The 60,948-nt window shown below is 42.5% G+C and overlaps 1 protein-coding gene across 2 annotated transcripts; it reads right to left on the bottom strand.

The window, feature by feature from the left end:
* Window positions 1-5,565: 5,565 nt before the first annotated feature.
* On the bottom strand, window positions 5,566-51,793 carry RRP15 (ribosomal RNA processing 15 homolog). Of its 2 annotated transcripts, none has more exons than XM_075925209.2 (5): window positions 51,485-51,793; window positions 41,723-41,997; window positions 38,493-38,590; window positions 37,399-37,600; window positions 5,566-6,050 (listed from the first exon to the last, which is right to left on the bottom strand). In XM_075925209.2, the coding sequence occupies exons 1-5, from the start codon at window positions 51,552-51,554 to the stop codon at window positions 5,898-5,900; spliced, it is 798 nt and encodes a 265-aa protein (XP_075781324.1). In that variant the 5' UTR covers window positions 51,555-51,793; the 3' UTR covers window positions 5,566-5,897. The 2 variants fall into 2 exon arrangements, with proteins under 2 accessions (XP_075781324.1, XP_075781323.2); XM_075925208.2 differs by having other exon boundaries at window positions 51,391-51,503.
* Between the last annotated feature and the right edge of the window lie 9,155 nt (window positions 51,794-60,948).

Below are 60,948 nucleotides of genomic sequence, written 5' to 3'. Positions count from 1 at the left end.
CTGTAGAATGTTTCAACACTCAATGAAACCAAGAAGGCTGCAGGTGATGTATACCTACCAGCATCACACAATCAGCCTTATATATGTAATACTGACATCTAATAAAATTTTACCTCACAGAAAGCAATCTTTAAAGGAAACTGAATTTAAAAGCATAGCCAGGTTGATTTTCCTGTCTGATTTATCTAAAAACTTAAATACAGTGAGGAACATTCTTTACAAACTAAATATATTTCACATACTTTTTTTTTTTAATCCTCCATTTTGGCACCAAAAATGTAAACAAAAAAATCCCCAGGCAATTAAATACCACAGAAAAGTATCTGTGTAATACAGGGTGTAATTCTGTTCAGCTGATATGGAGATGACAAACCAGTGTGGAGTTGGCAGGTTTGCACATGATCCTGCAAGGTGCTACATGGGAGGGAAGGGGACCTTGCAAGAGAACTGGGGCCTTAGCTACCCAAAGCTCCAAGACTGAATTTTCATGCACTACTTCACCATTGCCTGTTTTAAAATATTTTTTATCTGACAGGCTTATACTATCTGGGTTATTATAGTATGAAGAGGTCTGAATGCAACTGAGAACCAGACCCAATGGTTTTACATCCCTGGCATTAGCATGGTCCTACTGTGCTATGATGTTAATCAATCGACAGCAAAGTAGTAGCCTAAAGGAATTTTGGATGCTTTATAAAGAAATATTGTCATGAGCCTGCAAAATAAAAAGTAACCCAGAGGTTAAGAGGGTGTTATTGAATATTTCATTCAGTCTTTTAAAAAAATGTATTATACTAAGCACAGTAGGCACATTTTCTGAATTATCAACATCTTGCAGTTACATGGAGTCTTTTATTCTTGAATATAAAAGCACCTAAAAACATTAGAGCCCTCTCAACATGGAAGAGCTCAGCACAGGTGCAGGAATCTGCCCATGAAGCACTGAGAGCAGAATGGAGAAAGTTCGTCTCTAAAAACACCTCTGAGATGTTTGGGAATATCACTTATACTGCACCCGTAACTCAAAATAAACTATGCAGTTTGAGCTAATTGAGCAAATTGCCTAACTTATTTCTAGTCAATTTCGAAATAGCTTACTTTGAAATCTAGCGCTGTCTACACAGCACTTATTTTGAAATAAATCACTATTCTGAAACGTCCCTTACTCCTCGTGGGATGACGTTTACAGGGACATCGGAATAGTGAGCCCTTTACATTTCGAAATAACGGGTGTGCTCAAAAGACACAGCATAGATGTTTTATCCTGAAATAGCACTACAGTGTGGATGTAGCATTATGGCAGAGTTGGGAATAAATGCTAGAAATTCTGGACCCTTGTTCTAAATCCTAGCCTGCACTTTTCTAATAAATTAGTTAAGATTTACATGTATTTAACATCGACATCATATATACTTGTTTGTAACATGCTTATAACATCTATTGATCATGTACTAACCATTTATAAATGGAATCTTAATATCAAATATAACAAACGCATCTCTCTTTAAAGTTACCAGGGCTGCAAGCCTACATGAAAAGACTTATGCATGCAAGTGATAGAACGAGATCCCTTATGTGTAAGTTTTTACAGGATCCAGACCTATTAAACAATTTTACAATCAATATAGATGCTGAAAATAGAACGTTAAGTCATCTCAATGGAATGATTGAACTGTCGTTCTATGATCAAATAGTGCTGATTTATATGATTTCCAAACCACCTAAGAGATTTAGAATCCTGTTGAAAGTCATGTGATGCTAAATCCCTTAGCTTTTGAAAAAGTCCCCTTTAACTTAAAGCATGTCAGCATACAAATTACATATGTGTTAGGATGACTGAACATTTCTAATGACTGAAATGTTGCATGAAGCAGGTATTTTATTCAGTGCTAAAGCTGCACATTTAGAGTCAAGCTCTATTCAGTCAAGTGTGCTCAAATATAAGCGCAATATGCAACAACTGCCTCTGAAAGCAAACCACCTGTTCCAAGACAGCTAAGGAAGTTAGCCCATATCCTCCCATCCACAAGTCTGACCTTTACTGCAGTATTTGCCCTGTGGTAGGACTTAAGATCCTTATGCAGAACATTCTGTTTCAGGCATTTCCTGTATATCAGAAAGCAGGGGAGAGAAGTCATCAGGTTTTCAACTGCCTTTTTGGAAACCATCCTCCCACCTGCTGCAGAATGCAAAGCCCCTGGGTAAGGTTGTAAGCATCTGTTTGTTGTTTAGATATTTAATATGCCCTTTGTTTGGCTTTAGGATCTCTGCACATTTGCTCTATGATCAAAATTTAACAAGATCTCAAAGTTCCTGACATTTCAAGACTTACCTTGCCTCTGACCTTGCAGCAGGTCCTGGATGAGTCATTGATCGGTTTACAAGTGCTGGAAGAAAGTGAAGTTGATAACTCTCAGTCTGATGATTAAGGATTCCAGGACCCATTTAAATAGAGTTAAGGGCTTGTCTGTCTTCTAAGCATTGTACCAAAAAACAAAAACAAAAAAACCCAAAAAAACCTTGTGAACTTGCACAATTGAAGATCACAAATACATACTCACTGAAAGCTAGGCAATAATACTGACAGTAATGTTGCAATGCTCTCTAGATTTCAGCCCAGGTAAAGCACCTATGTAAGTTTAACTTAAAACAATCAGGGTTTGCATTTAGATTGTAATTAGTCATCAGCATACTGTATGTAACTCAAAGGAAAAGCAAGTAGGCTTCATAGAGCGAGAGGGTTGGTTAAGCAATCGGTGAGGCAGTGTGTAACAAAGGTCAGAGTTTTGACTATTAAGGGATCTGAAAGGCAATAACATGTAGCCTATACATACAGCCAGATGCTGATGAGTGAAGAGGGAGAAAGGATCCTGACTCTCAGGGAGGGGGGACATGGGACCTGGGCTGGCAGCTGGAGGAGGAGGAGGGGAGGAATGGAGAAGGGACCCAGCCCTCCCCGGTGGCTGGGGAGAGAGCCAGTGTTGCTTGCCCCTGTGAGAGGAGAGTTGACAAGCGCAGCAAGCAAGGGGCGCAGTCCCCTAGAGCTCTTAAGAAGTTACCCTTCATGCATTCTCTATGTGTTTCTTAAAAACACTAATAAAAGGTAACTCAATGCTTTGGTCAGTCACAACTTTGCTGCAAAAGCTTAGCTGCATACAAACAAGTTCTAGAAACAAAGATTATGGAAATGTTTGTCAACTTTTTTTATATAGTATAGTATAGTATACTTCTGGCCAGGGATGGAGTAGTGTGCAAAGTAAGAGAGAGTTTATTTGAAGGTAATAAAGTATCCTGACCAGAGCCAGATACTGCTGATATCAAGTAGAACATATATGCTGGATGCAAGTCAGTGCCTAGCCTTAAGAACACATTACAGACAAAATTCAAATCGGCATCATCAACCCCTTTATTCAGTAAGGCTGCCCATGTAGGTTTTATTTACAAAGTAATGAAACTTGGCAGAAATCAAGAAGTGTGATGTGAGACTCACGGTACTTTATAAAATTCAAATTTTGCCTTACTATAAAAATATTTGTTTACACTGCATTGATGAGATGCCAGTTGCCAAATCCTCAACAGTTGGGATAAATGTACATCACACTTTTGTGGTTTTGCTGCTTTGTATTTTGGATATATGCCTTCATTTGTGATAATCACCATCAGGCCACAAGCTAATGTCTCCTTAGATATCTAATACACTTAACACTCAAACCAGCTTGAAAAATGTAAACATTTCTGCTCTTAGCTTTGAGTTCTTGAAGAATTATGCCACAATATATACCAGATGCATGAACAGGCTATACTATATCAGCAGAACTACTGCCAGTTATTAGGGGCTGTTTTTACGAATCATACATGTATATTAAATCCCTCCACACCTCTTTAAAAATTTAAACCCATTGGTCCAATATCACATTTATAGTTTGCATCTATCACACCAATGAACTCATCTACAATTTCACTTAGATGCTGAATAAGGAATAGATTATTCTTTAATTAGCAAAGGCACTTCTTAGGGTGCATCTACACTGCAAGGCTTAACTCAAAATAAGCTACGCAAATTGAGCTACGTCAATTGCATAACTTATTTTGAAATTGCGAGCGTCTACACAGCACTTATTTCGAAATAGAGCACTCTTCTTCCGATTTCCTTTACTCCTTGTACAATGAGTGTTACAGGAGTTGGAGTAAGTAGTCCTGCAGCTTGACAGTATTTCAACATTATTTTGAAATAACTGCCTGCTGTGTAGACACGGACTAAGTTATTTAGAAATAACACTAGTTATTTCCAAATAATGTTGCTGTGTAGACATACCCTTAGGGTGCATCTACACTGCACCCATAGCTTACTTCAATTGTATTTTGAAATAGCTTATTTTGTAATTTGGTGCTGTCAATTCAGTGTCAAATTTCTAAATAAACCGCTATTCCAAAATGTCCCTTATTCCTCATGGAATGAGGTTTACAGGGACGTTGGAATAGTGAGCCCGTTATTTTGAAAGATATTTCGAAATAACAGGCATGATGCCAAGACGCGGAATAGCTATTTTGGGCTACCCGAAGTATCCCGAAATAGCGCTGCAGAGCAGACATACCCATAGTGTCCTGCATATAACAGGATACAAAAAATGGCGTCATGCACGAGAAATCCATAGCAACTGATTCAAGAATACTTGGCAGTTGTGTAACACCCTCCAGATCATCTCAAAGTGGGTAAAAATATGACTGAATTATGTCTGGAAACCTATGAAGTATCTTCATTCTACAATGGAAAACTGAGGTACACAAGATCCCACAGCAAGCCTATGGAGGGGGTCGTGTGGGGAGAAAGTTCAGTCCCCTAGTTCTTATTTTTCTTCCTTATCCACACAACCATCTTTTTACATGTACATTAGAGTACTCATTGTACCTTAAGGACTGGATTACCAAATGGAGTAAATTGGTTAGGAATGCCAGCACAGGAATGCTTATTTACTCCAGCTGAGAATCTGACCATCATATTAACAACAAATAAGAGCAGTGAGTCTTTCTTGATACAACACACCATACAGACAGCACTTTCTAAAACCAGTAGTTAATAAAGCTCTACACTTGTTACCACAATCATACCATAGACCTCACAGGCGAGGTTCCTTTTTGAATATGGAATATCAGAATATCATTGTTCCCTAAAGTTTTGCTTGTTTGTACAATAAATAAAAGGGGGAAGACTCTTTCTTCTCTCACCACTCTCATGTTGTAATTAACTTAAGAACTGAAAGAAGAAAAAAAGGGAAATATAAAGAGACTAATCACAGGGCTTTTTTTTTTTTTAAATTAAGTTTTCATGATCATCTCCCACCAAATCAATGCTCAAAGACCTGAACTAGGACATTAGTGGTTACTTTTCTTTATTATCTATAAAATCTTTCTTGGCTAAAGTACTGCAGACTCTACAGGATACCAATAATTTTACAGGGTGCTGGAACTTATGTTTATTGTAAGACATTTCTATTACAAATTGGTAACACCTTTTCAAGGTGCAACCTAGCTTTGGAAATGCAGGCACAATAATACATCAAGAGCCATGACTAATGTATTCACTTTTAATGACCTTGGCAAAACATATCTTTTGTTGGACAGGTGCCACTATTTTGACTGTACAAAATGTTTTGGAAATATGTTGAAAATTATACATGTTTTGGAAAATATTTCAGGATTTCAGTAGAGTGAAGTTTTGGTAAATAAAAGTTTGAAGCTGATGAGGAAAGAGGACCCCACCCAAAACTAAGAAAGTCTTTGCTTTCCTTAAAAAGAGGCATCTCTACAAATCCCCCAAGGCTGTGCATTCACAGAATGTAGAGGTTTCTATCCAAATAAACGAACATTTCATCCTGAATGTTCTTTCATTTCATCCATCAGTCACTTTCACTATCCTGCCTGACTCTACCATCTTGTCCAGTGCTACTTTCCCTGTCACTCTCTTTATCCCAGTCTTTCATAGATGCTCCCATCATAAAATCATCACGGAGTATGTTCCATGCTGGTTCTTCATCAGATTTCACTTGACTCTGAATGGGATGAAACAAACAGAAAAGGTGAATGCAGAAACCAGACAATATGAAGAATTCTCATCTTCCACAATACGTCCTTCTCTCCTCCCAAACCCCACTTTTACAATGCATGCAAAACACAGACAAACTGAGGGCCGGCATGATTTGATTTCAGTGAAAACAAGCATGCAAGCGAATTATAAAAAACTTGACAAAGCAATAAAAGAAATATGGAAACAAAACAATTATTTTTCATGGACACAGTCAACCTTGGGCATGGCTTCCTTTATTAAAATCACTTTTGGCAATCAATATGGATTCATGATATCATTTATTAACCCCCAGGTGCTGCTTCATTAGAACATTTCTGGCACATTCATGCAACACAAATATGGATTTAATAAAGGCTTTGTAAAAAACAAATGTAACATTTAACATATTTTGTGATTTGTGAACCAAATCCCCTTTATGTGGGTTATTATTGCTTCACTACCTGGGCCTGCATATGGTGCAAAGATGCTTCTAAAAGAAGTGGAAATTTAATCTATGGTCAGCAAGCCAACAGCACTTTGAATCCAAATTTGCTTCTGCATGAAAATGGATTAATTGAGGCAATATTTTAAGACTCAGGGGATAATAAAAAGGGTGACAGAGTTTTGGTTAGCTTATCATGTAATGTAGTGCAAGACCTCTAAAGATAGTGCAACAGTACCACCTTGTGGAAATAACAGAAGCAACACAGTTTATATGAATTTATACCTATATATTATTACTGAAGTTAAACACTCAAATATTCCATGTACTGGAGTGGTAGTTGAGTGACCTAAAACCAGTGTGAAAAATTGAGAAACAACATTGTTCCATATGTGCTTCACCTTTCCAAAGTAGATGAATAGAGCATGCAGTTTACCACTAAAGGCTTTTTGAGATACCATTGTGCACACACAAAGTAGGTATTTTCCCTGCTGTACCTGACCAAAAATATCCTCTATCCACCTCATTACTATCACTGACTAGTAAAATGCAACTCCAAAAGCACTTGCACTAGTCTGTGATGAGGTACAGTGTGCACAATTCATGCACATAACATGGTTGTAACATGGTTTGGGACAGGTCAGAACTAATGTTGCCTTATTGAAACTGAATTAATTATTCACAAGGAATTAATTGAAACAGGAATACTATGAGAAACACCTTGATAGTGGTTGTTCTGCCTGATGCATAGTCTCTTCACATTTATGCATGCCTTCTCTTGTCCTAGTGCATTTCCAGAACACAATAGCTAGTAACCCTACTTTGATGTGAGCTCAGGAAGAGAACAAACTGAGATGGCAAGTGCTCTGGAAAAAAAAAAGACTGGAGAACTTAGGTATAGAGCAAAGTTACAAAAAAAGCCTAGCAGGAAAGGATTTCTCCATAATGAATATAAGTTATGGGAATCCAAAGCTGACTGGCCCAGAAAGAGTGAGATCTTTAAGCTAATGGATGTCAAAAAACCTGAAACGTTCATCTAGAATTACAACTTGTCCTGAACTTGTATTAAAAAGATGCCTCTCATAAGAGTGGTTATTTTATTATTTTATTCCCTCCTCAAAATAGTCGCCAAAGTCCAAATCCAGGGAAAAGTATAATGTGCAGCTGCTGCTTAAATGCCTCACCTGGCCTTTACAGTCTCTTCCGCAACTTCTTATTCCAAAGAATAGTTCTCCCACCTCCAGCTCCAATGGAATCAGCAACATCCTCCTCTCCAACAGAAGTGTCTCCAATTCCACCTACTCTTATGGCCACTGGTCTCAAGAGAAGTTGATTTGCCCCATGGAGAGCTTGACCACAATAGAAGTTGCCCTACTATTCTGCAGCATACAATAGGCAACACCTGCTTCCCCCACAACACAGGATTCCATTATCAGAAGACCGGATACTGGGCTAGATGGACCTCTAGTCTGACCCAGTATGGCCGCTCGCATGTCCTACAAAAACTGCATGCAGACCACACCCAACATCCACATACTGTGGAGTCTGTCTACATTAGACTTTCACCTTCCCCCAATGGCTTCTAATTAACCCAAATCAGTTCACATGTTGTGAAAGGCTAATGTGTGTATTTCCCACATGTTTAGCCCAGGCTACAAACATCAGTGAACTCTGGGATTAAAAAAAAAAAAAAAAGGCTCAAATAGCCATACCAGGAGTCTCATGTCTGCATACAGGGTGGGCTCCTCTCTGGCTGCTTGCAGAAGACAGCGTGGTGTTCCCTTTGGTCGATAGCCAGAATGCACAAAAACAGTTTAACCAAAAATAGTTGCTGAGATAATTTGGGGCTTGACTAGACCCCAGCTGTTTTATTTCTTATCCCCTACTCTGTCAGGGACGAAAGACTAAAATGATTAAAGAAAACACTCACAAACTCTTCTTTCCTAAGCCCATTTACTAATCACCATAATCTGGGCACAGCACTGAACTAAAACTAAATACTCAACTGGAAAAATCCTTGTTCTTCTAAGAAGCTGCTTTTGCTAAAGAAAAATTCAACAGAAAATGCTTCCAAACTAATTGCTACATTTTAATACACATAGTGCATTTAAAAAGAGGCAGCAGCAGTAAATTCTAGAGGATTAGAACAGAGGGCTAGGAACCAGGAAAGCCCCAGATTCAAATCTAGTATCATTTGACATTCAGCAAGCCAGCAGACCTCCTTTGGCTCAGACAACTGAAAAGCAACACCTGGATCAAAACAGGACTTCAACAAAAAACAGATGCCGAGCTTTAGTAAAGCTGCTATGTCTTGTGTGAATGAATTAGTTTGATTAAAAACTTGTGCGAACATTGAAGAGTTAGAAAGCAGCAGCAGGTCTCAATTAGGGTTGTGAAATGTAAATGTGTACATGGTTAACCGATGAGCCCAGGTTCATTGGTTAATCTTCACAGTTACACACCCAACCCATCCCTGTGCGTGTAAACATGCAATGACTGACATTTTCATTGGTTACATATCTACCTAAATTAACGCATTTTAAAATCTCTAGTTTCAATTTGGAAGATGAACATTTGCTTTCAGGTGGTATATCAATATATTTAATACTAGGAGAAAACCCATGCTCATCCTAGTTATTGCTGGGTTACTTCTGCTGCAGGAAGGAAAAAGCAAAGGGGTCAATGAATGAAGAAAATACAAGGCAGACTAAGGATGTTAAGAAGCAGGCAATTGACTAATCATGTACTGGATACAATTTTCTGATATAGAGGCAGCAAGGGAGGGGGGGAGCGAGGTCAACTCCACTACCAGATAAGTCTAGGCTTATCGGGCAGTCGACTAATCGACTACTCCGTTACATGCCTAAGGCAGACCTACTTACTGTTGTTGTATTACACAAAATGAAGTCTGAGGAAAATGTGCAGTAAATCTGAGTGCATTTAGTTACACACAGCAGTTAGTTCAAGTTTAATTTCATCATGTGCTTTATCTATGCAAGAATGTTCATGTCTTAGGGTTTAATACCATAATCTAGTTTCATTTAAGTAAAAACAAATGGATTCTTGGCACTTGCCAAGTAAACCAGTTCTCATTACACATGATTGCTTTGAGCTTTTGCTCAACTGTTCATCCACATCTTCCAGATTTTACTATGGTATTGAAGTCTCCTCTGAACATCCCCAAATAAAAACAAATAACTGTGTGTAAACATTAGCGTATAGTGCTACACAAAAGGATTGTTTTGGAAAGGCTAGAATAAAGCGCCAAGGATTTATACATGTCTAGAGCAAACTGTTCTTCAAACAAGTTTGACATTCAGGAGACCAGAACAATGTGTATATTTAATGTTTGAAGAGTCGCTGTTTCCTAGGGATGATCAAATTATTTTTTGTTTCATTCCACAGTTTCAATGGGGGCCCTATAGCTAATTCCATCTATCACTTTAAAAGACAGAAGAGGCTAGAGACCATTTCATAATAGATGGTTTCTTATATTTTCACCAATATTTGGAAGGATTGCATGGATTAATTGATGAAGGCAATCTAATCCACATTATCTCCTGGAAATGTACTTGTATAACATGGGCAGTTATAAAAGATATTGGACATGCAAACAAGATAAATGTTCACACTGTCTAGAAGAGTGGAGAACAATAAATCTGGGTAATAACCAACACCAAGCTAAGTCAGCAGTTCCTAGTGCACTGGGATGACCTTACCAGAGCACTCAGACTAACCTTATTCTGTTCCCAAAACAGACAGGCTTCTGTACCAGGACAGCAGTTTCACGAATGGTTAACTGCAAAAGCTAAAAACCAGCCAATCCCCTCCACATCTTTCAAAGAGCCCCTCACGTGTGAGCACACTACTGGTGTGGGATGCAACCACGGGAGTCTGGCATGGATAGGCTTTGCAGTGCTTTACACTCTACCTGGGCTAAGTTGAGTCTAAAGGTATGCCTATACAAGCTGCTGAGGGTGTGCTACTGTAGCTCTCGGTGTAGATGCTACCTGGGCCAACAAGTAAGGTTCTCTCACCAATGCAGTTAATCCATCACCCCAAGAGGCGGAATAATTCTTCTAACAGTCAACCTAGCACTGTTAACAGCTGGGGTTAGGGCAGCATGCATTCATCTCCAAGAGGTGTAGATTTTCCATGTCTCTGAGTATGCAGCTACGCTGACATAAGTTTCCAGTGTAGACCAGCTGTGAGTGCCGATCACTTGAGCTAACTTGGCAGTGAATACTCACCCACAGTGAGTGGTACCGGGGCAGGGTGAGCTGACTCTTGCCAGCCAAGTATGGAGAAATGAGTAAAGTCCGATAGAATAGGTGAATATAATCATTAACATATGTCACTCTGCACAGCACATCATAGCACTATGGCCTTGGCATCTACTTTTGGGGATGCCTTGGGTCAGGTGTAGTAACCAGCTCTGTGAAGACCCTATGCCACCCGAGCAGGAAACTGTATCTGAAGTACAGGTTGATCCTCTTAAATCCAGAAGTCTCTGGTCTGGCAACATCCATGGTCTGGCATGATTTTAGTTAGCCAGATGTCTGCTTATCATGGGTGTGGTGAAGTTTCCCATGGTCCCAAAAGGTTGCTTACAGCCACTAGTCCTGGCTCTCAGTGTACTGTGCTATTATTTACCCCTAAATGTCTTCTAAGAGCCCAGTATGCAGTGGAAGTGTTAGTACTATAGCTAGACAATACTGATCTCCCGTGGTTCAGCAAATTGTCTGGTTCATCATCAGTCAGGTCCTGAAGCTGCCAGACTAGACAGGTTCAACCTGTAGTAATTTTGGAGGTTAGACCTGAGCATCTCTCTCTGCTTTTAGCCTTTGCTTTTACTATTCAGGCTTAGGGATATAAGCGACTAGTTCTTACCAGACAGTCGAGTAGTGACTCAACTAGTTGCTTCCTCCCCTTGATGCCTCTAACGGAAAGGGGCAGCAAAGGAAGTGGGAGGAACCACCAATAGGAACTGGTAAAGCTGGTTCCCCCCTTCACCGTTTCTGGGGTGCCGCCTGTCCCCCGCCATTGGTTCTATCAAATGCAGCGGGAGAGATGAATAGGATACTACTGCAAAGCAGCCCCTGTCCGCAAGGGTCCCAATGGGGAGCTGGCCCTCCCCCCACAGACTGGGGCTCTTGCTGCTAAACAGCCCCTGTTCGTGGCAGCCAAAGCTGTCTGCTACAAACAGGGGCTGCTGGACTCAGCCCAGAGGCTCTTACTATATTTAAAATGCAGAGCCGCCGCACGGTTGGCTCTGGAGCCAACACGAATCAGCACTGCTCAGTCCCGACTTGAGTTGGGCTCCTGGAGCTACCCGTGCTGCAACTCTGCAGAGGCGTTTATCAACTAATTAGCCAGATAGTCACATTTCATCATCCTTACTTGGCTAACACATGGGATATAAATCATGCTTGGCAATTGAGATTAGAATAACCAGGGTGCCAAAAACCAAATTTAAGTGAATGAGGAAAGCACAGTGATTCAACTGATACAGTATTTTTAAAAGAGAAAGAAAAAAAAGATTCTAAACCTTGTAGGGTAAGAGAACATCAGCAAAAAGCACAGCTCTTGGGAGGAGTGGACTCTGTAGTGAGAATCCATGACACAGTAAGCATACTGATTCCTCTCACTACTCTTCCACTAGCTCATACTGAAACCTTTAGTAAGTCACTTAATTTCTAACTGCCTCAGCGTCCCCATCTGCGGAAACAGCAACCTGTGTCCCAGAGAAGTTATGAGGGAGTATGTGTTAAGTACATTGACAGCCTTACCTGGAAGATGAGATCAGTTGAGAATATCAACAGATAAGTTTGCAGGCATTTTGCAAGCCTAGAAATTATAACCAAGAAATTGGGTTTCCCTTGCATTCATTTTACAATCAAAGATAAACTACCAGACATCATACTGATATTTGTCTGCTATCTTGGGTTCAATCTCTCTTTACCTTTCACCTATAGTAAATATTTATTTGCACCTGTCATAGAAGGAATTTCTAATATAAACTTGTTTCGGCAACAGCTTTACGTCTAGAGAAAAATTCTCTTACATTTTTGTCTTAATTCTAATAAATTCAAACTGCATCTCCAATTGCAGCCTGAAATCTTGAATCTTACAGGAGGCACTGCCTGCCATGAAAAAACTATGAAAGCTAATTAAATGTTATTTGAAACATTTGACATTTCTGAACCCACTACTGGAATTAGCCATCTTGATCACAGTGTTGTGCTGTCTGGGGCCTGGGTAGAATAGGAATGCTGGAGAGAAGCCTGCAAATTATTTTCTACCTGGCAATAAAACTAGTGTAACACAAATAACTAACCTTTCTTTTTTACTCCTTAATAGTAACTGCTCCTGGACAGAAGGAGAATCATCAACTATGAAGTGTGAGAAAGTCTACACTGACACTACCTGTATTGCTTAATACATAAAAAAAGGCCATATGTTTTAAGAAAATTAAGATTGCACTCCAAAGTCAGCCAATGCCGGTACTATGTTCACTTATACAATCTTAATGTGTAGCAATGCATGATGGTCTTGTGTAACACCACACAGAAAGTATGTGGTAGAGTCAGGAATCACATTGCCTTTACCACAGAAGAACATTGTTCTTTCCTTACAACCTTCTGCCACTTTCATGGACCTGAGTGAGGAAGGCATCCCATTGGAACAAGCAATGATCATGGTATTCAAGACTATCATCATAATGTACAAACTGGTCAAACTGAAAAAGCGGCGAGGAGTCCTGTGGCAACTTATAGACTAACAGAAGAGTTGGAGCATAAGCTTTCGTGGGCAAAGACCCACTTCGTCAGATGCAGATAGTGGAAATTTCCAGAGGCAGATATAAATATGCCAGCAACTATACAACGCATCATAATAACTCTAACCAATCCTTGCAACAAACTTCGGTGCCAACTCTGCCCACATATATACACCAGCACCACCACCACAGGACCTAACCAGATCAACCACACCGCCACATTCTCCTGCACACCTACTAACGCAATATACGCCATCATGTGCCAGCAATGCCCCTCTGCTATATACATCGGCCAAACTGGACAGTCCCTACGTAAAAGAATAAATGGACACAAATCATATATTAGGAATGGCAATATACAAAAACCTGTAGGAGAACACTTCAATCTGCCTGGACACACAATTGCAGATCTAAAGGTAGCCATCCTGCAGCAAAAAAACGTCAAGACCAGACTTCAAAGAGAAACCACTGAGCTACAGTTCATCTTCATGTTTGACATCAACAACTCAGGATAAAACAGACTGTGAATGGCTAGCTAACTACAAAAGCAGCTTCGTCTCTCTTGGTATTCACAGCTCCAGATCAGCTACTAGAAGTGGGCCTCATCCTCCCTGATTGGATTCACCTCATTATCTCTAGCCTGATTCTGGCCTGCATATTTATACCTGCCTCTGGAAATTTCTACTACATGCATCTTACAAAGTGGGTCTTTGCCCACGAAAGCTTATGCTCCAACACTTCAATTAGTCTATAAGGTGTCATAGGACTCCTCGCCGCTTCTGCAGATTCAAACTAACACGGCTACCCCTCTAACACTGGTCAAACTGAGGTTTCACAAGAAATCTTAATTCTGGATGTTTCCTAACTTTGAGTGCTTGACTTTGCAGCTTCAATATTCCTTTGAACACAGACGTATTTCTGGTTATTTTAATACTAAAACAAAAAAAAATCCAAACCAAACCCCAGAAAACTAAGGAAACTCCCATGTATGGAACCATTCTGAACCCCTTTCTAGGTCTTTCACTAGCAAGAGGTGAAACCCAGGATGTTTAATCAGGGTAAAACACCCTTCCACTTCAGGTAAAGAAATACTTGAAAGCAGTCATACGCTGTTAACCAATGACTTGGGAGGAACGTGACAAAGTTTGCTAGACAGCTGCAGCATGCTGGAAGTCATAAATACTGAGATCCACTCCTGGCTCTAGAGAAGGAGTCTAGCAATTAATGACAGCACACCCAACCATATACATTTAGGCCAGCTGTTTTGAAAAGCCAAGTGTGGCTTTCGGCTCACTTCCCCATGCTGCTGCTGCGAGTGGCGTGGCTGGCAGCTGGGTGTGCTGTGGCTGGAGCTGGGGCTGCAGTGAGGCTGTCCCTACGGATGTGGCCCCATCTTGGCCCTGGTTCCAGCGTTAGTGGCTGCTACACGGCCCGGCTGGCAGGGTGCCGAGGAGGGCGGCTGCGGCGCTCGGCCAGGGCCAAGCACCGCATGAGGCGCAGCTGCCCTGGCGACCCCATTTTCCTTCCTCCCTGCTCAGGAGGAGCCTCCCCCTAGCATCCAGCTGCTCCCAGCCAGCATGCACATTTCTGTGCACAGGAAAATATGAATGTGCAGAATGTGTCAGCAGTGTCAGACCTGTTAACTACCGTCTCCTTAAATTATGGTGCAACTGAGGCAAAAGGTTTCAACTGGAGAATACTCTTTAACAAGTATTAGCAACTATTCTATTGGGGGTTTTTCCAAACATGAGTGTGCAACAGTTTTCCAAATTCTTGTTAACCATCATGTCCCTCATCCTTTGGTTTGCTAGATATACCACGGGCTAAAATTACCATAACGAATATGCAAATATTTCTGTGCCAGTCCGCAGTATAGAAAAGGTTAGGAACCTCTGGATTAGTTGATAAGAGGGTTCACTACGGCTCTGCTTTCAAAATATAACAAGAACAGTCAGGCTCTCACAACATTTAAGAAGCAGTGGCACTACGTGTGGGACCTGGTGCAAGTTGGGATTGCTCAGTCCCGCCTCGCACCATTTCCCCCGCTGTGCCTCTGCCTCTACTACCCCCACGGAGGCGGTGCGGGGGGGAGAGAACCAGCTTTTAAGCTGTAGTGAAGCACTGCAATGGATTACCTAGGGAGGTGGTGGAATCTCCGTTCCTAGAAGTTTTTAAATCCCGGCTTGACAAAGCTCTGGCTGGGATGATTTAGTTGGGGGTTGGTCCTGCTGTGGCCAGGACTCGATGACTTCCTGAGGTCTCTTCCAGCCCTAGGATTCTATTACTCCTGGCCCAGCATTCCTTCCCATAAGCAAAAAAGGGTTGGCCGATGCTGGTGTTCCTGTCTACAAGTCCAACTCTGGGGTAGATTAGTATGCTCCATGTCCACAGAATTAGGAATAGAAGTGATTATGTGTATAGTCAACTACCTGATAAGCCTAGGAGATAAGCCTATTGGGTAGTCGAGTCATTATTCAACTAGTTGCTTCTCCTCTCTTTTACTGCCTCTATCAGCAAGGCAGGGGGAGCAGGAGCCGGGAGGGGAAGAGGGCACGAGGGCGAGGTGCAAAGGTGCAGTGGGAGACGGGGCGCAAGCCGGGACTTGGCGTGAGCCAGGACAGCCAAGTGCCAGGTTGCACCCTGTCCCCTGCTGCGCCAAGCGGCTCTTACTACATGTAAAAGGCAGAGCTGCAGCAGGATTACCTCCCGGGACTGGGAGCTAACCTCGCTGCAGCTCTGCAGATTCCCTTTTTTGAATAACTGAGTAGCTGATGGAAATTCTATCGACTACTTGATTAGATGATTAAATGCAATTTAACATCCTTAGATAGAATGTTCAATGATTTTAGCAGCCAATTAGGAGTAAGTTCTACTGGACACTTGCAAATAGTGATGTTCAGATATCTGTAACTTTGATATATCTGGGTGGAAATTACAAAAGGCACTTCTGCTTCAGACGACACTGCTGAATTTCAAGTTCCTGCTTCCAACATCTAAATCCTAAAGCCTTTCAAAGAAACAGTTGGAAACAATTTTTTTTTAAACATTACCTAAACCAACTACGCTTTTTAACCTTCTTCCCAGGACTATCTAAGCTATCTCTCTGAAACTTAAAAAAAAGTCCTGAGGAAGAAAACACACAAGGAAAATTGCAGCCCAAGTCGTTAAATATTGGCAATATAATAAGCAATTGAAAACAGAAGTTTATAATGAAAAAATACTGGTGTTGATACCAACTTCACCTACAACAAAACTCCATAAATATGCATGGCCCTGAACAGACACAGAAGTAACATCCCCATTCTGAAGACTTTATAAACTATGTTTTATGGTATTCTGTCATGTTAGGATCTTAGACTCTCAATCTGGCAACTTTCACAAAACACTCCATTCCCACAAAAATGGTCATAAAAGGGTAAATTACACCCTCTGGACAACACTTCTTATTAATATGATTAAGGAAAATATTTTAAAGTAAAAGCTTGTGGAACATGCTCTTTGCACAACAAGTGCCTCTCATGCTCCAGGGTAATTTCACAAACAGTCCTAACAATAAGCATGTCATTCAATACACATTCACACTTCCTCTGGATTTAGAATGACTGCCTGGAGATGCAACTAAGTATTTGAGATAGACCTATGCTACTGATGTTAAGGTGCAAAGGTGCAGTGGGAGACGGGGCGCAAGCCGGGACTTGGCGTTTATCATTTATTCACAACTAACTTATTTATTCACAACTAACCTCTCTTGCATATGCTAGACCCTAAAAGGTCATTTCCAGTAAACAGTCATTACAATATTTAGATTCCAACCATTAATATTCAAACCTCTCCATGGATAAAACACTGGAGTCACTACACAGAAGGGCAAATGAGGTTCAACGAGCACTGATTTGCATTTTGGTCACAATGGGAAGACACCCTTGTGTTGGGGATCTGAGTAAGAAATCCCCTATTCCTACATCTTTATTTTGCCTTTACTGTGATGGTGGATATGTGAAAGTGAAGGAATGCAGGAGGTGGCATGCACAGAGGTTTGAATATACACTAACCTAATACAGCCAATAATTAAATTACATACATTCTGAAAATAAACATTCACCTGGGCTTTAGTGAAAAACAGGAAGCAACAGCACCCTTGTGCTCTAAAAACATTCCTAAATACTTGACTATAAAGAGATAACAGAAGTCATTTATATTTTAAGCCATTTGGGGAGGGATTTGAGAGGGGGGAAGGAAATGAGAGCTTTGTTTAATCCTGGTAAAAGAAACCCAATGAGTTTCAAGAACATTTGTACCACAAGATGTAAAAGAAATTAAAATGAATAAATAAAAAAAGAGAGTTAGGAAAGCCTAGTTTTTGGCTGGAAGTTTTGGTGCTTTGCAAAATTTGGGGCATTCCATTTCTGGTGGTAGCCCCCTGGGAATTCTTTCCACTGCAAGAAGAATGTTACCACATGCTGCTGCAAGAGGACACACAGACATGTTGGCAAAATGATTCACATACATCTGTTGAAAGTAGCGGGGAAAGAAATGGGAGTACTGTAACTAGGAGCTGCCCAGGAAAAAAAAATTGGGTTCCAGATTGTACATTGTGCATAGTATATGTGTCTGGAAAGCATAGCACTTTTAAAAAGCAACATAATCAACATGAAATCTCATCAGTAAAAAAAATTTAAACTGTTTCAGGTAATATGCCTTCTGCAAATTCATGATTTTACAGTCACTTTTCATATTCTAAACATGTTTTTCTCCCCAGTGTTGCTGTTTAAAAATCCCACACAAATTTGCTGTAAGGAGGAAGAGGAGATACTATGAAAAAAAGGAAAGGCAGCCAGTACTGTGAAACTGATATATTTTACTAATTTTGTGTGTGGTCAAACAAATTGGACACATGCTATTTCCTCAATCTCTTTCTATTGTAGTCATATTAAGTGTTACATGTAACAATACTGAGTAAATTAAGATGTGTTTAAGATGCTACCTCTTTAAATTATATTTTAGGTTGAATAATCTTGTAATTCTCTTTTCTTTCCATGACAAACCTTTGTACTTACCCACAGAATAGCCCGCAAGTCATTTGAAAGTTATCTAGCAAAATGTAATCACGCTTTTATACTAAACTCACGTACCCAATACAGAAACACTTGAAAACCTCATGTAGTGAAATGCAAAGGTGCAGAGATATAAGATGCATCACAGTACCTATTTTCTGTTAATATTTACAGCTAATGCTGTGTAACACTCATTACTGTGTGCCCAAATGTCATGGATCAAATGACACAGGATTACTGCGATAGTTAAAAGTCAGGCCAGAATTAAGAGTTCAAGAACCGACACAGAACTCAAACTTTATACCTCATCCTCCATGTGACCTGCCAATGCACAGACTGCTGCACAAAGATACACACACACACAAATATAAAAGAGTAAAAAGAAAAAAAGGGTCCTTTCTGATCTATGGCGAGAGCTTCTAGATCAGGCCTGGGTAAAATACAGCCCTCCTGCACCCCAGTCCCTTACCTCAAGCTCCCTTCTTTACCCAACCTCCATTCCAGACCCCACATCTCCATTAAGATCATGGAAGAGTATGGCCCTTGACCACTTTCCAAAATCTTGGAGTGGCCCCTTATCAAAAATTATTGCCCACCCCTGTTCTAGATGCTACTACATACAAATAAGAGCAATTGCTTTTAACATTAAATCTTACCTAGATAAACATTAGAGAATCAGATTAGAATTTTGTCATATGTTTTGTCAACTATTGTGCAATCCAGGCACCATCTGATTATTTTGAGAGCCAAGAAATTTATGGAAAACCTAACGTACAAAGCTTTGTATGAAAAAGGGAGTTGGACAGGAGCACCATCAAGAAAAGAATTACCCAGATCCAGCTAAGAGGAAACACACAAGCTGCAGAGCTTCAGACAATTTTATGATGATCAATTTAACCAGTGGAAATTAAAATAATTCAAAGGGTGTTTTAAAATAAATTTAAGTTCACAGAGATTAGAGAATACATTTGTTTTCATTCCCTATGAAGATGATAAATAAATAAGTATCAAATCATATTGAAGACATTCACTACTTGAAAAGGTGGCTGATGGAAATTGAGGGTCTACTCCTCAAGTGAGACTACTGCACTGATTGAGAGCTACATTGGTAGTTGGATGAGATGCGAGTTTTTTCACTGATTTCAGCAGGAACAGGCTCAAGAACTGACCAAGCATACCAGTTCTACAATGAAAACACTGAACATTCAGTCAAATATTTGTAAAAACAGACAAGAAAAACATTTTATATCGGAGGGAGCTCAAACTGTAAGGCAAGCAATCAGTCTCAGAAGAACTGAAAATCTGACTGAAGTTCATATACCTGAGAACACAAGTTAGTAGTTAAATTTTAATGGCTGCTCTTGATCATAGCTCAGGTTAAAAAGAGTCCAATTATCGCTTAGAAATTAGATCTATTTTTCTCTTTTTAAAAATACAGTTCCCATAGTGTATTCATTTTTGTGGGGGGCCAAAATGTTAAGGCTGAAGGGTTTTACTACAAATCTGAATATTAATACTGGCGGGGGCGGGGGGGGGGGGGGGGAAGAGTGGGAAGGAAAAGGGGGAGGGGGAGAGGGAGACACAAAGAAACACCAAAACCTCTCTGCAAATGATAACTGTCATTTTTAACAAGGCTGGCCAATAATCCCAGACAGACTGGCTAAACAGATGGGCCTTAATCAGTAAAAACTAAAATAAGGCCACTTCTTTGACATTTCAGGTAATGAAGTGACATGACGAATCTATCAAATAAGTGGGTATAGGCTTAGAAAATGTCCTCCTTTCCGATCACCAGTCCAGGGCAAATGCTTACGTTTATGGATCATGTAATGAGCTTACTGGTCTAAAGTTAAACAATATTGGAATTTCAAGTGTGAAAAATCACCCAATTTATTGTTTCAATAATGTTGTTAGTGAATGACTTTGAAACCTCTCATTAGCAGTGCAAATCTTTTCCACCCAAAACTCCATCTGGCCCCTCCTGCACATAGTTTTGGCAGAATGTCCTAAAGGTCTACAAATAGCGGCCTTTTTGGATTATTGCTGTAGTTTCCTTTCTCAACAAAGCTTGCCAGTCTATTTCAATACTATGCTGCTGCTATCATCATAAAAGCTGTCAGTGCCTCAACATTCAGGAGTTACAAATTCCATGTTAGGTGGAAAATCTGGACATTTTCCATTTTGGCTCTCATGGTCCTCAAGATGGCAACCATTAAAATCAGCTTGGAATGGAAGTGTAGAAAAATGCAAGAGAATCATTATCATGAATTTTTTCAGGTTCACAATTCAAAGACAACCAGATTTCCAAATAAGTATCTCTAAAGGGGATTTTACCTCCCTAATAATCAGTGAGCTGGTTAAATGTTATGTTTAACCAATTAACAATTTAAATGGGATCCCACTGGAGTGGTAGGGGGAGGTCTAAGCGGACCTACTGTGGGCGGGAAGCTGCTCAGGTACAGCTTGCTGTACTGTGCTCCAGGCAGCAGGGAGAAGGAGGCTTCTCCGGCAGGTTGCTCCAGCCCAGCTGAGACTTGGTGAACAAGTAAGCATCATCTGGTAAGGTAGGGTGATACCCCTAACAATCTAGCCCTGATGTTTTGTGAGAAAACAGGCCTTCAAACTAGCACTAAGCAGAATTGCATTTCTACAATAGCCCAGCAGCTAACACGTCATGCCTTACACCAGTGTAATCTTTAATCCCAAGCATGTAGAAGACAAGCCTTCTTCTTTAAAGAAAAATGTCAGACTATTGCAAGCCTCTGATTTGTTTGAATGGCATGCAGTTGATTTGAAATTCAGTCAAGTTTTAAAAACAAAGTTTCAGGCACTACACCTTACCCCGAAATATTCCACTTATCTTAGAATATGCTCCCTGGTTAATTTAACCATTAACATGGTATACAAGTGCCACACATCGTTAGTATATTATCCTCAGAACACCCCCATGAAATACAAATTATCCACCATTATTCCCATTTTACTAATAGGAGCCTCACTCAAGGTCACACAGGAAGTCTGGAGTAGAACAAGAAATTTAACCCTAGCCTTTTGAGTTCCAGGCTGCCATCCCAGGCCCAGAACCATTCTGCCTCCCTTTTGTTGCTGCCAATTGGTTCCACTATTCCTCCCCATTCTCATGAGTTCATTTTTTGAGGGGGGAGAGGTGCTAAGTTTCTTTCTTGTATTGGTCTTTCACCCTGCAAAAGAGGGAAAGCTAAAGTGGGTATAAAGGGGAGAAATTAAACTGACATGGAATGCTCTCTCATGCTCACAGAAACTGGAGAAGGGTGAACTACATTCCAATCTTTCAGTTGAAAGATCTTTGGTGTTTTCTTAAACATTTTTTAAAAAATCTGTTACACTATTTCATATTTTACCATCAGGGCCTTTTCAGAAATTATCATTAAAAATTGGTCAAACTCTTTCATGAAAGAAAATGTTTAGCTCAATGTTCCAATTTGTTTTTCAGCTTGACCTACCATCTATTATACTCTTAAAGCTGTTCTATTTATCCACATAAAGAGTAAGTGCACCTAGAGATCATACTTATAATCAGGGCTCGACAAACTGCGGCGAGAGCTACTCACTGGCCCTGCACCGCACATGTTCCAGATTGGCATTGCGCATGCACGCAGTGCTGGTGAACGGGGCGCACAGAGCGACCGGCTGAAATCAACTCGCCCCAGGCGAGTAGAAACAGCGGTTTGTTGAGCCCTGCTTATAATACATGTGCTTTTATAGAATACAGAGAACAGAACACATCATACTGAAAAAAACCTAAGTAACACAGAGCTGAAGAAACTGCTCCCCAAGATAACCTATGAAAGACAGCACTCAGATGAGGCAAACCAAACTAGTTCAGATAAAAGAACTACACTAAATCTTTAGTTATTTCCAGAATAAAATCTTTCCATAAAAAGCTTCTAAAGCTGTGGTGACCAACCAGTTCTAAAGCAGTAGCCACTATGGTGGCTATTGCTAAAGTGAACTAGCCACACTCGATCAGCCAAATAGCCACATGTGGCTAGTGTGCTGGACACCATGGTTCTAAAGTGTTTATTTACAGGGCTCGCCGAGCCACTGCAAGCCCCGCTCGCCAACCACGCGGTTCAGCATGCTGCACATGCGCAGAGCCGGGCTATAATCCACTCGCCCATGGCAAGTAGATTACCTTAATTGTCGAGCCCTGTTTATTTTTATTTATATTTATTTTTACACACACACACACACACACACACACACACACACACACAAATATTGTTATGATCAAAGACAGAAACCTTGCAAGGAAAGTTTGCTTTTCACAGCTCAATATTGCAGATGTGAATCCTTCATGCAAGCAGTTCAGCTTCTGTTTTAACCCTAACTGAACCCATATTCCAAACCTTTCTAGATTTGCTTAGCACCAGAGTTTGGGTCAATATGTTGAACTTCCTTGGCTTTACACTGCTTCAGTGAACAGAGCATATAAGCAGTGACCAGAAAAAGTTAATTGCCAATTAGAGTTCAGTCAGTGGTCGGAAGATCATCTGATGCAAAGAGAAAGCTATTTGACCACTGAGAAAGTCCGTAAACAAACTTAACTGAAAGAACTGCAATTCAGAAAGAGTCAAATATCCTTTAAAAAAAAAAAAAAAAAAAAAAAAAACACCCTGGAGAACTAACTGTGATCTTAGTGATTTATCCACAAAAGGAACAAATACAACAAACAAGGAGCATTCAGGCAAAAAAAGATTAAAATTAAAAGGACAAGCTTCAATTAAGCCAATCATGACATCATGGACTATTAAAGCCTCAGCCAAATCAACTAGACATTCAATTTGAGTTCTTCAAGACACATTTCCTATTAAAACAGCTTTGGAGATAACAATTTTAGAGTTCAATAAAGCAGTCCTAATAGGATTAGACATTTTGGATGTCTATGCACTGTGCATTTACAGAAGATCAAAAGAAGATGTATACCACATATTGTTCAAATGTACCCCTCCCTGTGGCTGTTTTAGACACAATTTCATTGAAAACCAACTGGCAGCAACATCTGGGAAAATAAGGTAACACTGGAGCCTCCTCTGCATTACTAAAGCACGTAACTCGAATCAAAGCACGTAACTCGTATCAAAGCACGTAACTCGAATACTTTATATTATAGGTGGAGCTGATAGCACTACATACACTTAAGTTGTCTAACAAGACCCTGTCTTCAGGGTCTTATTATATTGCCAAACAAACCCTTTGGGCTGACATCCACGCAGGTGTCTCCCAAAGAGGTCCAACTTAAAGCAAAGTTTCAGCTAAAAGAATTCTGCTCTTTTTGACAATGAGATTAGAGAAAAATGTTGTTCCTATGAAAACTTTTTAAACAACCACCTTGTTAAGCTCAAACTCCCCATGCTTCTGGAGAAGAGACTTGTAATTTGCCAGGGGTTGAGCCCTGCTCCTAGAAATGATCTCCTGAAAAGAATTCATTCATATTTGGCCACGTTATAACCCTCTGGGGAAAAACCAAACACAAAACCCTGTTTGCACATGCAGAGATGTGTTAAAGTAACTCAAAATAGTCTGTCTTCACTGAGCATGCTCCGATCCCTCATAGCTCTCTCAATAGATCAGACAGCAGAGACAAGGTCAGACAAGAGATCAGATAGCACGTGCACCATTCCCACAGGAGAAACTAAATCAAGATGATCAAGGATGGTGGGGACAGGGACAAAATAGTTTATAACCACTAGGTCACATGCCCCTTCAGAATCTGGAATATTCCTTAGTTGTCTAGCAAACCGTTCTAAAACTAAATGGCAAAGTTGTTCTCCCTCCCTAGTGGCTGGTTCACACAAGAATACAGTACAGCATTCCACTGCTACCAGTTACTCCATTTGCTCAAGTGCCAGAGGACCATATTGTGGATGTAAACATCTGAATATTGCCAATAACTCAATGTGGAGATCATATGATCCCACTTGACAATTTTATTTTATCCATTTTGCTTAAAAAAAATACATGAAATTACACACAAAGAAAACCCATGATCACTAAAGTTATAAAGTCAAGCATTTAAAAGCTAGGAAATGCCAGAATTAAGGTTAACTAATTCAGCCCTGTTGTGCTTAGGAATTATAATACAGTGTTTAATTACATGATCCCATTTCATTGTGACTAAAACAAAAACCTAGATTAAACTGTCAGTAAGCATCAAACATGATCCAGCAGGTGGCCTAGCAATAATAAAAGATGACATGTGCAGCTAGAAAAATTGACACACACACGGGATTTATACTACAGGTCAAACCTCTGTAGTCCAGCACTCTCAGGACTTGACCAGTGCCAAACCTTACCAACACTTCCACTGCTTACTGGGGTCTTAGGAGACATGTAGGTGTAAATCAGAACTAAACGACAGCACAGAACACTGAGAGCCAGGACTCGTGGCTGTAACAAACTTTATGGGACCTTGGGAAACTTGGCCACACCCATGATAAGTGGACATCCAGCTAACTAAAATCATGCCAGACCATGGATGTAGCCAGACCAAAGAGTTCTGGACTAGAGAGGTTCTACCTGTATAACCTAAACTAAAATTCATAAGGAAAAATCCTAACATATTAACACTGGGACCATCACTAAACATTCTAAAATTAGGCTCACTCCTCTAAAAACCACAATGGGTTTAACTATGTTGCGGTATTGGATGTTACTGTGGCATTTCCTATCTGAAATATAAGAAATAGCATCAATACCACAATAAAGCTAAATACTCAATGTGCTAACTCCGATTTTTAAGACACATCCACTGAACATTATCTCCCCTTAATACTAGTCTTCTGCAATAAATTCTTGCTACTGTCACATTATGCCGCAAAAAATCCAGCCAAATTGTTTATTCCCAACTAATTCCTATTACTTTGGATTTACATTTAAAGTGCTTTCTGTAAGACCAGTGTGTTACATGATAAAAGTTTCATTACACCTGCACTATACAGGGGGCGGGGCGGGGGGAAAATCACAGCTGTGGATGTTCATATTGGCTATAGCCCTGAAAAAAACATCAGTACAAACATCCACAGAAGTGATTTGGCACCATACTTGACTCTGCAATATTTCTGCCTTCTGTTGTAACAAGCAGGTTTTGTGCATCCCAACCAGATTGCTAGCAAAATTTTAGGTCTTCATCAACGCACTTGATACGTCACCCAAAAACCCTAGAGCAGGGGTGGCCAACCCACAGCTCGCGAGCCGCATGCAGCTCTTCTCCCCTCAAAAGTGAGGCTCATGAAGCCACCCCTGCACCCCACCCAAACAGCCCCTTGCTCCTCTGTGCTCATTGGTGCTGCCTCCAAGATGAATGCTGCGCTGATGCTACCTCCAGGGACAACGGAGGTAGCACGGGCTTCCTGCGGGGTAGGTGGGAGGGGGGAGTTCTGCAGCTGTGCACCAGGTCCCAGAAATACATGGGCTCTTCCCCACCCCCGGCAACAGCTGGCACAGTACCTAAAACGCCAATCCGTTGCGCACTGAAGACTGTGTTCCCCTGCTGCCTTCCTGCATGCGGGTGAGGGGACGGAGGTCTGGGACCACGCTGGCTTCGGCTGCTCACACTGCTGTGGGGAGCAGAGGAGCCAGTGCACTGGGGACTTCATTCCCCTGCTGCCTTCTCGCTGGGGGGGGGGGGGGGGGGGGGGGGGGGGGGGGAGAGAAGAGAGTGTCCCAGACCACGCCAGCAACAAATACTCAGGTAGTGTGCCCCTTGCTCCTCCACTCCCCACGGCACCACATGCTGTCTGAGGAGCTGGAGGTGGCAGGGTCCAGGACTCTCCCTCCTCCCCCCCACCCTGTGCAGGAAGGCAGCAGGGGAGAATGAAGTTCCCAGAGCGCCAGCTCCAGCTGCTCAGTCAGCGCATACTGCTGGGGGAGTGGAGGAGCAAGGGGCACGCTGCCCGAGCATTTGTTGCTGGCACAGTCCGGGACTCCTCCTCCCCACCATGCAGGAAGACATCAGGCGTGCGACAGACCAGCGTTTCAGGTACCACTCCACTGTTTCGGAGATGGGGGAGTAACCCGTGCACTTCCTGGGCCTTGGTGCGCAGCTGCAGGATCCCAGGTACTGGTCCCTGTCCCCTCCTCCCCACAAGTATCCTGCCCCAGCACCCATTGGCGCCCTGTCCTGGCACCCACTGGCACCCTGTCCTCTGTCCCAGGCTCCTGCCCAAGCACCTATAAGCACCCTGTCCCCTGCCCCCACCAGCACAGCTGGGGCCACATTAGTGAGGGTTGGGGAGTTTTGGAGCAGTTGTTTTTGTTACATCTCACTTGTGTGGCCCCGACTGACTTTTCTGTGGGTCAGTGACCCCTGACTCAAAACAGGTTCCCCGCCCCTCTCATAAATAAAGACAATGCTGAAACATTTGTGTTTGACATAATATTTTATTTAAAAATGAAGCCTGGCCAATTGGGACCAAGCCCCCATCTGGCCGCAGCATGATAACACCCCTTCCCCCCCTCCCAGAATCCAAACCTGAGCCTATCATACACTGGAACCTCCTGTCCTGAGCCTTTCACAACCCCCCAACTCCTGCATCTCCAGTCTTCTGCCACAACACCCTTGCACAATCCACACACGGCAAATCTGTCCTGAGCCCCTCATGCAACCCAGCCCAAACTCCTAAACCCTGACAGCCACAAGCCTGCGGCTTGCTCAGCACCCCTACCCTCCCCTTAACCCCCAACACTCTCCAGCCTGGAGCCCCCTCCATGAGCCAGCATCCTCTTCTCTACTTCCTCCTGCACCCAAATTTGCTCCCCGAACTTGCACCTCTCACCCCCTCCAAATGCTTTTTTGTGATGGTATGCCCCGGGATGGTGTACTGGCACCTATTTTCCCCAGGCGCAGATTTTTTTTTTTTTTTTGCTCAACTCCTTCCCCACCTCCCTCCCCGTACATGGCTCTTCGCGCTCTATCCACCACTATTTTGGCTCTTCGTCTCTAACAAGTTGGCCACCCCTGCCCTAGAGATACTTGCCACTCTAAAAAGTTGCCAGGATGTGGAGCTTATGTTCATATCTGTACCATCAGGATCCCAAACAAAGTAATGTGATAAAACGTAAAACGAAGCCCATAATGCTATGTAACTAATCAAAAAATATCCCCAAAACAAAGCAAAAACAAACCCACATTTTTTGCACTTCTTTTTAAAAAAATATATGGCTTTTCATCTGAAAAAATGCTTTTCCAATGTCATGTGATTCTGTTTTCCCAAAACCTGATTAAAAAAATAAACCACTCAACATACAGCCTCTACTTGTGATGTGGTCATGGCAACAGGGTCAAACTAACATTCTCAGAAGCAAAAGAAAATACTAATGGAACTATTGCTCAGAACTTCCATGTTTATGGATAAAAACTTTTCAAAAACCAGGACCCGGCAAACAAAAACAAAGCGTGTGCTTTTTAGACTCCCCCAGCACTCTGCTTCTGCAATCAGCTGTACTTGTGACTTGCTTACTAAATATCAGGAGCATTCATAAAACATCTCAGTTCCAAAAGAAATAAGAAGAAAGAAGGAACCTTGGTTGCAAAGCTCTTCCATCTCCTGAGGCCCATGATATTACTCCAGATCCAGGACATAGAATTACAGCTGTGGCCAAAAGGTGGCTGGAAATAGCAACGTGGTTTTATACTTTTTGGTATTCCATTGCAAGTTTATTCTGTTTAGAGGACAAAGTGATTTTTCTATCTGTTACTATAGGAAAGTCATTTTAGTCAGACTCAAATTACACTTTTTACTGATTTGGATAGTCATCAATAAAATTTATAGAAAAACAATTTAGCATAATTTAGTTCAATATGCACAAGACAGAAGAGAGCTTTGTTCATAACTCACCTTTCTAACAACTCTGCAATAAAAGCTGCAGTAAAAGTATAGCTCTGTTGGTTAGAGCAAGCAGATGAAACTCAGATCACACCCAAGAAACCATTCTCTCAAAATAAGGGTGACTACAACAGGTTTAGTCTGTATCGAAATATAACACCTCCCATGTAAATTACATACCACTAGGATACCTTTCATCACTCAAGACCACCTTACTGTGAAGTAGTACAAATGTAAAGAATCACAGAAATGAGAGGCTATCAAATCCAATTGCTGTGCTGAGGTATAACCAAGTAAACCTTAGACCAAAAGTTCGTCCAACCTTTTATTCAAATTTCCAATTATGGGAATTCTACAACCACCTCCCTTGAAAACTTATTACAGAGCTTTTTTACTACCCTTATAATTAGAAAGCTTTCCCCAAAATAAAATCATAGAATTGTAGGGCTGGAAGGGACTTTGAGAGGTCTCCTAATCTAGTCTCCTGTACTCATGGCAGGAACAAGCACCATCTAGATCATCAGACAAAAAGCTGTTGAATCCTGCTCTTAATCGCTAGGAATTCCACAACCTCCCTAGGCAATTTATTCCAGTGGTTAACTACCATGACAGTTAGAAAAGTTATTCCTAATGTCCAACCTAAACCTCCCTTGTTGCAGATTTCATGTCCTGCCTTCAGTGGACATGGAGAACAATTGTCTCCATCTTCTTTCAAACACTCCTAATTACATTTTAAGACTTACCATCTCCCCCCCTCCGACTAAAACATACCCAGGGTTTTTGGGGTTTTTTTAAACCTTTCCTCATAGGTTAAGTTTTTTAAGCCTTTGTCATTTTTGTTGCTGTCCTCTGGACTTTCTCTAATTTGTTCATATCTCTCCTAAAGTGTGGTGCCCGGAACAGGCCATAGTACTCAAATGAGATCTTCCCAGTGATGAGCAGACCTGGACAATTATCTTCTTTATTTTACCTACAACACATGTGAGAATGTTAGCCTCTTTTGCAACTGCACCAAACCATTGACTCATACTCAGTGAGCCACCATAACTCTGACCATTTTCAGCAATGCTATCATCCCCATTTTTTAGTTGTGCATTTGATTCCAAAACGTAGCACTTCTCACTTATTTTTATTGAATTCCCATCCTGATTTCAGACCAATTCTCTAATTTGTCAAAGTAATTTTGAATTCTAACCTTGTCCTCCAACAAAACACTTGCAACTCCTCTCATTAGAGCAGTCACACTGGGTCAGACTAAAGGTCCATCTAGTTCAGTATTTTGTCTTCTGACAGTGGCCAATACCAGGTGCCTCAGAGGGAATGAACAGAACAGGCAATCTTTTTTATATTTAATATACAGGCAGTCCCCGGGTTACATGGATCCGACTTACATCGGATCCCTACTTACAAACGGGGTGAGGCAACCCCGCACTAGCTGCTTCCTCCCAGCAGACCAGGGAGACACAAAGCTAGCTCCCCGCCCCCAGCAGACCAGGGAGACGCGAAGCTAGCGCCCCCACCCCCCGCCAGCAGATCAGGGAGACGTGGAGCGGCTTTTCTCAGCAGACACCTCAGCTTGAGAATAAAGGACTGAGGGAAGTGAGTTGTGGGAGAATAAAACTGAGCTCTGGAGAAATGTTTGGCTAGAGTTTCCCCTACAATATGTACCAGTTCCGACTTACATACAAATTCAACTTAAGAACAAACCTACAGTCCCTATCTTGTACGTAACCCGGGGACTGCCTGTATATAATTTCTGAATCCTTGGACTTCACAAGGAGTTCCACAGCTTGACTGTGAAGTACTTTCTTTTGTTTGTTTGTTTTAAACCTGCTACCTTTTAATTTTATTTGGTGCCCTCTGGTTCTTGTGTTAGTAGAAGGAATAATAACTTTTCTTTATTCATTTTTTCCACACCAGTCATAATTTTATAGACCTCTATCATATCCTCCCTTAGTCATCTCTTTTCCAATGTGAAAAGTCCCAGTCTTATTAATCTCGCCTCATATGGCAGCCATTCTATATCCCTCATACATTTTGTGGTCCTCTTCTGAATTTTATCCCAATACCAAGATATATTTTTGAGATAAGAAAACTTTAAAAACAACTCATCATCCAGTGCATGCCGTACTCAAGATGTTGGCATATCATGGATTTATATGGAGGCAGTAAAGATTTCTTAAAGATTCCTAACATTCTATTTGCTTTCTTGAGTGCCACCGCATACTATCCACAATGATTCCAAGTTTCCCCCTTGAAAAATAACAGCTAATTTAGTTATACATAGACTATGTTTTCCAATATGCATTATTAAACTGTATTTGTCATTTTGTTGCACAGTCACCTAATTGTGTGAGATCTTTGTGAAGTTCCTCAGTCTGCTTTGGATTTCACTATCCTTACCAATTTTGTGACATTTGCAAGTTTTGCCTCCTCATTGTTTACCCCTTTTTCCAGATCATTTATGAATATTTTGAATAGGATTGGTCCCAGTATGGACCCATGAGGGACACCACTACTCACCTCTCTCCATTCTGAAAACTGATAATTTATTCCTATCCTTCATTTCCTATCTTTTAATTAGTTATCAATCCATGAAAGGATCTTCCCTCTTACCCCATGACAACTAACTTTACTTAGGAGCCTTTGGTGAGGCACTTTGTCAAAAGCTTTCAGGAAATCTATATCCTCTGGATCTCCCTTGTCCCCATGCTTGTTGACCCCCCTCAAAGAATTCTAGTTTATCGGTGAGTTATGATTTCCCTTCGCAAAAACCATGTTGACTTCCCCCGCGCTCCAAACTATGGGTCTGACAATTCTATTCTTTAATATAGTTTCAACCAATTTGCCTGTAACTGAAGTTACCAGCCTACAATTGCCAGGATCACCTCTGGATGCTTTCTAAAAATTGGCATCACATTAGCTATTCTCCAATCATTTGGTACAGAAGATAATTTAAAGATATGTTACAGACCACAGTTAATAGTTCCACAATATCATATTTGAATTATTTTAGAATTCTTGGGTGAGCACCATTTAGTTTTTCAATTTGTTCCAAAACAAGGAGGAGATATCTGACCCTTTAGCTATCATCTTTGAAAAATCATGGAAGACAGGAGAGATTCCAGAAGACTGGAAAAGGGCAAATATAGTGCCCATCTATAAAAAGGGAAAGAAGAACAACCCAGGAAACTACAGACCACCCAGTTTAACTTCTGTGCCAGGAAAGATAATGGAGCAAATAATTAAGGAATTAATCTGCAAACATCTGGAAAAAAATAAGGTGATAGGTAACAGCCAGCATGGATTTGTAAAGAACAAATCACGTCAAATCAATCTGATAACTTTCTCTGATAGGATAACACATCTTGTTGATAAGGGAGAAGCAGTGGATGTGGTATACCTTTAGTAACACATTTGATATGGTCTCGCATGACCTTCTTTATCAATAAGCTAGGCAAATACAACTTAGATGGGGCTACTATAAGATGGGTGCATAACTGTCTAGATAACCCTTCTCAGAAAGTAGTTATTAATGTTCACAGTGATGCTAGAAGGGCAAAACAAGTGGGGTTCCACAGGGGGTCTGTTTTGGGATAGGTTCTGTTCCATATCTTCATCAACTATTTAGATGATGGCATAGAAAGTGCGCTTATAAAGTTGCAGACAATACCAAGCTGGGAAGAGTTGCAAGCGCTTTCGAGGGATGGGTTATAATTCAAAATGATCTGGACAAACTGGAGAAATGGTATGAGGTAAATAGGATGACATTTAATAAGGACAAATGGAAGGTACTGCACATAGAAAAGAACAAAAAATTTCACACATACAGAATGGGAAATGACTGTCTAGGAAGGAATACTGCAGAAGGGATCTAGAGGTCATTGTGGACCACAAGCTAAATATGAGTCAACAATATGACAATTTTTTTTTGGGGGGGGGGGAAGCAAAAAAAAGCAAACATGATTTTTTTTCGCATTAATAGGAGTGTTGTGAGCAAGACATGAGAAGTAATTCTTCCATTCTACTCTGCACTGATTAGCCCTCAACTGGAATACTGTGTCCAGTTCTGGGCATCACATTTCAAGAAAGATGGAGAAATTAGAGAAGGTCCAGAGAAGAGCAACAAACATTATTAAAGGTCTAGAAAACATGAACTATGAGGCAAGGCTGAAGGAATTGGGCTTTTATAGTTTGGAAGAGAAGACAGAGAAGACATGATAGCGGTTGTCAAGTATCTAAAAGGCTATCAGAAGGAGGAGGGGAGAATTATTCTTGGTCTCTAATGATAGGACAAAAAGCAATGGGCTTAAACTGCAGCAAGGGAGAGTTGGGTTGGACATCAGAAAAAACTTCCTGTCAGGGTGGTTAAACACTGGAATAAATTGCCTAGAGAGGTTGTGGAATATCCATCTCTGGAGATATTTAAGAGCAGGTTAGACAGACATCAATCAGGGATGATATAGACAATGCTTGGACCGGATGATCTCTTGAGGTCCCTTTCAGGTCTAGTATTCTATGAGAGTTGGGCAGCCTGGGAATATTCTGAATTTCCTTGATTTTGTATCTTAGTGCTGGCTGATGTACCTCAAATCTTCAATTAGTCCTAGAAACAGAAATAAACCGGAGTCCTTTACAATTCATAACAATGTTCAGGACACCTGGCATGTAGTTTACTTAGGAAGAATCTGATCTAAGTCGCATTGAAATTTTTGCACTGACCTTATAATAGTTGAATCCATCTTTGTTTAAATTCAATCTACATCAAACTAGACCTGATAGAGACACTAACATGGACTAAGACCTTAAAAAGTAAGCATTAAAGAGAGGCTTTGGAACACAAAGCAGGTTTGTTTGTTAGCTAAAGGATCTTGGAAAGTAGGACAGTTTCTTAAGGAGGAACTATGCAGCTTCTGTATCCCATTACCATTTACCTCTAGATCATCACTGCTAATCCAGACCAGTCTCTTACTATCATATATTTGTTCTGCAGGCTTCTGAGAAAGGAGTCTGTAGTCTCAGATCACCTGTGGGTAGTTTTATGACAGACACTTGTTCACTATCAGGGTTCCCGCTAAGCTGCATGGCTGTGAAACTGCCTATTGAGCCCTGTCCAAGGGTTCAGAGCTGCCATACAACTCTGTCATGGCTAAGGGAAAGATTCCTCTCCCCCAGCTGCAGCTGCCTCCTTCTGGGGCTGGAGGAGAGGTGTGTTCGTCCAGCAACAGAAGGAAGCTGCTACAGCCAGGGAAGAGGTGCACTCCTCTGGCAGCTGCAGGTCCAAGAGGAAGGTGCTGCAACTGGGGGAGAGATGCACTCCTCTGGCCCTAGCAGCAGGGCCGGATAAGAAAGGAGCTTTAGGGCTGCAGCCCATAAAGCGCCTATGTTATAAGCCATTCCTGAGGGGGATGGGGCAAGAGAGGCAGCAGTAATGCATGCTGCCATTCCTCTCCTCCCCCTAGGCTGCAGCAGTTTTGCCATGAGCACTGGGAAACCGTCCCCAGCTGCCCTTGCTTGGAGGCTCCACCCCCGCAACTTCCACTGGCTAGGAATCATGAAAAATGGGAGCTGTGGGAAGCGGTGCTTGCAGGTGAGCACAGGGAAGCCCCCCGCCATATGGGAGATGCTCCAAGTAAGCATCCCAACCACTGGCCCCAGCCCTGAGCTGCCTTCCCTAATTCCTGTTGAGACCCTGCACCAAGTCCTAACTTCCCCCATCACAAACCAGAGCCCCAGCCATGAGCCTATTCCACTCCGCCTAGATGCCACACACCAACCATGAGACCCTCCTGAACCCTAACTCCTGCCCAGACCCTGTACATCCTCACCTCAACCTCCTGTCTTGAGTCGTCTTCTGCACTCCAAACCCCTTGGCCCAAGTCTGGATCCCCCCTCCTACATCCCAAATGCCTCATCCCCACCCTGAACCCCCTCCCCCACTCTAAACCCCTCAGCCCCACCCATCACAGATCATCCATGTGCAGAATGAATTTTGTTATGCACACCACTATGGAGTAGGGATGTTAAATTGTGAGTAATTGACTAATCGAATTGTCAATGCATTTTGCATTGACTATTTGATTAGTCGATAAGGCGCCTCTGCCTTTGAAATGTAGCAACAGCCCTAGCTTTGTAAAATAAATGCTCAAAACAACGACTATGTTCTTCTCACACATAGAAAGGCTTTTGGATAAGATGGGGATTATCTTGCCCAGAAACAAGTTTAGATCAGATTATCTTGCCCAGAAACAAGTATTGTATACATTACCTTAGTTAAAAAAAACAGTGAAAAATATTACACAAGTTAGCTGGCTCTGGAAGGATTAAGAAATACCTTGATAAACAGTTAATGATATGAAATGCAAAGCTCTTGGCTTCACTTCAGAAAAGTAATTATTCCCATCTGGGCACACACAACCTGCAAAAGGGCAACAGTTTTAAATGGTATGAGCAAATATTTAACAGCAGCCTATGGATCCTCCTTTTGAATATCAGGGGAAAAACTGAAAAAATGTTAGGCTGATGGATATAAAACAAGTATATAGGATCATATGCCACACACACAGTTCTAGGAAAGGTGCAAGCAAGCCCTCTTCTAAGAAAGATTCCAAACTATAATGGGTAAAGAAGAAACACTGCAAATAGTATTAGAGCAGTGCCTATGCTAATGAAATAAACCCCAGTTCCACAGGTGGACTTTTGTGTGTTTCCAAATGTTAACATAGATCCATGCACCACAGATGCCTTAATAAGCAAGTCACAACAAAGCAGATACTAATGGTCCCTGAAAGTTCCCATCAGCACCTCTCCAAAGATCAGTTACCAGGATATTGGAGAGAATAAAAATTAGTACCCACCCCAAAACATGGTAGTTCAAGAGTTCACTGTTCTCTTCATTTCAATTTTACAGCAGATACACTCCTCAGTGCAGCCTACCTATCTGCAATAGCAAAAGGATTGGTTTAAGAAAGATTTGCTTTCATGGGGACATTTTGTTCTGCTGACTGGTTGTTGTATGTGGGTGTGTGTGGGGGGGGAGGGGGGGAGTTTACCGTTGTGGACTGTATTCTACTTGATGGCAGAGTGCCCATAGCGTGGGACTGGGGTGCTTTAGATTATGTTGAATAAACAGTACTTTAGATTATACTGAATAAGAATAAATGCCTCAACCCTGAAATGCACAGCAACTTGTTATCAAAACCTGCCTTCAGATCTTATGCACAAGCTAAATCCCTTAACACCAAACCGTAAAATATGATCTGAGATAAGATACTAGTCCTGCTCAGTGGCAGAATATTCATATTTTACTAAGGAGAAAACCTAGACTTGGATACCTGCCTCAGACACTCACTAAGATAGGGGCTGGGAACATCCATAGCAGGCAAGCTATGTGACCAAGAGAAAACAAACCCTGATTAAGAGTAGCTTGTACAAGTTCCTTACTTGGTTCAGTCCTAGCTGGAGCACTGTGGTGGCAAAAGGAAATGACAGGAAGAGAAGAGCTAGGGTAGCTACAGGGAAGATATGGCTGTTATAAAAGGGGCAAATTTGACCCAAAACACAAACTGCAAACCCCTCAAATTTCATGCCCCATGTCACACCTCAGGAAGTTCTGGACTTTGGAAACTTGCACAGGCAGGGGAGAAAGACAGCATCAGATACAAAACTACAAAAAAAAAAAAAAAAAAAAAAAAAAAAGAGACAAAACTACCATTCAGCATCTGAAGAGTTACATTTGATTTTCCAAAGCACCAGAAAATGAAGACACCCACACTGACTCATCCAAAGTTAGTCATTCTATTGTATACAAGGACACAAACAGGCATTTGAAACCTACATTTTGTGGCCTTGTCACTAGAAGAAAACTGCCACTCCACAATCTGACAGATATAAAAATACTCTCAATAGTTCCTCAACAACTGGCTCAATCTTAGCTTGCCATATATTTGCAGGTGATGGCAAATCTCCCCTGACCACTAAGTTATAATATTGCCAGACCCTTAAAAAAAGCAACATTGCTGTTATATCAGCTTTCTCTCCCCCTTCTCCCCCCCCGTCTATTTGAAATCAAGCAAGCTACACAGATCTTAAGAAAAATTAAGTGTCAGCATCAGGCTAACTTGTTTTAATTACCCAAAGTTTTTAAAATACTTTAATACTACACTGGAGTGAAATTTCTAAGCGTTCTTCATGCCATGGAGTGTTTCAACATGCTCCCTGAATGCACACAAACAAAAAACATATGACAAACTGTTGTCTCCCAACTGATTAAAGTATTTCTTCCTGGCACACAAAAGCACTTAGTTAGCTTGTGTGGATCTGGGCCAAGAGAAGTATTCCACCCACTACCGAGCATAAAGTTCAAACACAAGCACAAATATGGGCCAGCTTCTGAAATTTCAGAGAGCAAGACAAAAATATCTATGCAACTTGTTATTAAACCCCAGATACTTGAGAGGTTCACAGGATTGGTCCAAGGGTTGACAGGTCCAAAAAAGAAAAACCCACAACCCTGTCACTCCAGTATCTGTTTGTAAAGATTGTGTGATTTTGTTTGATAACTCTTGGAAAGAAAAATGCATAATGTGCTAAACAACTCTGCAACCTGGCTAACAGTGTGCACACATTTCAGTGAACAAACCCCTGACAACTAATCTTCAGTAAATTCTCTTCATACCTTTATGAATGCCTGTCAATACAGTGTCTCTTTCCATAGTAATAATCATCTCACAGCTGAGTCAAAGCCCTTCACTTTCAGGTTTGATAGTCATCTCCAAGCAAGAGAGCACATAGAGACTATGCACATGTTATCACAAGAATGTTCTAGACATTTAACACTGAATGAGACTTCAAATAAAATCTCAAAGCCATTAAAACCCAATGTTTTCTATTACTATCTTTGACTGTATACCAAACATGAGACCAACTTTTACGTATTACTCAAACAAAATGCACTAACTATGATCAATGGACCACCAAAGTCGTCCTTGAGCTCCAAAGATTAAACTAAAGATTAGGATAGGAAGGGGGAAGATCCAGAGAGATTCACTCTATTCCTAAACAGTCCACACACACACAAATATCAGACTTGGAGAACTACTGTGCTAAAGGGCAGAAGTATTAATGCACCATTAAATAAAACCAGGAGACATGGCTACACAAGACAACCTCTTGTGTGAATACACCATTCTTACCAATTTGCTTTTCCAGGTCTTCCCAGCAGTACTTTGTTCTCTTTTAGTTCCTTCACTCCCTCTGAGAATACTGATGAAGTCTCTCTTAGAAACAGAGGACATCAGTTTAGCACGTTTCCGATTAGAATTCCCTGCTTCTTTCGCTTTCTCATCGATGTTCTTTTGGTGCTTCCGGACAGCGTTAAATAACTGCACAACACCCCTAGAGTTAGAGAAAGATTTTGCATCAGGTTGTCATTACAGAACTGTACACACAATAAAACAACACTGTGCTCGTGTAAATACTAAAAAACAGCTTCGGTTCTCAAAAACACTGACTTAAGGCTCTAGCACAGCTAAGGAGCAAGTAATCATAATGCATCTCAGACTTACAGCATCCAACTCCTCCTTCACATCAACTGCTGCAAACCAAACAGACATTACTACTATTGGCCCCAGTTCAGCAAGATACTTAAGCACATGTATAGTCCCAATGAAATCAATGGGACTATTCACACGCATAACTGAGCAGTAGCCAGAGTTCTTAACAGGTTATTCAGCAAGCATGTCAAGGTACTTAAGGATGGAGTCAACTATAGAACAATGCTCCATACCCTTCAAAACGTATCTCGTGCTACACCCACCTATCAGGGGAAAGAGCATCAGAGTGACACCAGCAAAATAAAAATACACATGGAGACAACACCAAAAATGTGTTATGCCAAAGACATGTGGTACTACATAGGGTAACATGAAACAGTCTTGGTTCTTGTGTTCAGATTGATTTGATAAACACTCTGTAGAGAAATGAAAAGAAAGTGGTAGATGTGATTATGTATGTTTAAAGTGCCGAATTAAAAAAGCAATGAGCACTGGCACAGCACTCATGCTGGGCAAACACTTAACACATTATATTCTTGTGTATACTCTTACGTTTTCATAAGACTTCTGAAATCTTTTGTTGAACTCAATACTATACAAGGTAAACCTAGGTATAAATCACTTGGCTCCCACTAGTCGCTTCTTAAGAGTTCAATTTGATTGGAAACAGATTACCCACACATACTTTTATATTGGTTTAAAAAAAAAAAAAAAGAATAAAAACACTCTCTTACCTCGTGGCAATTCTCTGAAAATTTCTCTCAGTTTCTCTGTCTTTGGCAACATCTGGCTTCACTCTGCACATCATTTCCCACTCCCGCTTTTTATCAAGCTGGGTTATAAATATTATTGTGTGAAAAAACATTAGGCATTTTAAAATGTAAAATACTTTGATAGGATATTCTATAAGATGACAGAGATGATAAATCATTTGGACTCGGTTTGGTTCAGTGTAAGTAAAACTTCTAAATGTTACTTTTATGGGGCTGGACAATAGGTACTGGGGTTTGTCACATTGTTACACAAGGATACCAGTCACACTCAGCCTCTCACTACCACAGGAGATAAAAAGCCCTCAAGAGTTCCCCTTGCAGAAAATCTTCTGGGCGACCAAAAATGATTAATGAAGTCTGGGATGAAACTCAGCCGATCCCTTTTCGGCAAAGGAGTGGCCAACTCGTAGAAATGGAGAGGATTGCTCAAAGAGGAACCCCCCATATCCACCAAATCGTATTCTTCATTACACAGTGCAGCACAGGAGTAAAAAAATTTAAACTCAAATATTCAGGACCTGCCAATAAAGATGTGTCATGTTTTGGGACTACACAATTTAATGTTCTCCACTGAATAGACTATTATACAGCGTATTGTATTTTGTGATCAGCAATGTCACAGCAAGAATTTGGACCAAAGAGGGAGAACATTGTGTCCACTGAAAAAGAGCTGACCTACAACATTTCAGTTTTCTTTTGAAGCTTGCTGTTGTAAAATCCAACCTAACCGTATTCTCTGCTATCATCATTATAATTACTAGGAAATAGTGTTTTTATTTCCGCTATGATAGTGGAAGGTTACACTCCCCACCCTTATTTTAGGAACAAGCTATCAGCATTTTTTAAAGCAATTTAACTGTGTTCTAGTCACAGTGATCCTTACATTTAGTCTGTGTTATACAAAAACTCTTTCATAAAATTATGGAGTCCTTATCTTTATCATCCCAGGCAGACTACTATGAATGCATTAGTTGATGACCATGCTCTGGTCTTTGATCAAAAGAATTACCCTACTCTAACTTCCATCAGCATGGAATTAATAACAAGGCAGACTGTTTTCAAGTTTATGTAAGGGTGAACAAATCAGTTTACAGCCTCACAGACCACCACTTATTTGAAGTACCCCACATATTTATTGGATAAAACCAGGTACTCAGCAGTTTGCAGTAACTGAATAGATTCCTTAACGCAGTGCTCTGTTTTCAAAAGGTGAGCTGCAGCCACCACAGTATGTCCCAGGCTAACCAAACTAATAACTGGGTCATCCCATTAAAACAGTATTGTTAGGCCAAGACAAGTAAAGTGTTTCTCTTCTATACTTTTAACACCAAGATAAATCAATTTTATATTTTTATCACAATTCTTCATAGAAAAAGCAGCTAACTTATTTACTCAGCTGCACCATTTAGTCACCTGAATTTCAAAACTGAATACAATTGGAAGCTTTTAAAATGTCCATAGACAGAACTTGAAAAAAAAAATAGTCATTGGGGAAAAAACTAAACTGGCAGCATGATTCTCTAGAACAGGTAATCAAGTTCCACTCTGATTTACACCCTGATATGAAATGGTGTAAGTCACAGCAGAATTTAGCCAAAGACAGCTTTTTTGACACCAGCTTCTTTACTAAGACATTGAAACTTTGTGTTTATTTCTATTGGTAACACTCCAAAACACGCTTGTCTCATATACCAAAAATAGGCTAGAACAGTGACCCAGAAGATGCTTTTCATCCCTATAATTAGAAATAAAAAGAGTCATTTAAAAACGTAACCATGTAACTGCTAAAAATTAATGTAGTTACATGTGCAGCACTATACAGTGAATCCTCCCGAGGAATGGAGTGCAAAGCCCCTACTGATTCCTCCTGGAGAAGCTTTGCTACTACACGCTCTGCAACATATAACATACTGCAGAGCCCACAGCAAAGCTAGCTCCATGGCCACTCCTGAGGAGCCAGTATGAAATCCTAATAGAAACAGATAAGATGAGGCTTATCGGTTAACCATTTCCACGGTTGCATGTTTGCATCCCTACTCACAATGGCAAATACTTAATTCAATCACAATACAGGCAGTCCCCGAGTTACGCTGATCCGACTTACGTCGGATCCACAGTTATGAACGGGGTTTGCTCCGCATCTCCCTGGTCTGCTCCGCATCTCCCTGGTCTGCTGGAGACGGGGAGCAAAACCTCTGAGGACGCCGGCAGCGGGACAGCCGCGGCGTGTCTGGGCTGTCTGCTGCCCGCGTGCTCCCCGGCTTTGCTCCCCATCTCCCTGTTCTGCTGGTCTCCAGCAGACCAGGGAGATGCAGAGCAGAGCCACGGAGGACTTGGTCCGCCACCCGCGTCTCCCTGGTCTGCTGGGGGGGGGGGGAGGGGGCGCGCAGCTAGTACCCTCCCCCCCCCCCCAGCAGACCAGGCTTTTCTCCGGACGCCTGTGGTAGAGCAGCTGGGGCGCTGCCGGTTGGTCCTGCAGCGCCGCTCTGGGCGCTACTGGACCAACCCGGCACCACCCCAGCTGCTCTGCCCCAGGCGTCCCCAAGTTAGCCGCTGCTGAAACTGACCAGTGCTGACTACAGGAAGCCCGAGGCAGAGTTGCTCTGCCCCGGGCTTCCTGAAATCAGCTGCTGATCAGTTTCAGCAGCAGCTGACTTGGGGACGCCTGGGGTTCTTAAGTTGAATCTGTATGTAAGTCAGAACTGGCATCCAGATTCAGCCGCTGTTGAAACTGATCAGTTTCAGCAGTGGCTGAATCTGGACGCCAGTTCCGACTTACATACAGATTCAACTTAAGAACAAACCTACAGTCCCTATCTTGTACGTAACCCGGGGACTGCCTGTACTCCCATTGCCAAACACCAGACCTTATTTTGAATTCAAAGCCTGTGCGGATAAAGAGACAGGCCTTCTATATGTCCGCAGATTAAAGCTATTTCAGATCAGAGGAGGGAACGACCCTGAAGGTGATAACTACGTTGGGCAGCTGCAGAGGCAGAAAAATAGGAGAAAAACCAGAAGGGATGCAAACATGCTTGCTCACCCGGGGTCCAAATATGGCTCTGAGTTGAGCAGTTCTTATGGAGAACACTCTCTCAGCAGCTTCCTCATCTCTACCAGGGGATCTAGCTCAGGAACCCACATTAAGTGCTGCTGTACTGCACAGTGATATCACACTCTGTCTCTCTCACCTGCCTCTTTTTCTCTAGCTTCTCTTCTTTTATTTTCTCTCTTTCCTTCTCCAGTTCTTTACTTTTAACCAATATGGTGGATTTACTTTTGGGAATCTTTTTGTTAAGCACTTTGGCCATGGCATCTGCCCAACCCGCACTTGGGCCAGCTTGGGATTCTGCTTCATTTTCATCCACATTGCCATGGGCCATCGCCTCATCCTCATTGTCAGCTTCTAAAGCTTCGCCCTCTGAAGAGAAACTGTCTTCTGGTAGCTCTGAACTCCACTCGGAACCTGATGAAAGAGAAAACAATGTCAGATTCCCTGCTTCTAATAATATCGTACCACTACCAGAATTCCTCTCAAGCTGAAATGTTACACGAGTTCAGAACCATGCACCATTTCCTGTTACAACTAATTCCTCAAGAAGTCATCCAACGGAGCATACATCACTATAATGAATTTATTACAAAGTACATTGTGTAAGCATTTGCTCCTCTGAGTGATGATTTAAGAAGTTGGGGTGGGAGGGAAGAGAAGAGAGCTGTGATAATTTATTATGGGATTAATGAACATTTTGATGATTAAAAGCAGCAGATTTCTGAGAAAAAGCTTTTCTGGTAAAATATTAAAACAGCAACACTGACACCTAGTGTTTAAATAAATAGAACCAGGCAGATGAAGTTAAAAGCTTATTCAGATTAGTGCACAAGAAGCATTCGAGCACAATTTTCTGGGCAGACAGAAGGTATCTGGGAAGGTACGTTCTGTGACTCTAGGATCCAAAACACTTGCTAAGACTTTGCCAGAACACTCAGCTCCTATGTCACAAAGAGATACCTATGCCTCACCTGAGACATACAAGAAAACATCTACTTCTTTCTTTGTACTCAAGTAACACTGGCTTTTGAAAACAAACAGTAGCAATGTGTGTGTTGGGGGGGGGGGCGGGAGAGGAGGGAGAGGAGAGAAAGAGAAACGTGCACCAACCCCTTGCGTCCACACTTCCTCAACCAAACTAATGAAGCCTGCTTTGGGGGAATCAGCTCTATTGGCCACCTCGTGGCCTGCCCTTCTTAATGGCTGTGTCTACACTGGCCACTTATTCAGGAAAATCAGCCGCTTTTCCGGAATAACTTGCCAGCTGTCTACACTGGCCCCTTGAATTTCCGGAAAAGCACCGACAATCTACTGTAAAATCATCAGTGCTTTTCTGGAAAAACTATGCTGCTCCCGTTCGGGCAAAAGTCCTTTTCGGAAAAGGGCCAGTGTAGACAGCACAGATTTCTTTTCCGCAAAAAAGCCCCGATCGCAAAAATGACGATCGGGGCTTTTTTGCGGAAAAGAGCGTCTACATTGGCACGGACGCTTTTCCGGAAAAAGTGCTTTTCCGGAAAAGCATCCTGCCAATGTAAACGCGCTTTTTCCGGAAATACTTATAACGGAAAACTGTTCCGTTTTAAGCATTACTGGAAAATCATGCCAGCGTAGACGTAGCCAATGTGTTTCAGTTCTCCCCAGATGCAACCAGAGTTGAAGCCTATCCTGGCAACAAGGTGTGATCTTTCAAAGCATAGCTAACCAACCTCTTCACCTTTTGCACTGACTTTGGTAACACTGCTTCAAGCACTCTAGTTCTCATATCATGCTTGACTCCTCAGAGAAAGGTCTGCCTTGTAGTTAATGAACTGGTCTACAACTCAGGAAAGCTTGAACTAATTCCTGTCCCACAAACTTGTGCATGACCTTGGGAAAGTCACTTAGGACCAGACACTTGTTGCTACCCAGCATGAGTAAGGGTAACACAATAAAGTTAGCAGGATTATTTGAGGAATTCTTCTCTACGGAGTAAGGGTCTCTTTTCTGTGCCTCAGTTGTTCATTGTACAACTGAGACAGTATTATGCTATTGCACAGGGCCATTGTTTCATAGCTTTACAGAGTTTAATTGTTTCTCCTGGCCTTAATCATTTAGTCCAAGGATACACAAAATTGGGACCCACGGGTTGGATTCAGACTGTTTAATTTTTCTGCCAGCTTGCATTGCAGCAGGGAGTTCAGGAAGGCTGACTAAGTTTCTCCCTACCATGACTCCACACTAGTCCCAGGAGTCAGCTGCAGTTGCCATGTCTATGCATGCTCCTTGAGGGGCAGAGGGCAGCAGGTCTCAGTGTGCGGCCTGGGCCCAGAAACACCACGCCGGCAGCTCAAATTGGCAGGTTTTCTTATATGTAAGCCCATTACTTTTTGTTAAACTTGTTTAACTTTCACTATAAACCAGTGGTCTCCAATCTTTACACACCCAAGATCACTTTTTAAATGTCAGGACCAGCCAAGATCTACCCCATCAAGACCCTTCACCTGCCCTCTCCATTCACTTCCTCTCCATCACTTGCTGTCCCCAGCCCTCACACTCTCTCTGGGTTGAGACAGGAGGTATGGGCTCTGGGGTGGGAATGAAGGATTTGGGTGTGGGAAGAGGGTAGAGGTGCAAGTTCTGGGAGGGAATTTGGGTGCAGAAGGAGATGGAGAAGGGGGATGCTGGCTCGGGGAGGAGGCACCAGGCTGGATAGTGTGGGGGCTGAACAAACCACAGACTTGTGGCTATCAGGGTGCAGGAGTTTGGGTTGGGATGTATGAGGGGCTCAGAGCAGGGAGGCTGGGTATATGGTGGGCTCATGGCACAGGTCTGCAGTATGTGAGTGGTGCAGGAGTGTTGTGGCACAAGACTAGGGATGTGGGTGATGCAGGAGTTTGGGGATGTGTGAGGCTCAGGGAAGGGGTTCAGGTGTGTGATGGGCTCAGGGTTGGCATGTGTGGGGGGGTGCAGGAGTGTTATGATGCTGTGGCTAGATGGGGGCTTGGCCCCAATTGGGGGCTTGTTGGCCAAGTTTCATTTTTAAATAAAATATTAGGTCCAACACAAAACGGTTCAGCATTGTCTTTATAGCAGGGTGGGGAACCTCTTTTGGGTCAGGGGCCATTGAACCACAGGAAAAAAAAAAAGTCAGTCGGGGGCCACACAACTGAGATGCAAAAAACCAACCCCTCCAAAATCCCCCCAAGCCTCACTGATGTGGCCCCAAATGAAACACTTCCCTCCCCTGGCCCTCCACCTCAGGTCAGATTAACTCTTTTGGGATTCCAGGAGTATCGGATTTCACAGGCCTCCCCCCCCCCCCCCCAGGCTCTGAGTTGGGGCAAAAAATGAGGGATCCAGTGTGCAGAACAGAGCTGCCAGTGAGTGGGATTGGGATGGAGGTGCAGAATCTGGGTGAAAAGTAGTGTACAGGAGCAAGCTGGGGGTAGGTGCCTAGCCAGGAGAGAGGTGGCAGGGGCAGCTTGGCCAGTACCTGGGGGTCTCCAGAGCCGAGTATCTCTCAACAAGGATCTGCAGGAAGTGCTGGAAGAAGCACACGTGTGGCTCCTTTAAGAAATCCAGCTGTTCCAGGTCCTCCGCTGCCACCTTAACCCTTCCCTGTCCGGTCTCTCTCCTCCCCCCTTCCCCCCCCCGCCCCGAACCATGCCTCCCTGGTGCATGGGGGAAAAGAAGGCAAGACAAGAAAGTGCACTTGTTGCTTTGGGGAGAGGAGGAGCAGTGTGCACGCACTTCCTGAGAAGTCAGATCTGGCATGGAGCCGTGGGACTTTGCCCTTCCTGTCCCCCGCCTCAGGAATCCAGCTTTGGCTCCAATTTTGCAAGGGGCAGGAGGCTGTAGCACCAGCGCAGGCTTTTCATTGTGGGTGGGGGAGAACAAGGGGAGGTGGGAACACCGCATCGAGAAAGTGCCTCTGTGATCGACTGTTTGGTGACCACTGCTATAAACCAATTCAATGCTTTGATGAATCCCAGTTAAAACAACAAGCCAGTGGGCAGGGTCTCTAAAGAAAGAGCAAAATTAATAATGTCCGTAAGTGGTCAGCAAGAGAGCTGGACACTACATGAGTGTCTGGAAAGACTGGGAGGATATTGGGGGTCACACTGAAAAAATGTAGCCTGCCCGAGGAAGCCAGAGTGGGTATGACTACAGAGCAAAAAGAAACCTGAAGATGGCCTATGCCAGCTTACTCAGGCTCAGGGACTTGGGCTGTTTCACTGAAGACTAGACTTTCAGGTTTAGTGGGGAGCCTGAGCTCTGGGACCCTCCCTCCTTGCAGGGTCCTAGAGCCTGGAAGTCTACACAGAAATGAAACCAGGGCTACTCAACTGTGGAAACCCTGCGGGCCGTAATGATACTCACAGCACATGCTGAGGGCCACAACTTAAGTGTGGTTGCATACATATGTAAATAGCTTCTTTCACACTGACGGGCATGAATACAAAGATTAAGGCAAGACTATATAACATGCAGGTCCCATTTAAGTCAGTTCTGCTGATATTAATAAAATGCAATATGTATGCAATTTCCACCCATGACAGCATTTTTAATGAGCAATGACAGTCCAGGAATTTAACTACTAAACTGCATATCAACAGAAGACCATTATATTGACTCGCCATTGTGGAGTGTGTTCCCAGTGGAGGCCATGTTCAAAGGATCCCACCCGCGGGCCATGTGTTCAGCCCCGCATAAACCCAAACTGCACCGCGGGCTGCAAACAAACATTATAGAGGCAGCAGCTTTTAGTCAAAATTACCCTCTTTCTTGATACATGAAAAGGCTTCTTAAAGAAAGCCCAGTTTTCATTCACATTTTTCCTATACACTTTTTTCCTCCTAGTCAATTGTATTCATAGTTCTCCTCTGCTTTGGGAAACTACCCTTTTTGAAGGAGCAAAAATATTTACTGTTGGTTAACATCATTTTCTGTCTTTACTGAATATCAACAGGACATGATCATTGGGCCCTGTGCAACCATCAATTTCTAGTTCGAGTAATTTATTCCCCACAATGAAATCCAAAATAGAGTAATCTCATGTTGGGTGCAATATCTTTTGTATTAGAAAATCATCTGTAATTGTAAAGAACTCTGAAAACATTTATCACTGGTTTCATGAGACCGCCAGAATATGTCTTCTTGACTGAACCTCCCCCCCCCCCAACAACACAATTTTACTTTTCACACATTACAGATGCTACAGCAGGGAGAATCACAGAAGAGTCTCTGCATAAAACCATTCCCTGCATGAATTTTCAGTTCCCCTTCCTCCTCTCTTTCTTAATCTCCTCTCCTCTCTCACTCTCCATTTCCCAACCTACAATCCCCACCACTACACTACCTCCCCCAAGTATATACAGTTCTAAATGAACAGCAATAAAAGGGGTTATGCCTAATGGGGTAAAAAGCAGTCAGAACAGAGACACACAAAGCAGGCAACTGAAATGTTTATAGATGCACTTCTAATACAAGCAAGTGCTTAACATGTTTAGTTAATATATTTAGTTACAGAATGGCTAGCTGAAGGAGGGGGAAAGATTTTGAAGAACTGAACTAATTTAATCTCAGAATTAGTGATGTGAGCAAGTAACCCGTAATCCTGTGGGGTCAGAGGCCCTGCCCACAGATGGGGACTGCTCCACCCCAGCAGAGCTGGAGCAACCCCCAACCCACTGGATCCAGCTTAATCAGTTCACCAGTTAAATGTAACATTTAAGTGGTGAACGGATTAAACAGGATTTTAGTCAAAATCAACCCAACCCACCACACTCCTGTGCAAATAAGAAATTACCCCTCAGGAAAACGTCATGAATGCTAGTACAGTAAGTCCCCGGGTTACGTCAATCCGACGTAAGTCGGACCCCTAGTTACAAACGGGGGGGGGGGGGGGAGACGCAGCTAGTGCGGGGTGCCTCCCCCACTGTCGCCACCTCTGGCAGCGCGGGGGGCGCTTCTCCCCAGCAGACCAGGGAGACGCGGAGCTAGCACCCCCCCCCCCCAGCAGACCAGGGAGACGTGGAGCGGTTTTTCTCGCCGCAGAGGACGCGGGTGGCGGGACCGCCGAGATGCGCTACGGTCCTGCCGCCCGCATCCTCCGCGGTGAGAAAAGCCGCTCTGCATCTTCCTGGTCTGCTTGGCGGGGGGGAAGGGGGCGCAGCTAGTGCGCCCCCTCCCCCAGCAGACCAGGCTTTTCTTGCCGACGCCTGGGGTAGAGCAGCTGGGGTGCTGCCGAGTTGGTCCCGCCGCGCCAAGGGTCGGCGCTACCAGACCAACCCAGCAGCACTCCAGCTGCTCTGCCCCAGGCGTGTCCGATTCAGCTGCTGCTGGTCAGTTTCAACAGCGGCTGAATCTGGACGCCTGGGACAGAGCAGCTGGGGCACTGCCGGGTTGGTCCCTGCAGCACCGCATCCCGCAGGGCAAAGCAGCTCTGCCTCCGGCTTCCTGTAGTCAGCCGCTGGTCTGTTTCAGCAGCGGCTGAATTGGGGACACCTGGGGTACAATATGTACCAGCTCCAACTTATGAACAAATTCAACTTTAGAACAAACCTACAGTCCCTATCTTGTACGTAACCCGGGGATTGCCTGTATTGGCAATGGTAAAATGGAAGACATATTAGATGCTTATTTTGCATTCACCCCACCTTGTTAATTTCTATAAGTTGTACTGCCCTTTGCTACTGAGACATCTTCACACCCTGCTTTTCTGAGTCACCAGCAGGTTTTTGGACATGTGAGAGTGGGGAAATCACGCAACTGTGTTTATTCCCCACTAACAAAGAATTTGCCAATTATTCAGCACTCTGCTGTAGGCTTTATCTATACCACAAAGTTTAACCAGTTTAATGAATACAGATTTTTAAACCAATGTGGTTTAACCAATGCAAATACCAGCACCGAGATTTATTTTGGTTTAAGAGTGCCCTCACAGCGTTTTCCATAGGTTCCACTAAACTAGTTTTAAAATCCAACCTTTAATTAAACCTGTGCAAATTTCTCATGTAAACAAGACCTGTATTCTGAGGACCTCTTTACTAGCATTAGCTAAACTAGGATTATTTTTAATCTATAGATTATATCTGTGCCTCAGTTTCTCAAACGTTTTTATCACAGGTCAGATCGAGCAAGCAGCGCTAGCATGAGACATTTGGGAGTCTTACATGCTGCCTTTGTGTTACCAACTCTTACAACCTGACCACGAATCTGGGGAGATCTAAAGAAAAGTTCCAGCTCCTGAATTCATGTGATTATGTCAGAATCTCAGCTTTCATTAAAAAAAAAAAAAATCTTCCAGGCTTCCTGGTTATGAAGAAAAGCTTGAGAACACCATCCAAGCATACCCTAAAGGCTCAGAAACCAGAACAAAATGAACTCAAAATTAATATTTTTTTAATCTTCAGATAATTTTGACCTTGTGGTTGGCAACAGTGCTATAGACTTTAAAAAGCACTAGTTTTAGAAGAGCAAAATCAAAGTTGAGTCAAGCTGACTGTGAAGTCAGGAAAAAATAAAGCCAACAATGGATCTATCCTTGCAGCTTTCTACTTGTATTTTAATTTACAGCTGTCTAAAAGTTAAGGCCTTAAAACAGTTAACCATTTTAACTTGGGGCCTGCGGTCCAACCCCACTGCAGCCACACAGTCCCACAATAACCATGAGGGGCAGTGGCCACAAGTTCGCACTGACCAGCTGAGTCGAGGTGGAGGTGGGTGGGACTCGAACTCATGACCCTCACACTTACCGGTATGCTTATCAATTAACATACCTAAGAGTCAACTCCAAACACTCCACCTTGTTTAGTTTGAGAACAAAGTTTATCTTCAGACAAACTATTTCCACTGCAACAGAGACATACAAAACAGCACTGAGCTTGAGTTTTGATGCAACATTTGGAAAGGTCAAAGAGCTCAGGGTTTCCCAAACTGTCATGGCTGAGTCTAGACTGGTAAGACTTTGCGCAAAAGCAGCTGCTTTTGTGCAAAAACTTGCCAGCTGTCTACACTGGTCGCTTGAATTTGCGCAAAAACACTGACAATCTAATGTTAAGATTGTCAGTGTTCTTGCACAAATACTATGATGCTCCCACTCAGGGATAAGCCCTCTTGCGCAAATGTATTTTAAAAAATGTATTTGCGCAAGAGGGCTAGTGTAGACAGGGGAGGACTGTTTTGTGCAAAAAAGCCCCGATGGTGAAAATGGCGATCGGGGCTTTCTTGCACAAAATCGCATCTAGACTGGCCACGGATGCTTTTGCACAAAAGCACTTTTTGCACAAAGGCACCCGTGCCATTCTAGACGCGGTTTTGCGGAAATGCTTTTAACAGAAAAACTTTTCTGTTAAAAGCATTTCCACAAAATCAAGCCAGTCTAGACGCAGCCCCATAGGTACACATAAGCTTGATGTTTTGAAGTCAGTGATCAAACAATTTTAAAATTGATTGCACATGAACCAATAAAGTTTGGAAACAACCCACATCCTTGACCAACACAGCTCTGTGCCAACAAAATCCACAGCACAGATGCAGCCATGCCAATGGATGAGTTGTTCTATCAACATAGCTCAAGTCTTTCTAGGAAAACTCCTTCAGCATCTACTCCTTCAGCATTGGCTATGCCAATACAGGCTTCATAGCATCGGTATAACACCACATTTTGCTACAAACATGTACATTACCAAAGGGAACAGTATAGCTAAAAATCATATTCGGTACCATGGAAGTCTAATAGAAGTTTCTTCTTCAGATAATTTAGAGATCTTCCTATTGCCAACAGCAGTAACAAGAAAGGTGAGTATTATTTACCAGGCAAGTAACACAACAAAAATATTCAACCACTGCCACATATTGTGTACATCTTGAAGCATCTCTTGAAAGTGCAAGATAAAGCATAGGTAAAACAGATTAAATCAAACTGGAGAGCTTAGCTTTAACATTTGAATTCTATTGAGAAAAGTTCTTGAACTACAAGAACTATAGCCTAGCATTTCAGAAGCATGGTAGTAATACCTTTACCAAATATGCACAGACAACCCTGTACCATGGGGGGGAAGGGAGAGGGAAATGAGCTCCCCACCCCACAACAAACACCATATTAAACACCAATGTTCCTGTAGCTCCACAAGGGCTATTTCTCACAAGAAAAGGAGTCACTAATCTCCCACAGCTGGTCTTCCATGAGCCTTCTCTGCCACAGGCCAAGACTATCCCCATTCCTTAGGAGACCCTCTTGGGAAGATTAATGACTGTTACTTCATAAGGAGATGCACAACTCCCCCGCCCATCAATTATTACTTGCCTTCCTCTTGTGCACTCTACTGGTGTCTTTTCCTGCCACTCCCTCTAAGCATCAGGGAGAGCCAAACTTAAGGATGCGATAATGTACATGTTTCAGTGGTTAGACGAGGAGCCTGGTCGTTACTGTTATACACAAGTGTCCCCTTCGTCCCTCGCATTAGAGGCAGCAGCACGGAGACGGTGCAGGCAGGAGCCGCCCCCAGCGCTGTTGTGCCCGGAAGCAGCGCGGGGACAGCAGTGACGTTTACGGAGAAAGCGGCATTATAACACCCCTACCCCACGGAGAGAACTTTAGCGGGCGCTGGGGCCCGGCGCGGCTCTGGGAGGAGCAGAGCGCGGGAAGGCCGAGGGGCGGGCAGGGACAGAGGCTTGGGAGCGCGGGGAGGAGGCGGCCGGCAGAATGGAAGTGCCAGGAGCGTGGCCGGTTTGGGTAGAAGACACAGGCGGGTTCGCCGCGGAACCCGTGAGCTGCAAACGCCCCGGCCGGGCTCGAAGGGGGGGGGGGGGCGGCGCTCTCACCAGGCCGCTGCGAAGCCCAGCAGCTGCGCCAGAGGCTATGCGCGCTGGGGAAGGGCATCGCTACCTCGCCCGGCCGGTGCCTCCCGCCCCTTACCGCTCTCCTCTGCCGAGTCCGCGGCGGCGGTACCGCCGACCCCACGTGGGCCTCCCATGGCGGCAGCCATCTTGATTGTAGCGTGTACCCGCTAATCCCGCCCGGGCGGCCCCGCTGCCGCTGTGAACACGAGTTCCGCGGCCGCGCGTCCTGAAGCGGCCTTCGCTGGGAGAAGCTGGGATTGCACCTGCCGCGGGGGGAACGTAATCAAGGGCACACCCCGTCCCTCGCAGCGGCCTCGGCCTGGGCCCGGCGTGGGGGCGGGGTCCGCGTCTTCAAGCGGGCGCACGAGTGGGGGCGGGCTGTGGGGCGGGGCGGGGCGGGGCGGGCTCCCAGAGCGGCTCCCGCGGGGGCTCTAACGCTAAGATTTTGTCCCGGACAGTTGTAGTAGGAGCCCGGGCCTAGAGAACAACGAGCCGGCGGCCGCTCCCTGCGGACCGCACTGCAGCCGGCCATGGCAGCGGGGACGCTCCGCCGTGGGGGCTGCACGTTGGCCCAAGCAGCTTGGCTAATGAGAAGGGGGCTTGGGACAGGGTCAGGGGCAAATTACATCACATCCTTCCCCCCCCCCCCCCCGCAGGCCAATCAGGGTCTGTGGCAGGGGGAGCAGGAAGTGTCAGATACTTTAACAAAAAATACCCAACATGGCAGGAAAAAAATTGGTTGAGGAAAAAAAAAAAGGAGGGTGCGCGCCGAAGTTGTTGAGGAAACCCCCCCCCCCCCCAAAAAAAAGAGTCGCTGCACCTTTCAATCCACGTTCCCCCTGCCCCCTCCAGACAAGGCAGGGGAAGAATGTCCTAAGCGGCCGGCAGGCCCAGAAAACAAGAACTATCAGACATTTTACATGTCCAGTATTTTGGGGTGTTTTTTTTACCAGACAGAGGCCGCAATACCGGACACCTGGCAACTTCAGGGCCATTTAAAAAATTAGTGAAATGCTCCCCCTCCCCCCACCCATCTAAAATTATTGGCCACCCTTGGTGTAGATCATCCCTGATAGATGATTATCCAACCTGCTCTTAAATATCTCCAGTGATGGAGATTCCACAACCTTGCTAGGTAATTTATTCCAGTGCTTAACCACTCTGCAGTACTCCTTCCTGGACAATCACTTCCCGTTCTGTATGTGTGAAACAGATTGTTCCTTCCTCAGTGGAGAACTTTGCATTTCTCTTTATTAAAGTTCATCCTATTTACCTTAGACCATTTCTTCAGTTTGTCCAGACCATTTTGAATGATGACTGTCTCCTCCAAAGTACTTGCAACCCCTCCCAGTTTGGTACCATCTGCAAACTTAATAAGCATACTCTCTATGCCATCATCTAAATTGTTGAAGATATTGAACAGAACCAATCCCAAAACAGACCCCTGCAGAACCCCACTTGTTATACCCTTCCAGCATGACTGTGAACCGTTAATAACTACTCTCTGAGAACAGTTATGCATCCACCTTAGAGTAGGCTGTACTTTTCTAGTGATAAGAAGGGCATGATAGATGGTTTCAAATGCTATATTAAAGTCTAGGTATACCACGTCCACCATTTCTAGCTTATCCACAAGACTTGCTATCCTATCAAAGAAAGCTATCAGATTAGTTTGACATGTTGTTCTTTACAAATCCATGCTGGCTGTTATCTATCACCTTATTATCTTCCAGATGTTTGCAGATGAATTCCTTAATTATTTGCTCCATTATCTTCCCTGGCACAGATGTTAAACTGACTGGTCTATAGTTTCCTGTGTTGTTCTTATTTCCCTTTTTATAGATGGACACTATATTTGCCCTTTTACAGTCTTCTGGAATCTCTCCCAACTTCCATGATTTTCAAAGATGACAGCTACAGGCTCAGATACCTCCTCTAGCAGCTCCTTAAGTGTTCTAGGATGCATTTTGTTCAGGCCCTGATGACTTGAAGACATCTAACGTTTATAAGTTATTTTTTAACTTGGTCTTTTTTCATTTTAATTTCTAAGCCTACCCAATTTCCACTAGCATTCACTATGTTAGGCATCTCGTCACCATCAATTGTCTTGGTGAAAACTGAAATAAAAGAGTCATTAAGCACCTCTGCCATTTCCAATTTCCAGTTATTGTTTCTCCCTCTTCACTGAGTTGCTTCTAAAATATTTATAGAATGTCTTCTTGATACCCTTTATGTCTCTAGCTAGACTGAGCTCGCTTTGTGCATTTGCCTTGCTAATCTTGCCCCTGCATACTTGCATTATTTGCTTATATTCATCTTTGTAATTTGACCTCGTTTCCACTTTTTATATGACTTCTTTTGATTTTTAGATCATGTAAGCTTTCCTGGCTAAGGTAGTCTCTTGTCACACTTTCTGTCTTTCCTATGCAGTGGGATAGTTTGCTTTTGGGCTCATAATAATGGCCCTTTGAAAAACTGCCAACTGTCTTCAGTTGTTTTTCCTCTTAGTCTTGCTCCCCAAGGACCTTACCTACCAAATCTCTGAGCTTACTAAAATCTGCCTTCCTGAAATCTATTGTCTCTATTTTGCTGTTCTCCCTTCTACCATTCCTTAGAATCATCAACTCTGATTTCATGCTCACTTTCACCCAAGCTGCCTTCCACTTTCAAATATTCAACCAGTTCCTCCTTATTTGTTAAAATCAAAACTAGAACAGCTTCTCCCCTCTCCCCGTAACTGTCTCAGCCTTCTGAAATAAAAAATTGTCTCCAATGCAGTTGTCTTCCACCTGTGGGGGCACAGAGCTCCAGGGTCCCCCCATTGTTTGTAGTGGAGGGAAGCTCTGGGGTACAATCCCCCTGTTTGCTAGGGCTGGGGACTTCACCTATGGCAGCCCAGAGCTCCTGGGGACTGTACTCCGCACAGTAGCTGGGAGCTCCCAGGTACCCATGGCAGCAGTTGGCAGGGATACCTCACAACTTCCAGTCATCCTAGGCAGTGAGGAGATTCTGCAGCTCTCGGCTTCCACAGTCTGAAATCACGGAGGACGCTGGAAGTCAGACTCCATGACCTCCTTGAAAGAATCGTAGCCTTAGATGTCATCTATGCAAGACAAGATGAAATAAAAAAGGAATGCAAGATGCATGACACATTGAAGCTCTGAAAGACCAATGAACTTGTGTGAACATTTAAGTGCTTCTGGTCCATTTTGTAAGAGTGGGAGCTTTTCTCTGGCATCTTGTTCAAACCTGACCCTTGTCTGCATTTTTGTATCGGTTGCTTGTCAACGTACTGCCTGCTGCCCTGAACTTCACAGCTTACTGTGTTCTGTGTTGCGTTACAGGTCTGAGTACTCTGGCATCTTTTAGGAGATAATTTCAAAATTTGTTCAAAATTGACACACATGCACACATACTGTGCAGCCTCACAATGTTACTGAGCACACTTATTTTATGTAACCTTTGTTGAAAAATTACAAAGAAGGAACAAATCTGCCCAAATAATCAGCTGTGTTTTTAACAATCTAGAAACAAAAGTGCTAGATTTGTTGAAAAAACTGGTACATTCAAATAGCCTACCCAGATTTAAATATTTGAAATATGTTATAATAAAGCCTCCAGGTCAGTAGGTCTTACAGGTATTTTCTCAAAAGGAAATAATCTTTTGTAAAAAAGACATAGCAAAAGCTAGAAACTCCCATACTATGAGTTTCGGAACCCTTTTTGGGACTAAGTCAGATTTATGATGGAATTAATGTTTGATTCCTCAATAAAATTCGTTTGAAATACATTCCAGGCAGCAACTTTCTTTTTCCTCCTAAAAACCTGCAGACCTTGCTTGCAAGCTACTCTGCCATAAACTGTGTGATATTGGTAATCAGATTATTTCTGTCCTGACTGTGTTCTTTGTATTAAAAATAGCTTCTCATTTCCATGGCCGCCTTGAAACAAGAAACATCTTAGTAAACAAGAGAGGGATAGATTACATGGTCTGGTTGATATTGAGCAATGTGAACTTTGGCAAGACTAATACATTTTATTTGATTTGAACAAATTATGCTTGGACTCACAGGCTCAAAGCCTACATTAGTGAGATGGCTACTGTCAGGCATCAAGGAGATATATTCCACCTTGCATAAAACCTTTCCATTAAGAATCCTCACCTCACCATGGGAGTTGCAGCCTCTCACATAGAATTCATCAAGGTTGACAAGATTTGCCAAGATGTTTTGAAGGACCAGGCAAGAGAGAGAGAAAAAGTGGAGAGTTGCTTGTCATAGCAGAATCCTTATTTATGGTACTGAGAATGATTCTTCAAGCCCAGGCAATTGCACTCGTGATAGCAGCTACACTGTGACTCCCCAGGCTTCTTTCCCCACATTTATGACATTTAAGATCTGGGACATCTGGGTTTGTTATATTTGCACGCTGAAGATGTTTATACTGAGACTTACTAGCGGCTACACTCTGCTAACTAAAACATCCAGGAGTTTTTCTGCCACTCAGGCAAAAATGATCAATGAAACCTTGCAAAAAAGATAGTTTTGGAATCCAAAAGGTCCAGTTGGGGTTCCCACTGCAGAGACTATGACTCTTTAGCTTTGCTGTGATGATGATATTAGGATCAGGCATTGTTTTATAACATTTATTATTGTGTCTCCTGTGCAGGAAGCACATGCTTCCACTTGGTACTCTCATCCCCACAGACCTTGTGAATTTCTTCAGGAAAGGAATCAATTCTGTGCTACAAAACCAGACACATTTAAAATGCTGTATTCATTGTCTCAAAAAAAATCAATGTTAGGCTCCAGAGAAATACTAAGCACACTGTGGGTACATCTAGACTACATGGCTCGGTCGATGGAGCCATGTAAACTAGTTTACTCGGCATAGTCAATGAAGTGGGGATTTAAATAATCCCCTCTTCATTAAAATAAAAATGACCACTGCGCTGTGCCGACGATCAGCTGATGCGGCAGTCTAGACGCGGCGCGGTTGACAAGGGAAGCCTTTGTTGACCATTCCAGTATGCCTTTCACCTTTAGAATGAAATCAAAATGCCACCTTAGTAGCAGCCTCACATTTCCATCTGGAAACACAAGCCGTACTCGTTGCTTTTCATCTAAGCAATATAGGTGCACCTTTACTGCAAAAAATTCAACACCGTTATTTGCCATCTATGCAGCCCTCACCAGTGATAGCAATGGTGGAAGTTATATTGATAAAAGTGCAAGCCTCTTACCTACATGATGGCCTCCATTGTTGCAATGACTAGTGTAATGCACCCAGGAAGAATCCTGGTTCCCAATTTTTCCATTGTAACTGCCCCTAGAAGACTTAAACACTGTTTCACACATACTTTCAAGACTCCATGGCAAGACAGAAGTTAGCAGAGATACTTCCAAGTATATTGATATGTTCCAGTAATTCAAAACATACAGAATGTAAAGATTGATTCAGGTTTTTGTGTCAGATCCTCAACAGGTGTAACTTGGTATAGTCTCAGTGAAGTCAGTGGAATTGCACCAACATGCATCATCTGAGGCTCTGATTTGCATCAGATCATTTTTATGTCATGGCCTCTGCATTTTATACCTTCCAGACTTCTTGTAAAATAGCAGTGTAATTATTATATTTCTTAATTGCAAAACAAGCCATTTAGCTAGGAAATAATGTATCTTATACAGCAGATCATAGGGAAATGTGACTTCAGGGTCGCTGTGTAGTTACATTTTCAAAAGGCTGCTATGCCACAGATCCAATAAATATAACACTAACACACCATAGTAGATTGCATGCTAATTTCCATATTCACTGTGCAAATACATCATGGGCCAAAGTCCTCTCTGTTGTAAATCCATCGTAATCTGAGGAGTTACGTTAAAGACAAATTTAGCCCCATGTTTGGCTCGCTTCTGTTTAAAAGGTATCCACTCTTTGGGGAAAATGAGAAAGTGGACTTATTCTGTTTGCTATTCACTCAGAGCATGGCTATCCTTAGTGGAAGATCGACACTCGGGAGATTGATCTTCTGGTGTTTGATTTAGCAGATCTAGTATAGACCCCTACATTGAACACTGAGGAGAGCTCCTGCCAGAGTCCAATACGCCTCCTTCTGCATTTGCTATCATCAGCCTCGTGCTGTGTGTACGCCACCACAGCTCAGTTCAAGGTAAGCCAACTACAGCAGTGCATTCCTGATCTAGAGGACACCAGGCCTCAGAGAATCAACTATAAAAATATGAATAAAATACTTTCTGTGTCCTTTTGAAAATATAAAGATGTACCATTTTAGTCAGGATATGTCCATATGTTATTTTGAATAGGGTTACATGAGAAATATCCTGTAAAAAGAAAATAGGCCTCAGTGTTATAGAAAAATAAATCAGAAAAGGAATAGATAAGGGGATATTGCACCCAAAATAGCCCCCTCATTGATGTAAGTGGGTGTCGCTGTGGGTTATGGATCCACCAGTGCAGATTAGATTTTAAGCAGGACCTAGTTTTAGACAAGATACAACACGTGATCTTAGACTGGATGATTCATTTTAAGATTCTAAAGCTCAAATAGTCATAGAAGCATAGGCCTGGAAGGGATCTCAATAGGTCACCTAGTCCTGTCCCCTGCACCCAAGACAAGTTTAAGCAACAACTAGACCATCCCTAACAGGTGTTTGTCTAATCTGTTCTTAAAAATCCGTCATACTGATCATTGCCTTAAAATAGCAGTAGATAGATCTACAAATGTTACATTTTGAACAGTGTGAATAGTTTGATTCTTAATTATTTATTATAATATTTTATAAATGAGCCTTTTTAGTTTTTGCTAATTTTCTAAACTTCTATTATTTTATGTTTTTTCTCTGAATAGATGATGTTCTGTCATTCCTTCCCCCCATCCCCCCCAATCATACAGATTGCACACAAGATAGCAAATTGAATTCGGTAACCTCTGTATCAGAAAGAATTTGATAAATTGAAGGGAATTCAGAAGAGAGCAACAGCAGTGGTAATAAGTATCAGGGGGTGGCCATGCCATGTTAGTCTGTATCTGCAAAAACAATTAGGAATCCTATGCCATGTTAAAGACTAACAGATTTATTTGGGCATACATTTTGGCGGGCAAAGACCCACTTTGTCAGATGATTGGAGTGGAAACTACAGAGACAGGCATAAATACATGAGTACATGAAAAGAAGGGATTTACCTTATAGAGTGGAGATCCAATACTTCTCCCATTGACTCCAGATGTAGATACCTGTTGGCCAGTGACAGCCATGTGGCATCACTGAACTCAGATCCATGTTGGCGAGCAAGAGCCATATAGTGGCAGGCACTGGCCATCCATCCTGGCTGCTGACCCCAGTTGGTGACTCCTCTGATTGCCAATCCTTAGCCCCATCCATGTGGGAGAGAACACCAACCTTGGGCTGCAATGGGTTCCAGATCCCCAGCAGTGAGCAGCTCCATGGTGGCAGGCTCTGACTGCAACTGCTGGCCTCCGATCTTTAGATCCAACTATGTTGCAGTGACAGTTGTAAGAGCAGTCCCTGGGCGTGGAGCCACAGTTCTGAGCACATGGCCACAGGCTCTGGACCATGACTCTGGCCATAGGAACTGACCCCAGTCGCATAGCCACCAACCTCCCCTGCTCTGGCCATGGGGCTCACCATCCATCCCAATCACTGCTGGCCCCTGCTGCCTCTCCCAGCCCAGCATCTACCTCGCCTCCCTCATAGCCTCCGGACCCCACAGATTCCCCATCAAACCATCTTATTTGGCACATAGTTTTGGCCAAAATAAATATTCAAAGTTGAACGGTTTCATTTTCACATTTTCCAATTAAACACTTAAACTTTTCATTTTGAAATTTAGCAACTTTTAAATGAAAAAAACAATAGTTAAAAACACTAACAAACAATACAAGTTGTTTGGGGATGAATAACATTTTTAGTTCAACCCAAAACTTTGTTTGTTTTTTTATTTCAGTAAAAATATCGATTCTGTCTCAACCCCAAACATATATTTTTCTTGTTTTTTTGGTTCAACAAATGAACCAAATCACCATGTTATCATATCAGTCAAGTACTTGCTTAGCTCTAGCGATTGAATGTCTCCTGTAATCCTATGTCACTTGTCAAGTATATTTGATTCCATCAGTATAACAGTCACTCATTTTCATTGTGCAACCAGTATGCAGATGTGAGAGATATACCAGAATGCATTGTAAACATATGACTAAGTTTTTAAAAAGCCACATGACTCTCAAACTCATGCTAGTTCTATTTCTTACCTGCTTCTGCTGATAATCCAGCTTCTGGCTTGATTTAGGCACAGTAGGTCAGATTCTGCTCTCACTTACACTGGCCTAATTCCAGTGAGTGAAATTAGAATTACTTCTGATTTACACTGGTATATCTGAAACCAGCCAAAGTTTCTTGGAATAATTTGGTTAAAAAAAAAAAGACCTAATTTTACATCACAAAATGTGAAATTAAAGTGCAGTATAGAAAGCTGCCACAGGCCAAATTCTGTTCTCGCTTACCCTGATGTAGAATGACTACACCAAGTTTACTAATACAGCTCAAATGCCTCTTTAGCACCGGGTCACCTGAATACTTAATGCCCATATTAGAATAAAGTGTACAATCAAGGAAATAAGAGTCTCAGGACAGCAGCATGGCTTCTATGAAGGGAAGAGGCTGCAAGGACAATTCTTGTAAATTCTACAAAGATTTGTGTCATTCCGACAGTGCACACATCTCAGTGGTTATGCAGTGACCTTAACAAACTCCTGGAAAATATTATCAACAGAACGTGATTATATGAAGGATGGGTTATTTAGTGTTTCAGAACAGCTGCAGGGGAGTTAAAATCCCAGGTCTAACAGGATTGATATACATTTGTGTTAGAAGATTTATTTGTCATCAGGACCCTTCCTAGATATGCCTAATTATTATCTTAAATTATAAAATCTTCCTGAATCAACATTGTTAGCAATTACTGCCATCCTCATAAAACCTGGTAAAGCCTCACTGCAGTTGGTTTGCACAGATCATTAACATCATTATTAAATACAGATGCAGAAGGTTTAGACAAAAATGCTATGGTAGCTACAGAGCAAGAATTGGTAGTGGAAGGTGAAAATTCTTTGTGGTAGTAGATTAGAGGTTTCGGTAACTATATTTTTTGCTTTAAGTTAGGAACAATAAGCATTGAAATAATTTCAAGTTTTTTTAAAAAATTACACATTCTGTTTAACTATAAGACATAACAGTCCTGATTGATAACTCAACCTGAACTTTACTTCCAGAGACAAAAGTGAGTTATACTAGTAATTGCACTTATATGTACTCCTCATTTAAGACCTGATTCTGACATTCTTACTTTGAGCAGCACCTGAGTGTAGGGTTGCCAGATGATTGAACCAAAAATACCGAACACTTCCCCCTCCAAAAAAAACACTGGGGAAAATTCTGTTGAGGGGGAAAAAAAGAGGGGGGAGACCGAAGTTGTTGAGCAAAAAAATAAATAAAATAA

This window comes from Pelodiscus sinensis, chromosome 3 (assembly GCF_052426305.1).
Source record: "Pelodiscus sinensis isolate ZL-2025 chromosome 3, ASM5242630v1, whole genome shotgun sequence".
Lineage (NCBI taxonomy): Eukaryota > Metazoa > Chordata > Testudines > Trionychidae > Pelodiscus > Pelodiscus sinensis.
The sequence above is the reverse complement of the archived record's forward strand: the minus strand, read 5'-3'. Positions and strand labels throughout refer to the sequence as shown.

Coding starts and splice junctions, on each gene's coding strand:
- RRP15 (XM_075925209.2), bottom strand. CDS start 51,554: ATGGCTGCCGCCATGGGAGGCCCACGTGGGGTCGGCGGTACCGCCGCC. Junction 37,601..38,492: donor TTTCAGAGAATTGCCACGAG/GTAAGAGAGTGT, acceptor CTCTAACTCTAG/GGGTGTTGTGCAGTTATTTA. Junction 6,051..37,398: donor AGACCTGGAAAAGCAAATTG/GTAAGAATGGTG, acceptor CATCCCATTCAG/AGTCAAGTGAAATCTGATGA.